General features: G+C 48.9%; 1 protein-coding gene across 1 annotated transcript; it reads left to right on the forward strand.

Moving 5' to 3' along the window:
- Window positions 1-8109: 8109 nt before the first annotated feature.
- LOC142303053 (uncharacterized) lies at window positions 8110-53360 on the forward strand. Its single transcript, XM_075344187.1, has 8 exons — window positions 8110-8194; window positions 22921-22965; window positions 23734-23820; window positions 33128-33341; window positions 33414-33559; window positions 38169-38288; window positions 39073-39163; window positions 53347-53360. Exons 1-8 carry the CDS (start codon window positions 8156-8158, stop codon window positions 53358-53360), a joined length of 756 nt encoding a protein of 251 aa, XP_075200302.1. The 5' UTR covers window positions 8110-8155.
- The last annotated feature ends 18729 nt before the right edge of the window (window positions 53361-72089 follow it).

Consider the following 72089-nt stretch of genomic DNA (forward strand, 5'->3'; position numbering starts at 1 on the left):
CCAGTATCCTCGGCTTCTGATGTCCCCGCTGCTGATACCCTGACCCGAGACTTCTCTGCCATATGGAACACTGTTAAGACCTCTCTTGAACGCGCCTCCCTGCGGATGAAGAGACACGCCGACAAGAGGCGTCTGGATCCACCAAAATTCTCTCCAGGCGATCTGGTCTGGCTGGCTTCCAAATATATCCAATTGAAGCTGCCTTCGTACAAGTTGGGTCCTCGATACATCGGGCCGTTCAAGGTTGTCAGCAAGATCAATGAGGTCTCCTACAAACTGCAGCTCCCGGCCACGATGCGAATACCCAACTCCTTCCAAGTCTCCTTGCTCAAGCCGGTTGTTCTTGGTCCCTTCTCTAATGACGCCTCTGCTGCTACTCCTCCTATTGCTGGCGATGACGTTTATGCGGTAAGGGATATCGTGGCCATGAAGACCGTGTGGGGCCGGCAGCTCTTCCTGGTGGATTGGGCGGGTTATGGCCCCGAGAACAGGTCCTGGGAACCCCGGGAGAATGTTGGCACTTCCCTAATTCGTGCCTAACTGTCCCGGTTGCGAGGAGGGGGGCGTGGGGGAGGGGGTACTGTCACGCTCACCGGTCCCCGTGTCGCGCTCCCCGGTCCCCGTGGCACGCTCCCCGGTTCCCGTGGCACGCTCCCCAGTTCCCGACGGTGCTCCCCGCTCACCACTCCTTTCCACGGTCCTCCTGCTCCCTCTCCCTCGCCCTTGTCCTCCATGCATCCCCGCTCCAGGCGCCCCTCTGCATCGCAGGACACTCTGCCCGGCACTCCTGCTTCTTCGGCGCCGCTTCCTTCCCTGATCTCAGGCACTCGGGCCTCGCGCATGTGCATTAGGGCGCGCGCGGTCATTGACCCTCTCTTAAAGGGCCAGCGTCCAGAAACAGGATATTGGCTGGCAGGTACAGGGTATAAGAGGATTCTTCTTCCAGGTGGGCGGGGCCTGTTCTACGTGTTAGTAAGCTAGGAGTTCAGGTCCCCTTTTGCCTTGTCCAGTATTAACCCTTGTCTGTCTCGCAGAGCCCGTCCTGCCATGCCAACTGGTCCTAACCACGACTGCTGCTTAACTCCTGTCGGTGACTGTCGGCTGAGAACTCCACCATCTTCTTCAACCCGGACAGGGCTCCGATCCCCAGCTCCACGTGGTGACCTCTGCCCTCTCGTCCAGCTGGATCCAGTTCCACCTGTCATCTCCACCCGGCACCTAAACCAGAGCCTTGTTATCGGGACTACCATCTGGAACCATGTGACCTCAGGGACATCTTCCTTCCTCTTTCCGGAACGGACTGTGCCTGTACAGCTAGTGCTTCAGCTACAGTGCATCAAGGCCCTCTGGCGGGGTGACTGGACAGTCCCTGTATAGGGGTTAGCTCCGGGTTGCTCCACTGGAGGAGTCCGGTGCACGGCCCAGGGTTTCCACCACCAGGACCTTACACATATGTAGACACACAGACAAATGTACACACACACAGACATACTGACACACACAGACACATGTACACATAGGCAGATAAAAAGATGTGCACACATTCAGAAAAACATAAACACATGCAGACGGGTGCATATAGACAGAGCTTGCACATATTCACACAGAAACGCACATGAACGCAGACACGCACAGATGCATAACCACAGTGACAGATGCATGCACACATACAGACACACACAAGAATGCAGCCAGGCACATGTATGCACACAGACACACACATATGAAGACATTCACAAGAACGCACACATGCAAAAAAACGCACACATGCACAGACACACACATGCGCAAACACATAGGCACAAGCATGCATGCACACATATGCACATACATGCACACAGAACGCAGTCAGACACATGCACAGACAAACATAAATACATAGACACATGGGTACATGCATGCACAGACATGCACAAGAATGCAGACAGCGACATGCACACAGACACAAGAACGCAGACAAAACCATGCATGCAAGGACAAGAACACAAACAGGTACATGCATGCAGGGACAAAAACGCAGACAGGTACCCACTGCGTCTTGCATGCGGCGGGCCCTAACCTGCGGGGCCCCAAGTCTCCTCTGCAGGAGAATGTAGGAGACCGCAGCTGCTTGTGGCCATGATCAGGGTTCAGAGAGCTGCAGTTTCTTGCTTGTGTTCTTTCTACCCTAAGGAGAGCGCTTGCAACTCCGCAGCAAACAATTGACATGCTGCAGCTAAGGAAAGCCGTACCGCAGGTTAGTTTTTGCTGCGGGCAGTACACTTGTTGCGGGCGGGGGCCGCTGCCGCTTCTCTCTCTCTCGGGGGTTTGCTCGGGTCCGGGTTCGCTGCTGCGGCTCGAGTGGTGACCGGAGTAAATTGGGACAATGTCTGGAACCTTGTCCCTGCTGGTTAATTGGAAAGGGGCTTGCAACCTTCCTCGCCCTAGGGTCTAGGCACCCCGACTATGCACGGCCTCCGGACCAGATTCCCGCTGCCGGTACCGGCGGGCTACAACCCTGTCCCGGTCCACTTTAGGTTTCCCGCGACCGGATCTCCATCGCCTGTGGCTCTGCTCACTGTCTGTCACCTAGCCAGGTAGTCCAAGGGGTACGACCCCTGACTACACTGCTGTCAGCACTCCACACTTCAACTCACTACTTCAAAGCTTGAACTTGATCTACTGTTTTTGCGCCTCTGACTCTTCAGGACTCCTAGGTGGCCATTCTCATCTGCCTGATCCCACCCACTGGTGAATCCTAGTTATCATGAGGGGGTGACTAGGGTTTTATGGTTGTGTGGTATGCCTAAGTGTGGGTTGTGATGGTAACAAGGAGGATGTGAACTATTTGTGACTACCTGGTTTGGCCAGGGCGTCACACTCTCGCTTGGTTGAATACAGCCTGTCCGCGGGCTGTCCGGCCACTGAAGTTTATTGTTTTCAGCAACTGCAAGGTAGAAAAGTAACATGGTAAAACATTCATCCCATACGGGAGGCGAGGCAGGGCGTTTCATTCACCACGATCCATTTCTTTACATACAGGGCAAACCACCCTCGCTCTCCACAATGCCGGGTGTAGCTCACTATATCTCCGGATTCCAGATCTCAGTCTGGGTGGCCGGTTGGCAGGTGACTGGCCACATCCCTCTAGGACACAAAGATTTCGGAATCCAGTCCCGGTTCATATATGAAACCCATCCCTCTGTAGGTCGGGCCCCGGACCCGGAAAGTAGCATGCCGCAGGTGGTCCTTCTCTCTGTAGGTGTGGGCCAGCACCTCAGCCTTGCGCTTTTCTCGTGCGGCAATTTCTTGGCGCAGCTGCTGTTGCTGCCGCTCCCAGTACGGGGCAAGGTTTCCGTGCTCCACCTCCTGCTCGGGAGTCAGGCCCACATGGATGCCCTCAGCGCCGGCGACAACCGTACTATCTCTCTGCCGTGGGCTTCATCGCTCAGTGGCCTGCTCCTCCTCTCTGCAGGTATGCCCCGGCTGCTCCACAGCCAGGACGGGGTACTTGGGAGCGGCTGGCGCCACAATCGGTGTAGGTTTCCAGTCGGGGGTCGCCTCCGTTGCGTCCGGGCGGACTGGCGGAGCCATCGTCATCACTGCTGCAGCCGGGCGGACTGCCGGAGCCGACGTCATCACTGTTGTGGCCGGGCGGAGTGCCGGAGCCGTCGTCATCATTGTTGCGGCAGGGCAGACTGCTTGGGCCGGGGAAGTCGTCATCTGGGTTGTGGGCTGGCTCGGTGCCGAGACGGGTGCTGGATCAGTGGTACAGGCGAGGCCCGATGTCCCCATTGCTGGGTCCTCCTTTTCAGACAAGACGGGTTCCGCTGCCATTGCTTGGGGTAGAGGGCCGATCGGGGCACCGGCCGCGGTCACGGGTGGCGAGGGAGGCGACATGGCGGACGGGGGCAGACCGGACCCCTCAGCCAGGACGGCCGGTTCCTGGAGAACATAGGGGCATGGGTCACTGCTTACCCGCTCCTCCGAGGCCATCTCCCACTCACGTGCCCGGACGGCTGCAGCCAGGCCCTTCATTTCGGTTGTCCACCGGGTCAAGATGAAGTGTACCTGGGCCTGAATACGGCGGCACATTCTCTCCGTCTGCTCCTCAATCCAGTCGGCGGTTCCGGGAATGGGACTCTCCGCACGCTGGTTTCCGGACCGCTGAGACATCTTGTCGCCCTTGTGTCCAGGAAAGGGATTTTGAAAAGTCCTGGTATCCCTGCCTTTTATCTTCTTCGATCACATGCCGCTCTTCCTCTCCTCCCCCCTGGTTTTTTGACAACAGTCTCACAGGACCCACTGTCCTTTGCGCTTCCTGTCTTGGGAGTTACCAGCTTCCGCCAGCATTGCCATGGGGCAGTGCTTCAACTTCAAGAAGATGATGGAGTTGTCGTTTTTGGCGCCAAAGATGGCGGGCAAGATGGCAGCTGTTCAAAATTTTCAAATAGTTCACGGAATTTGAAGCAAGTCGTACGTCATCTACAGATGGGGTAGGAATCCTGTTCGTGACGCCAGGTTCGGGTTGTTGCGGGCGGGGACCGCTGCCGCTTCTCTCTCTCGGGGGCCTGTTTGGGTCCAGGTTCGCTGCTGCGGCTCGAGTGGTGACCGGACCCGGGCTCGCACGGCCGCCCATCCTCACAACTGTCGGAAAGGGGATATTTACAAGGGAGGTTATCTGTGACGCCACCCGTGGGTTGCGGTGAAGGATGTTGGCACCGCCGCTACCTGTGGATGGGGGCGCCCAGGGCTGATGGAGCGGGACAGCAAGGTGAGATCCCCTCCATGGGTAGGGGAGGTGTAGTCCCGGGGCCCTAAGATGGAACACTGGAGTGATGGCTGCTGGAGGTGGTGGGCCGGACCGGGGGACAGTGGTGCAGTTACAGTTCAATAACTTCACACAAGTCCAGTAGTAAACCAAGTTGCCAGTGGCTGGCTGCCTTTGGAGGATGCATTCGGGTCCCGCACCCAGGTTGATGAACAGATAACCCTTCCTCCTGCACTTTGTGTTTCCTTCTCTTTTGGACGACTTTGCATGGAAGTCCACTCCCAGTTCTATTTGTGTTGGGAGCTGTGGCCCGCGAAAGCTGACCCTTGGGATTTCAGTGGGTTCTTGGCGGACACCCTATCCCCCGCGTTGGGCTTCCGTGTCGCTCTGTCTGGGCAGTAAATTGGGACAATGTCTGGAACCTTGTCCCCGGCTGGTTAATTGGAGAGGGGTTTGCAACCTTCCTCGCCCTAGGGTCCAGACACCCCAACTGTGCACGGCCTCTGGACCGGATTCCCACTGTCGGTACCGACAAGCTACAACCCTGCCCCGGTCCACTTTAGGTTTCCCGCGACTGGATCTCCGTCGCCTGTGGCTCTGCTCACCATCTGCCACCTAGCCAGGTAGTCCAAGGGCTACGACCCCTGACTACACTGCTGCCAGCACTCCACACTTCAACTCACTACTTCAAAGCTTGAACTTGATCTACTGTGTTCCCGCCTCTGACTCCTCAGGACCCCTAGGTGGGCATTCTCATCTGCCTGATCCTGCCCACTGGTGTGTCCTAGTTATCATGAGGGGGTGACTAGGGTTTTATGGCTGTGTGGTATGCCTAAAGGGCACTTTACACGCTGTGATATCGCTATCGATATCGCTAGCGAGCGTACCCGCCCCCGTCGGTTGTGCGTCACGGGCAAATCACTGCCTGTGGCGCACAACATCTCTAGGAACGGTCACATGTACTTACCTGCCTGGCGATGTCGCTGTGGCTGGAAAACCGCCTCCTTTCTAAGGGGGCGGTTCGTGCGGCGTCACAGTGACATCACTAAGCGGCCGCCCAATAGAAGCGGAGGGGCGGAGATGAGGATGAGTTCCTGACTCCTCTGGTCCCGGACCACCGTCTGCGACCCAACCTCAGTCTAGCTCCCCGGGAGCTACCACTCCAGCTCCTCACTCTTTGAGGGCTGCCACTGAACTCTCTCTTCCTCCCTCCAACTAGTCTGCCTGACCCCTAGGTAGGTGGCCCTATTCCAGCTTGACCAACCGACTGGTGTGTCTGACAGGCCATGATGTGAGGTGTTGATTGGGATTTGTAATGCTGATGGTTGTGACACCGATTTCTGGGAACCTGGAACCATGGCGGGATAGGTCCTGCACCCTGGGTGACAGGATGCAGTTCCCTGTTGCACCCTGATATATTCAGGGGCGCCACAAACAGACATATACATATACACAAACATGCACACATATTGGGGGAGCTTTTACCTTTCCCCTGCATGTCTCTGGTCTGGTACGTAAGCTCCATGAAGATCCTTTCCAGCGGGAAATAGCAGTGTGCACTGTGTGACGTCACAGCAGACATGACCGGGGCAGCACACAGACAATTGAAGATGCAGTGCAGCACTGGCCGACGTAGAAACAGGTGGCCCGGGGGACTAGTGGAACCACCTGGGGCCCCCTGCCCTAGTCCAGCCTGCGGTTACCAGCCTTATATGAAGCATGGGGGGAGGGTCCACTAAGGACCTGGGGCCCCAGTGCACCAGTCTGACCCTGTATCACACGGATGGCACACGGATGTGACACAGTTGACACAATGATGACATATGGATGACACACACGTACACACGGATAGCAAACGGATGCCATACAAATAGCACTCGGATAACACGCGGATTACACACAAGTACACATGGATGGCACACATTACACACGGATGACACACCCGTACAGATGGATGGCCACACAGATGGACAAAACAATGCAACATATGCATTTTTTAATTAGTCATGTGAAAAGACCTAAAGCAGTATTCCCATAGAAGAAAAGCGTTTCATTTTTTTGTGCAAACTGGATGTGATTTTATGTCCATTGTGTAATTAAAGACACAGTTATAACTGTGCATTTTTTAATCCCACGGTTTCTGCAGTAAAAAAAATGCATTAAAATGGCTATTTCAAATCTCAATCAAAAACCCATAAAAATGCAATAATCAGAGTAGATTACTACTGAATATCTTGGTGCAGACACTGCAAGGAAATCCCGCAGCAGGAAAGAAAGAGAGAGAAAGACAAAAAAAGGAGAAAAAAAAGGAGAGAATTAAAAAGGAGAAAAAAAAAAAGAGAAAAAAATGGCCTTAGGCTAGTTTCACACTTGCGTTGTTTTGACGCAAACGGAATCCAGCACAGATGCAGTACAGTTCATTTATTTACAGTGGAAGCGCGACACCATGTGGACACAAGCGGGTACTGAATGACACACACGCGCCATAGTAACGCGCTTCCAATGTAAATAAATGAACTGTACTACATTAGGCCCGTTTCACACGTCAGTGAAAAACACAGACGTTTTTCACTGGCGTGTAAAACACGCACATGTCCCTGCGTGTGCCGTGAATCACGGCACACGTGGGTTGTCTAAGTGCAATCCGGGCTCCGTTCTCCGTGGCCCGTGATTGCACTTAGAGATTCACTCACCTGTGCCCGCTCCCGCTCTCCGTGGTGCTGAATCCTCCCGCGGTGCAGCATCCGGCCGGCGCTGACCCCCGCAGCAGCTGCTTCCGGGTCGGCTGTGTCGTGCATCATTAAGATGCGCGACAGTAATCAGCCGGCTCAGAAGCAGCAGGGAGAACGGGCTGCAGAGGACATCGCTGGACGCCGGGTGAGTTAAAATGTTTATTATTTTAAATGCACGTTTTTTTCTGGCACGTGTTTCACGGACCACACCACTGCGTGGTCCGTGGAACATCAGTGATGCCAGAAAAAAATGGACATGTCAACGTGCAGCAATCACGCACACGCGGGTACGCAGCACGGAGACACGTGCAGTGAAAAATCACTGACGTGTGAGCAGACCCATTCATTATAATGTGTCTGCGTATGTCAGTGATTCTGGTACGTAAAAAAAAAAGGACAAACGTACCAGAATCACTGACGTGTGAAAGGGGCCTTAGTGACGGATTCCATTTGTGTCAAAACAACGCAAGTGTGAAACTAGCCTTATGTTTACATACTAAATGAATGATGAAAGCATTTGTATTGGAAGAAGTCAATTGATGTAATTATGTTAATGATCCAAAATTCATTTAAAACACTTGTGGGCTCAGGTCCCATTGCATGTTTCTTTTTTTTTAGTTTTGTAGTGGTGAGTGCAGTGGGTGGTTAGTTGTGTGTAGTCACAGGCTGTGCAATGGCGGAGAATGCTAATGAGCAGAGCAGTGCTGCAAAGGTAAGGGGAGGCAGCTTGTACCTGCCAATGTTTGATGCATTTATCGTTATTTTTCTAATATGTAAGGTTGTGTGCAGGTACAGTGGGCCTGAATTGCTGTTTTCCCTAGACTGTGTAGCTGGGGGATGGCTTCTTTCAGACTTCTGTAAGTGAACCTCTGATATGAATGTTACAGCCTTATAAAAGCCTGAGACTAGGACAGATAACCCATGGCCAGTCTCTATAGGCAACAAAAATGCATGTAGCAGTCATGCCTTTTTGAAATTGTGAGGTGTCCCCTCTCCCCATAAGTCAGAAGAAAGCTGGAGTGTCTGTGTTCTATTTATTCCCTGACCTCAGCTCTCCCAAGCCATTGTAACTCTACTGTGGCTAACCTCTGTGCTTGCATCCATTGGGTAATGAGCAAATTATATACAAATGTTTTCATTCATTGTTGCACAAGCCCGCGCGCCCCCCCCCCCCCCCCCCCCCCCCTGTGTTTTTTTTTTTTTTTTTTTTTTTTTTTTTTTTTTATTAGCTTTGCACAGCCTCAATATGAGCTGCTGCAGTGAGCGACTTGACTCCTTCTCCCTGTGGCTGCGCTTTAAGTGAACCAGCCTAAGGCTATGTTCACATGTCCAGTAATCCTCTGATGAAACTGACCAGCAGCAGTCAGACTTCTTTTTTTTTTTTTTTTTTTTTTTTCTTAACTCAACTTTTCCTACCTTTTCATCATATCGGAGGCCTTCCATTCCTTGTAATAGTCTAGTTGCCCGCCTTTTGAACTGACTCTAACTTCTTAATGTCCTCTTTAAAATGTGGAGCCCAAAACTGGATCCCATATTCCAGATGTGGCCTTACAAGTGATTTAGAGGGCTAACAGTACATTAATCATGGGATCTAGTCTCTTTATAGACCCTAAAATCTTGTCTGCTGCCCAGTTTTTGTAACCTGACTACCCAAGTCTTTCTGCTCAGTAGTCACGCGTTTACTTACATTTAGTGTATACGCAGCTATAGGATTACTCCGTCCTAGGTGCATTACTTTACATTTATCAACATTAAATCTCATTTGCCAAGTATCTGCCCATTCTGACATCTGACATTTTTGTAATATTGTACTATCAAGGTCAGTTTTTAATATCCTACTTTGGTGTCATCAGTAAAGACTGACACTTTACTATCAATCCCATCCACAAGGTCATTAATAGAGATTAAAAAGAATTGGTCCTAGCACAGATCCCTGCGGCACCCCACTGCTGACTATAGCCCATTAGAGATGTTGCTGTTTAGACACCTTCCACAAGTGAATTGGATAAGTGCAATGTGAGAATCTCGCATTGCACTCTGACCAATGTTGTTCAATGACAGAGGAGATCTGCAAATGATTTTTTTTTTTTAAAAAAAAATTTCACACGTTGGATTGGCCTGAGAAAAAAATGCTGCGATTAAAAAGTACCTCAGCTTACTTGCACCCTTACAAGTCTGAGTGAGTAATAGTTCAAAATATCAGACTGCACTCGGATGCCATCTGTGGAGACAGGGGCTGGAGAGATTTTTTTTTTTTTTTTTTTTTTTTTTTTTTTTTTTTTTTCTTCTTCTTCTTCTCCACTTGTAATCTGATTCTCACATGTGAGAATTGGATCACAGGATCACCAGGAATTTCAGGGTCCCATACTCAATCTTCGTTTGTTTTTTTTGGGTACCCATTGATTCCTTCACCCCTCAAAATTAATAAAAAAAATGCTTTAAACATTCTAATTATTCTGGCATATAAATAATTTTGGTGCCTAATTGACCTAAAACAGAGGTTTATTCTGATTTCATGTCAGTGAGAAAAACATGCATGTGTCCTTTTAGACAGTGTATGGAAACTTCTGGTTTCAACTGCATATGAACATAGACCTGCATGGCTCTGGCATATGAACATAGACCTGCATGGCTCTGCTACATGAACATAGACCTGCATGGCTCTGCTACATGAACATAGACCTGCATGGCTCTGCTACATGAACATAGACCTGCATGGCTCTGCTACATGAACATAGACCTGCATGGCTCTGCTACATGAACATAGACCTGCATGGCTCTGCTACATGAACATAGACCTGCATGGCTCTGCTACATGAACATAGACCTGCATGGCTCTGCTACATGAACATAGACCTGCATGGCTCTGCTACATGAACATAGACCTGCATGGCTCTGCTACATGAACATAGACCTGCATGGCTCTGCTACATGAACATAGACCTGCATGGCTCTGCTACATGAACATAGACCTGCATGGCTCTGCTACATGAACATAGACCTGCATGGCTCTGCTACATGAACATAGACCTGCATGGCTCTGCTACATGAACATAGACCTGCATGGCTCTGCTACATGAACATAGACCTGCATGGCTCTGCTACATGAACATAGACCTGCATGGCTCTGCTACATGAACATAGACCTGCATGGCTCTGCTACATGAACATAGACCTGCATGGCTCTGCTACATGAACATAGACCTGCATGGCTCTGCTACATGAACATAGACCTGCATGGCTCTGCTACATGAACATAGACCTGCATGGCTCTGCTACATGAACATAGACCTGCATGGCTCTGCTACATGAACATAGACCTGCATGGCTCTGCTACATGAACATAGACCTGCATGGCTCTGCTACATGAACATAGACCTGCATGGCTCTGCTACATGAACATAGACCTGCATGGCTCTGCTACATGAACATAGACCTGCATGGCTCTGCTACATGACCACATCTTGCAGTTCCTGATCAGTGCAGAGCAGGAGAGGAACTGCTGGGATAGGCAGACTGCAACAGTTGAGCAGCTGTAGGACCTTCTGGTCATGTGAACAGGCACATAATCAGTCACATGACATAGAAGGTCCTTCAGCTGCTCAGCTACTGCAGCCTCTGTTCAGATCACAGTAGCTTCCCCTCCTGCACAGATCACATAGATCAGTGCAGAGCAGGAGGACAGAAGCTCTGTGACCATCTGGGCCCCTTCTTTAGTTCTGCTCTACAGGGCCCATACACCAGTAAGGACAGTACTGCACTGATGTGAGCCCTGTGATCAGTCGAATGACACTTGGCCCATGGTGCAGCAGAACTTGGGCTGAGTCATTAGCATACCTTATCTGATGCTTTATGCTTATCTGACCCTCTCCTGGCTATGAATTTTTCTTGCCTTTTTTAGAAATGAGAAATTTAATGACATTATTAGAGTGGGGAAGAAAAATTCCCTAAGTCACTATTCTGAATAAAATTATGATATAAAGCTGCACACTAACCACTAAAAATATAAACCTGAAAAATGGTAAAGCATTACTGCTATAGGGATACTATGATCAATGAAAAATACATTTAGCTATCTGGAAAAAAAGAAATACATAATAAATGGTATTGCAAAACTGCTATGAATATTTGAAAGTAGTAGAGATGTTTATCAAATGGATTGATCAATGCAAATGAGCCCAAAAACCAACGACAAGGTAATCTCTCTAATTTTTCAAGAACCTAACCTTAATGCCTCTCTATGTGCTACTAAAAATCTGCAGGTATGGGCAGACAGGCTCCTGGCTATATAGGATCATGATTTTCTGATTACTATTCTGAACAAAAGCTGAAATCATGTATGCAGTGCAGTTAAGAAGGAATTACAAAATATACATGATTGCAAACCTAAAGACGGGGATGTTAATTGGTAGGGGATTGACTGCATAAACATATCGCTAATTGTATATTCACTTGGTGTCAGGGGAAGACTTTATGGTTTATACTAGGGGGGTGCAAAAATGTATTTCACATACTTCTGTACCTGCATTATTTTCTCTACCAAAAGCTAAACTATAAAGGCACCACACAGTCTAAGATCAACCCTGAACATACCAAATGGCACTATATAAAGTATATATAGGTTGGGTGGGGAGGGGGGGCTTGTTGTGTAGCTTCATATTTTATGCATGGTTCACTGTCGATTTGTATTGCTTGTGTGTACATTGTATTGTCTGTAGGTTATCACCCCCTGTATTGTTTCTGTCACTAAAGGCCCCGTCACACTAAGCAACATCGCTAGCAACATCGCTGGTAACGAACAACTTTTGTGACGTTGCTAGCGATGTTGCTGTGTGTGACATCCAGCAACAACCTGGCCCCTGCTGTGAGGTCGTTGGTTGTTGCTGAATGTCCTGGGCCATTTTTTAGTTGTTGCTGTCCCGCTGTGAAGCACAGATCGCTGTGTGTGACAGCGAGACAGCAACAACTAATGTGCAGGCAGCAGGAGCCGGCTTCTGCTGAGGCTGGTAACTAATGTAAACATCGGGTAACCAAGAAGCCCTGTCCTTGGTTACCCGATATTTACCTTTGATACCAGCCTCCTCCGCTCTCACTGCCTGTGCTGCCGGCTCCTGCTCTGTGCACAGATAGCTGCAGCACACATCAGGCAATTAACCCGATGTGTGCTGTAACTAGGAGAGCAAGGAGCCAGCGCTCAGTGTGCGCTGCTCCCTGCTCTGTGCACATTTAGCTGCAGCACACATCGGGTTAATTAACCTGATGTGTGCTGTAACTAGGAGACTGGGGGCTGGTCACTGGTTGCTGGTGAGCTCACCAGCAACTCGTGTAGCCACGCTCCAGCGATCCCTGCCAGGTCAGGTTGCTGGTGGGATCGCTGGAGCGTCGCAGTGTGACAGCTCACCAGCAACCTCCTAGCAACTTACCAGCGATCCCTATCGTTGTTGGGATCGCTGGTAAGTTGCTTAGTGTGACTGGACCTCTAGTCTGGGGGAGGGGGTGCCTGGGATCCACCTAAACTCTCTGCTTACCTGAAGAATTGGTCAGTCAGGCTGGGAAGGACAAGAGGATTGATCCCCTGAGGGGAAAAGCTGAGGCTGCGGCCAGCACCCCAGAGACTGAAACCTCAATGTCCCTGGAGGACTGCTGGAGTGACTGATTTATGCCATTATTGGACTATTTTTACCCTTTGTGTGGTTGATTGTTTGTTTGGATTGTCTGGATTGAATGAAATATTCACTTGTCTCACTCTGATTGTGGGATATCGGAGAAGGACCCCATTACAGCCCCCCCATCCCCCCCCCCCATCATGCGCTGTTTTGGATAGAAAACCACCGTAGATGCGCTGGATAGACTACAGTGTTAACATGCATAGCAGAAATTAAAGTTGTTGGTGTAGCTACAAATGTGCAGCAAATCCTTTAACAAAAATGTTGCTGGCTCATGATCCAAGCAGCAAATTAAAGCTTTCAAATGTATGATCTCAAAGAATGTCACCTATAAGGAAACCAACATACTAAGATGACTGGAATAACTTTCACCTCAGTCTTGAATTGTTCTTGGTGATAAATTTGGCATATCTTTGGCGTGTCTATAATATCTTTTTTTTTTTTTTTATTTTGGGCCACAAAATTATAACCTTTTTATTTTTCTTAACACTAAAGTGCTTAGTAAATCAGCCTATTCTATTTAATTGATCTGTGTGATCTTGCTGTAGATTTTAATAATTTGCTTGAGAATGCTAAAACATTGAATGTGCTCTAAAAACTTACGTGAGCACTTTACCGGCTGTCCAATAAAATTTTTTAAAATGTAAATGTTTTTGTTTAAAATTGATGTGCACTGCTAGTGGAATGGTTTATGCGGTAAACTGTACAGGTTAGGTGTGCCCTCTAGTGGCATAAAGGGCTGCTGTGTCCGAGACTAGAAAAACAAAGGACTAGGGTAACTATATACACAAACCGGTCACCTAATGTACAGATTATAAATTGGGGACTAGCTATATAAAAGTCCTAGATGTGAAACATTGGTGTAACCAAAAGCAGCAGTAATTTAAAATATAAAGTATACTTCTGGTATTCAAAGCACATAACTCCCAGTAGGACGTTATTTTGGCAGATCTAGCTAATCTAAGCTGTACAGGCATATTTAAAATTGAACCAGTCAATGCTGATTACATATGTATATTACACAAGATCAAAATTGGAGAACAAGAACAATGTATGATCACTTTTGTTTGCTTTATTTCATTGTAATCTACATTTAACATTTTTGAAGGTTGTGGGTTTTTTTTTTTTTCTGGGGGGAGGGGGGTACACCATTGAAGATGCTCCCTTCAATATGTCCATGTTGTGCTCCTGTTGGGGTTGTGGCACTACTGGGCCCTCGCTGTGGAGATTTACAAAAGTCTCTTGTACAACAAATCGGGAACCAGTTTATTGGAGGGCACCACTCAGCTCATGCAGTCTTCGCTCTTTTGGGGATTTTCTGCCTTGACAGCTCTCGCTCTGGGTAATGATCCTCCTGCCAGTACTTGCTTCCTCCTGTAACTTTTTTTTTTTTTTCTTGAGGCTGTCTCACTCGGGCCCTAGGACGATATACTAGCTCTCGACCAGTTCAGGGTACTCCCAGCAGTCTCCATACCCTGACATCCCACCGATCTCAGGATGCTCCACAGCCCATCCGCAGGGTGAGGTCTTGACATATTGGAGGATGTATCCCATCCTGGACAGTCCCTAACCTCTGGCCTGTCCACTCACTTGAACCTCTGCAGCTTACCTGACCAACTGTACTGCATCAAGATCCTTCTCTGCTTAATTGTCCCTAGTCTCACCCTAGCAGATGGATAACATCAATTAACTTTTTCTAGTTAACTGCACCCATAACTAACATCGGTCAAGAAAGGTTTTTCATACAACCCCCTTTTACTAGATGGCCTCTCCTGGCTATTTCGGGGTCTGAGGCTCTGCTTCTTGGCACGGCGTGCCAGACACCCCACACATTGTTTTATTTATATAATATATAGTTTTTCGCCCCTGAACCCTTCAGGGCACTACTAGGTACTGCATCCTGTCAAAGATCCTGGAAGAACAGTGCCAGTACCACCAAAACATAACTCCCTCAGTTCAATTGTCCAATCAGGGGTGACTGTCTAGTTTGGGACTCAATGGATGGCCACCTAGGGGTGGAGCTGATCCAGTCCACTAGCAAACAACCTGGGGGGGAGGAGTGAGACAGTGGGTCAGTCAGCAGTGATGGTAGTTGGAGACAGTCGTGTAGCAGTGACTTGACTGGCACAGGAGAGTAGTTGCCAGGGAGGGTACAACGAGGTACACCTGGAACCAAAGCACACAGGGCACTGGGCCCTAGTTTAGGTGAACGCTTCAAGCTGCCTGACAAATACCTGCACAGTGAGGGAACCATCCAGGACCTCACTGACCCAAGAGTCCAGGGGCACTAGCAGTAATGATGGAGCCAGGGAACAGAACACTAAACCTACAGGGTTCACATTGCCCAAAGTACGGACCAGAGCCTGACCACTAACTGGAGGGGACCCCAGACGCTCCAAGCCACAGGTTCCACAAAAACAGGTGCAGGGGAAAGCCACCAGGTTACCACATCGGCACTGGGACTACAGGGACCAGGGGTCTGAACCAGCCGTCCAGCATTACCATCACTGTGAGTAACAGTTGCACTGCATTCCCATCGTGTGGTCTGTTCTTTCCACGTTCTTTCCAGACTGGGTCCCCTTTCCCGGCACCGGCGGGCTACAACCCTGTCCCGGTCGCCTCAGGTTCCCCGTGACGATCTCCATCGCCTGTGGCACTCACTGCCACCTAGTCTGGTAGTCCAGGGCTCCAACCCCCGACTACCACTTTCTCCAGGGAGCTCAAAGCTTCTCCCTGTCAGTGCTTCACGGACTACAGCACAACTCAACTTAACTCCTCTCGCCCCCTCCCTTTTTCCTGGGGAGGGGGTGAGTAGGGCCTGATTGGCTGGTGTACATCTGTGTGGGGATTGTGTAGCTGCCAAGGAGAATTGACTTTCTGTGACCACCTGGTTTTGCCAGGGCGTCACAAACCACTTTTAAAAGCAACCCCCCCCCAGGGTCACTGAACTGGGCAACTGCCATTACACACCTGTGACACAATCCCTATAATATATATTATATATTATATATTTTATATCCTGGAACAGAGTAGCCCATAACCCTGTGTTGAGATGGCTATAATTTTATCACCAGTATACAACTCAAATTAAATACCACTAATTTCAGTCCTTTTGGCCAGTATGGCACAAATGGGGAAGACTTAGCCTGTGACCTTGGCACCTCTTGTCTGTAGTTGGTCCATTTTCAGCTTAAAAGTAAATGAGTCCCGTTCACCCGTACGGCTAACTGAGTGAACTTGCTCTCAGGGTTCACGCTTGGTATTTACTAGACTATGCAGTGGGAAAGTCCTATCTTCCTCGTTGCGCTAGTACCCTGATTTTTGGAGCGGGTGGAGAACTGATCTTGAAGGCTCCATCCTCATCGGGTGAATTACCAGGATGCCTGAAGCTACTTCCTGCCTAGGGTCCACGTACCCTGTCCTGGCCCCCGCCCGGTGGTAGCACAAGGCCGCCGGCTGTCCTCCCCGACAGTCCGTGCCCCTTGTCACGATTCCTTGCGACCGGGATCCAGCTCCTACCAGGCCCAAACAAACATCTGCCACCTAGTAACTGAGGAGCCCAGCTCCTGACCTCTTCTCTCGAGTCACCACTCAACTGACTCCTGACCTCCCCTTAACCAACCCCCCCCAAGTGGCCAGCCCCATTCCCTTCAGGCTGTCCACTGGTGGGTGTGGTGCAGAGTGTTCCTAGCGTTTTGATTAGCTTGTTCTTAACACCAAAGGTCAGGGACCCGTAACCAAGGAGGAGGTGGCTATCATGCAGAAGGGCAGATTGCACAATACCCTGTGATGACCTGATAGGCCAGAGCATCACACTGGGCTAGTCCTTGGGGATTGGGAAGCAACTGGATGGTCGCACCTGAACTGCTCCTGAAGTTGCTGCTTTGGGTCCCAAAACTGAGATTCCACATGTGGAACCTGGGAGGGGGGGGGGGGCGGGTTTGAGGACCCACAGCCAGCAGGGCCAGTGCGACTCCTGGCTCTGTGGCTGCCTCAGGCTGCTCCAGACACGCACCACCACTTTGATAAACCATATGCGATCGCAAGTATGCAGTCCTGGTCCCTTGCTTGCCAATCTGGCATTCAAATAAATAGTGTTGTTGCTTCCCTTCCATGGAAGCCATAACCAGTCATGGGTCAAATAGCAGACCCATCCTGTGTGAAATGGGCCACTCTGGAACCTCCACCAGGGAGCACAAGCTGGGCACAGATCTTCTGCTCATGTTTCTTTTCACAGATTACATCAACAATCCAGGAAGGAAATTTGTCTGGTTCCTCACACACCTCAGAGCCAGTTTCTCTGCAGGCTTAACTGAAGCAGAAGGTACTTTTATCAGGCTTCTTTGACAGCCGTATCCTTAATCACAGGTCTTTTGGAGGATTCCAGTTAAGTGGATGGCTCTGCTGCAGGTAATCAACTGATGCTAACTCTCTGCACAGAGGAACCAAAGCAAAAGGTTTAGGTTTCACCTCAGTCTCTGCATCAGAAGGCTGACTTCCTCTGACACTCCAGGTGGGTCAGACATCTCCTGCCACTTTTAACACTAGAACTACTGGACTCGTGACACCTATATAGAAATACATGGTGCAAAGTAGTCAAAATGACTACCTCCAGTAGTTCTAGTGTTAAAGCCCTCCCGGACATCTGCTCAGCATTCTCGTGTCTATCAATGCCACATCCCATGCATGCAGTCATGTGCGGGGATGTATGCCTATCCAGTGTACATCATGGTTCTTAAAGGGCTCTGCCCGGAAGTCCACTTCTTTCTGTAGCTGCCACCAAAATGGTTACAGCCTGACTTTCCAAGAAAGTCTATCCCAGTCCATACCTGGTGGGGTTTCTTCCAGCCACCCCACTTTGTTTCAGCCTCTGCCCATTGCACTCTTCTATCCAGCAACAGGTGGAGCCACGTTCTCAATTGCACCTTCCCTGGGGCCAGCCACAATTTCTTACCTTTGTGCTATGGGAACATTCACGATGGGCTGGTTTTCCCCTCCACACGACGCCGGCCACTTTTTCATCATTCAGGAGCACTCTGGCAATGTCAGTCCACTTAATATTCTTCCTGCCCACAGGGCCAGGACACACAGGTTCACTCTGCTCACAGCACCACAGGTGATGGCTGGCATTGCTCCACTCTCCGTCAAATGAGTGTGCATGTGTTCCGCCCCAGCCCGACACTTGCGCTTTTGACTCGTCCGCCATCACTTCGCTGGTCACTGTCAGACATCGTACTTGGGCAACACATCACAGAAAACAGTTTTGTTTTTTTGTTTTGGTTTTTTTTTTTAACTGCAAACTTCAAGTTTTTATTCAACATTCATTCTTTGTTAGACATCTTCACACTGAACTCTCAGGCTTCATAAACAATTTCACAATATTCATTCAATTAATTGTAATTAACCTGATGTGTACTGTAACTAGGAGTGCAGGGAGCCAGCGCTAAGCAGTGTGCGCGGCTCCCTGCTCTATAGCACAGCGACACGTGTCGTTATGATCGCTGCTGGTTCTGCTGTATTTGACAGCTAAGCAGCGATCATAACAGCGACTTACAAGGTCGCTGTTGCGTCACATAAAATGGTGACGTAACAGCGACGTCATTGTCACTGTGTGAACCCAGCTTTAAGGACCTACTGGGAGTTGTTGGTTCATGCAATGAAAATGTATATGGGGGTGACCTGACACTTGAATTGATATACCATACACTGGTGCATTTATTTGTGTACTTATGATGATTCAGGTGACTTGAGGGTACTTCTCACATAGCGATAGCTGCTGAGTCATAGGTTTAGTGACGTACCAGTGACCATCAGCGGTCTCGCTGTGTGACACTAAGGAGCGACCTGACCCTGCTGTGAAATTGCTGATTGAGGTGTGCCGCCCCACGCCAGCAGCCGGGCTGCTCGGATCCGGATAAGCTGTGGCTCGAGGGGTCTCGCGGACACTTCGAATAAAAAGGGGGGTGGTTGTGGGGGATTTTTTTTGTCTGCCACCCACGACATGTGGTATGATGGGGTACCACCGCTGCTGTTGGTGAGCACCCGAGGACGTTTTTTAACACTCCGTGGGTAGGGGTGGATGCCCTGGGGCCCAGTGTCACTATGCTGAGGATGGTGGCTGCAGGGGCTGGGGCGCCCGGTCGGACCAGGGAATGTTAGTTTACTCGCAATCAAAGAAATCACACAAGTCCTGTGGTAAACCAAGGTGCCAGTGGCTGGCCGCCGCGGCCGGGTGTATTCTGGTCCCTCACCCGGGCTGATGGTCTGTCACTTTCCTTTGCACAGTTTTTAGTTATCCTTGGACTTCCCGGTGTGGAACACGGGAGTCCGCTCCCAGAACTACGGGTGGGAGTCTTGACCGCAGACGCTGACCCGTGGGATCTAAAGGGGGCCCTGGTGGATGCCCTATCCCCTGCGGTGGGCTGCTGGTCTGCTCTTTTGCAACTTTGGGTGGGACAGGACCTATAATCCTTGCATCAGGGTCCAGGTACCCCCTCTGTGCACAGTTTCCGGGTCGGTTCTCTGGTGTCGGTACCAGCGGGCTCCGGGCTCCTACCCTGTCCCGGTCCACCTCGGATCTCCGGCAGTAGTCTTCCCATCTTCTGACACACGGACCACCGTCTGCCACCTAGCCAGCACGCCAGGGCTCCAACCCGACGCCTTTCCTCTCTGGCTTCCACTTCAACTTCACTGCACTTTCTCCTCTCCTACTCTGCACTCCACTCTAAACTCTCCTTCTCCTTTCACTTTTCCACCCTGGGTTCTCTAGACCCCTAGGTGGGAGTTTTCCTTCCGCCTGGTCCCGCCCACTGGTGTGCCTTTCCTACCCGGGGGGGTGACTAGGGTTTTGTCGGCTTGATGTAACCCTGTGAGGGAAGGTGTAATGTGGTGGTCTACTTGGTGTGACACCTGGCGGCGCCAGGGCGTCAGTTACACACTGAGGTGTGCTGTCCCCACGTCAGCAGCCGGGCTACTCGGATCCGCAGTGGCTCGAGGGGTCTCCGGACCCGGGGGTCGTGCGGACACTCAAAGGGTCGTAATATGTGCAGGGGATTATTGTAGATACTTCGTGATGCCATCCACGGTGTGTGGTACCACCGCTGCTGTTGGGGAGCACCTGAGGCGATGAAGCGGCAGCTAGGTGTTTAACCCCTCTGTAGTTAGGGGTGGATGCCCCAGGTCTGTGTCCAGAACATGGGAGGTGATGGCCGCTGGTGGTGGTGTGCCGGACCGGAGGGTGTTGGTGTAATCATGATTAAATGATTGCACACAAGTCCGCTGGTAAACCAAGGTGTCAGTGGCCGGCTGCCACCTCCGGGTGTATAGTTCCCACACCCGGCTGGTGTACCAATGTCCCTTCCTCCAGCACTATTTTATTTTTTATTTTATATTTGATTTATTTTTCCTTCCGTGGACAACCTCGTGTGGAACGGGGAAGTCCTCTCCTGGTTCTGCTTTGGTTGGGAGATGTGCCCATGAAAATTGACCCGTGGGTTGTTGCGGATACCCTATCCACCGCATTGGAGCGAAACTGCAGCCCATCTGGGCTAACAGTCTGGATCAATGTCTGGAACCTTGTCCCGGCCTGGTTAGAGAAGGGGCTTGCAACTGTCTTCTAACTAGGGTCCAGGTACCCTGCCTGTGCAGTTTCCGGACCGGATCTCCACTGTTGGTACCGGCAGGCTCCAACCCTGCCCTGGTCCACTTAGGCTTTCCCGCGACCGGAATCCATCGCCTTTGGACACGGTCCACTGCTTGCCACCTAGCCAATAGACCAGGGCCACTACCCTGGCTACACTTCACTAGGCTCAGACTTCCACTTTTTTACTCCAACTTGAACCTCCACTTGACTGCCTCTGACACTGATACTTCTCTCTACTTCAAAACTGACTGGTTCCCTCCCCTGGATCCTCAAGATCCCTAGGTGGGCGCTCCAATCCACCTAGTCCTTTCTACCCCGAGGGGGGTGGCTAGGATTTTGTGGCAGATGGTACCTGATGTGGGATGGTGTTGTGTGGGGTGTAGTGTTTCTGTGACCACCTGGCAGCGCCAGGGAGTCAGTTCTGGTTCATCTTTTGGTCGTCTGCTTCCCGCAGGGCAGCACGCATCGGTGTTTGACATTTTACCAGACGACCTCGTTCGCCTATGTTGCTGATCAATATTTGAATCGTACTATGTGACAGGGTCCCAGCGACCGCCAATATTGTTGCTGCATCGTTGGGAAGATCTGACTGTTACACACGTCGCTACAGGGTCGCTAGTGAGCTAACGAGCCAAGGTGTTCACAGCAGAGTACTGAAACTTTCTGCAGGCAATAAAGCTGCTTGTTGGGCTGTACTGCAGCCTTTCAACAAACTATTTGCATACCAACAGTACCTAAATTCAGTTTAAGAAAAAAAACTGGGGTTCCCTGACCCCCACCTTCACACCCCCCCCCCCCCCCCACTTACAGGGTACACTGGCACTGATTTCATTTAAACTGTCATTGACAGAGGCATTTATATAAACTACAGAAAACTGAGCACACTGCTGCAAGGAGTCTGAGGAAAAACACAATACATGCAGGTGGTTGTAGTTACCGACTATTTTGCATGGTATGTAGCAGGCTCATCCCCTGACATTCTGTGATATTCCTTATCTGCTTGTGACAGATGTGTATTCTGGGTCATTAAGAAATAAAAAAATGTGCCCTAGTGCTACTAGGATGGGAACAATGTTCCATTAAGATGTCTCATCAACTTTTATGTGGTAATCCCTTTTAATTATGTATGTAATGATTTGTAAGTGCATTAGGGGTACTTCACACAGCGAGATCGCTGCGGAGTCACGGTTTTTGTGACGCAGCAGAGACCTCATTAGCGATCTCGCTGTGTGTGACACTGAGCAGCGATCTGGCCCCTGCTGTGAGACCACTGCTCGTTACACACAGTCCTAGTTAGTTTTTTTTTTTTTTTTTTTTGTTGCTCTCCCGCTGATAAGCACACATCGCTGTGTGTGACAGCGAGAGAGCAACAATCCTGAATGTGCAGGGAGCAGGAGCCGGCGTCTGACAGCCTGCGGTAAGCTGTAACTAAGGTAAACATCGGGTAACCAAGGTGGTTACCAGATATTTACCTTCATTACCAGCCTCCGCAGCTCTCACGCTGCCAGTGCCGGCTCCTGCTCCCTGCACACGCTAAGCGGTGTGCGCTGGTAACTAAGGTAAACATCGGGTAACCATACCCAATGTTTACCTTAGTTACCAGTGTCTGCAGCTTCCAGACGCCGCTCAGTGGAAGCACAGCATCACTGCTGGCTGGGGGCTGGTCGCTGGTGAGATCTGCCTGTTTGACAGCTCACCAATGACCATGTAGCGACGCAGCAGCGATCCTGACCAGGTTGGTGGGATCGCTGCTGCGTCGCTAAAGTGTGACGGTACCCTTAGAATACTTTAGGATTAGGAAGGATGGCAATCATTAACACTGCTTCAGGCCTTTTCTTGCACATGTCACTTGAACAGACCGGCTCACACGTGAACAGGAAGTCTCAATAAAAGTGTGTGGCGCTACAGAACTAGGCTCAATTGGCCTATACTTATTTGTACTTTATACAACTGTGGAGCCATTCTCACATAATAAAAGACTGAACTGAGTGTTATAATGAACTTGCACCATTACATAATTAAGAGATTCTGAAATTAAGAAAATATATACATCTCTTACTGAATTTTAATTTCTATTACGAAATCTTAATTTATTTTTTTATTTCTTTTCTGACACCCATTACTAACAAGGAAACCAGTGCAAGCACAGAAACAAGTGGTCAAGAAGACTCAAAGGTAAGATATGATTTAATCAGTAGAGGGATGTTAGAGATGGGCAAATGGCGAACTATTCAGGTTCCAAGTATGCTATCCAAATACAGAATACTATTCCAGTATTCATCACAAATCTAATGCTAGTCAATGGGGTACCCAAGCATTTGAGTATTTCCCGTAATACTCAGGTTTCCCCCATTGACTGGCATTAGGCTTGTTATTTGTAATGAATACTGGAAGAATATTCTGTATAAAGATGGCCTAATCTCAATGCAAATATTTTCACAATTTGCCCATCTTTAGTTATGAATGCTAGTGGTTTAAGACTATGATAAAATAAATCTTCCTGGTTAACAACCCTGGTAATGAACTCTGACTACACCTGTATTGCCAGTAAAGTAAACCACTGTCATGTGTCAAAATGGAACTGCTCTTATAGGGGGTGACAATAGAAGGGGCAAAGGCTACTGCAGTTCAGAACTCATTGCAGGATTTGCAGCCCCTTTTGTCTTAAGACTATACAGCAATATGGGCAAGGGTGCAAGTATAATGGGTGCAGGGTTTGTAATTGCATGTGGAGCCTAGAGGGTCCAAGAGTGTTGGTGTTTTTTGTTTGTTTTTTTTTCATATATGGGCAAAAAAACCAAATCATTAATTAAAAGATTTACAATAATTGGAGGGTCTGTTGGAGCTTCTGCTTTGTGGCCCAAAGTTATGTACTGCAGGGGGTGGATGCCCCAGGTGTGTATTTTTATTGTTTTTGAATGGTCTAACACTTATTTTCCATAGGTCATTAGCACTGTGCTAGCTGAAAAGCCTGGCTACACGAAATCACTCATTTTAAGAATTGCTCATGTCTGGCCTCTCAAATATGTGGTAAGGAAACCAGATTTAGGATTATTGCACATTGTTCTGTGAAAATGCTGGGTGTTTGGATTTTAATTTTGTAGGGCTTGTAAGACATTAATTGAATGCAAAATCATGCAAGACCAGAGGCAAGTTTTTATTTTTCTAATTTTTTTTTTCCCCTCCTCCTTCCCACACCACTGCATGTGTCTTGTAATTGTCGGGTGCCGCTGTCTATAATGAAGTGTCCTGCAGTATTTGTAACCTTTTTTAGCTGCACGGACACTTCATTATTGATCTGGGACTATGGCTTATTTTCAGGGGAGGGCTTATATTTAAGCCTTGCTCTGAAAATCCCTGCTAGGGCTTTTTTTTGGAAAAACACGGTAGTTAGGTGGCTGTGTAATCCTTAGAGTTCAAGTTAAAGCAAACTTGTATCAAGAACACATTCCAACATTGGCAAGGCACAAAAATATCTTTTGATGTTCTTGGCCTTGAGCCCTTGCCCACAAGAAAATGTACCTGCGGACTTTTCTGCAGGTATTTCTGCAGGTTCACACAGCAGCTCCCCAGAATCTGCAGCCATTGAGTATTTCATGCAGAATTTTTGTGCGACACGTGCGTTACTCCTGAGGATTCACTACCCCCCCCCCCTCTCTCTCTCTGTATCTCCATAGTAGAAAGTCAGGCAACCCACAGGAATAATTGACATGCAGTTCTTTGCAGCTGCGGGAAATCCGCAGCATTTTCCACAGGTGCAAAATCTGGAGCATTGAAACATCACTCCCCAAATCCCATTGGGTAACATGGAGCATGTCTGTACTTGCACAAACATGTGGATTTATCTTGAAAATCTAGAAAATTTGCAAGTTTTCTGCAGCAAAATCCACAGGTACTTTCTCCTGTGGGCACAAGGCCTTAAAGGGGCCTTATTTCAGTAAAATTGTGGTTTCTATTCCTAAGGTCATGAGTTTAAGCTTAAGTTTATACTTGGTGCAGGTATTGGGCCTGCTATCCCTCCTTGGAACCCTAATCTGTTCTGCTTACCAGGCTTCATCTTTGTTTACTTGACTTCTGATTCCAGCACCATAATACTGACCTTTGGTGCAGGTTTGAGTTTAACAAGTTAAAGGAAGTAGTAATCATTCTGTTTTGGGGTTTTGTTTGTTTTTTTCCAATTTTGGCCTAAAGTAGTGTTTAAGGGTTGTCCTACACTCATGCTGTTCCCAATTTCAGAAGCTATTGAAGCATAGATTCCTACCACCCCCCCCCCTTCTGCAAGATGAAGAATGAACAATTTTCATTAAATTATTGGCCATTCATGTAGCCAGAGGTTAAAGGCACTCATTTAATCAATATATTATTATTTATTTATTTTATTTATTTTTTTTTTTAAATCTGAGCTCTTATGTAAAACTTCAAACACTTTCCATTTTGTTGAAGTATTGTACTTTTGGACTTAATATATCTTTAGATCTTTCAGATATATGGGCTGTGTTCCCTCCCTGTTCTAATGTATTAATATGTAATACTTTCGTGCTGTGATGGTGGTAAAAAATAACTTTACTAATTGTTGGGTTTTTGTTTTTTCTCTTTTTTTTTTTTTTTCTTCCGCCAATGCATAACTATAAATGATAGCTTTGAATGCCTCCCACTACCTCATTCAGTGGTTTTGCAGAGCAGTTGTCATTTTATTTTGCTCTAGGTTTCCCATCCCATGATATGAATGGACTCTTAAGGGCTGGCATGGGTTTGTTGAAAATTCACTAGTAAGATATGGTTACAGTATAATCTAGCGTGTAAGGAAATACTGTGCAAAGCCTTTAAGGTGAGATTTGCCTTTTACACTTTTAGTCAAAGGCGAGAAATTAATATATGCGCACACTACCTAGTTGACAACTAACCAACTAATAAAAAAATTAAAACTTTGATAAAATGTATTGAACAGTTGGTGCGCACAAGTCATACAACAAAGTATGCACACATCCAGATAGGTCTCAAAAAAAGTGTGGGGATTTTAAAAATAAAACTCGGCCAATATAAATTAGCAGATGGCCTGCTCAAATGTAGTTGCTATGAGGTAATCGTAGGTATGTGTGCTAAATGCTATAGTACTACTTGATGTTGCCTGCAATAGTAACAAAGTCCCTACCACTATAAAGTGGGTGTATAAAATGACTGCAAAGGTAAGTTGAGTGTATATACCTGTGTGGGTAACATTGCCTTAATCAGGGAATGGTATCTAGGAGAGAAGTTTAAAAAGCAGTGCTGGCCAATAGGAATTTGTCTAGATGTGGCTTGCTGGATGTGCGGTCACAAAGGAGGTCGTAGATGCCACGGTCACGTGGCACTGATCAGAAAGGGTGTAAGTGGGCAGGTGACAAAGACAATAGAGGGACATGAGGAAACCATGAAGGCATAATTCTGGTTCTCAGATTCAAGGCCACAAGATGTATAACCTGAAAATTTAAGAGTCGAAGACACCTTAAACAAAATTCATTAAATTGGGAAAATGAGCCTGATTAGGTAGATAAAATGAGGGAAAATAGAAAAATTAAGTGAAATAAAAAAATGATACAACATACTTTAAAGTAGTTAAGTCAATTTTAGTCCATGCGCTTTACATATGCATAGGGTATACATAATAAGGTACAATAATCATAAATATAAACACACTAGGAAAGAGGGCTGTGCCTGCAAGGGCCCCCTCTATAGGCCCACCAGAAAATGGCTCGGTACCACCTGTATTCCCAAAGAAAAGCTATGTGCCAAGTACCAAAGAGTACAACATAAACACGAAAAAAGGCACCACGCTTATATAAAATTGAATGATACCTGACATGGATTTGTTGTGTAAAAACATGCAAAGATTTTATTCAAATAAAGTGGAAATCAAACATTTCAAATCGTTTAAAGTGAGTCTCCTGATGAAGCCAGTGCAGTTTATATAACACCGCCAGGTACCAATCTTCATCTTTAACCTCATACTGCAATACACCCACAGTAATGAATTATGTTGGTATTTAACCTTTATTGGTGACTATAGGGACCCTTTGGCTGTAACCATGTAGGTTATTTTAGATAATCACAATTTTATATGTGTATTTTAAATGTGTTTGCCACTTTATATTTGAATCAAACACATTTAAAATACACATACAAAATTGTGATTATCTAAAATAACCTACATGGTTACAGCCAAAGGGTCCCTATAGTCACAATAAAGGTTAAATACCAACATACTGCAATACACCCACAGTAATAAATTATGAGGTTAAAGATGAAGATTGGTACCTGGCGGTGTTATATAAACTGCACTGGTTCTCAAATGGGTTATGTATAGATTACCAGGGCCACAATATGGCTGATAAAGCCAACTCTCCAATCTTTCCCTAAGGTGCTGGAGCAGGGCATGAAAATAGCAAAAAAAAAATCTCTGGCCCATAGCCTGGGTGAAGGGGTCAGGATGGCACAGAAAAAAGCCCATGCGTTTCGCCAGTCAAGCTGGCTTCATCAGGAGACTCACTTTAAACGATTTGAAATGTTTGATTTCCACTTTTTATTTGAATAAAATCTTCATGTTTTTGCACAACATGGATCAATGTCAGGTGTCATTCAATTACTTTATATAAGCATGGTGCCTTGTTGTACTTTTTTTTTTTTTTTTTTTTTTTTTCGGGTTTATGTTGGGCTCCCTCTACAGGGGATGGGTGAAGAAACAGCTGGTCATGCAACTAAGGGGGGTTAGTGCAGATTGTAGGCATGTCAGAAGAGGTGGGTCTTCAGGTTCCTTTTGAAGGGTTCCACGGTAGGTAGGTAGGTATATTTCTATGCTAGCTAGACACACTGCTCCACTTTTGTGGGGGGTGGATGTTTGGTAGAGGTCCTCCTTATACCTTCTCATTAATGAATCATGTGTTTTTAGATCTTTGTATATGTAAATCTTTAATAAAAATTGATGGTTTTTTTGGAAATTCACACTCCTATGTGGTTCTTTTGGGACTCATACATTATTTGCGTTCCATGGTAGGTATGTTGTGGTAGAGTTCCAGAATGTGGGGGAGGCACAGGAGAATCTTGTATGCAATTGTGGGAATAGGACATACGAGGAGTTGAAATTGAGAACTTCTGAAGACTGGGTGTTGTGTTAAGGGAAGTACTGGGAGACTAGGTCACAAATGTATGGAGGTGACAGGTTGTGGATGGCTTTGTATGCCATGAGTAGGGTTTTGAACTATAGTCTTTTGGCAATGGAAAGGTAGTGAAAGAATTAGCAGATTAATCGAGGGCAGAGTTTAAGATTGGAAGGGTGTTAGAAGGGAGGCCACAGAGCAAATGTTTGGAGTAATTGAGGCTGGAGAGGATTAGGGCATACACTTTTTTTTTTTTTTTTTTTTTTTTTTTTTTTGTCAATGTTAAGTTTCAAAAGTCATGCAGAGAAAAGGTGACATGGCAGACACTGAGATTCTGGTTAGTAAGGAGATCAGATCTGCATATCCGTGTATTGTCATTTTGAGGCTATTTTCATATAGTAACATGGATATCAGACTGAGTAATACTAGTATTAAAGTCTTTAGGTAATGGATGTCCTGATAACTATTGTCTTGTTGCTAATCCTGCAGAGAATGACTGACACTGGGATTCCCAGAGGGGCATTGCAGCTATAAGTCCCCTTACCTGGCAGCCAGACTGGCTTGCAAAGTCTCCTTAAGGAGAATAGTGTTCCCCCGTGGTCCCCACATAGCTTTCTCATGAGCCAGATCAGACACCCCCATACTTTGCACTGACGAGGGGCAAGCACCCCGAAACACCGTGTCTGCAAATTGGGATTCTGATCTGGCTTATATATCCTGAGTCATATTGCAAGGATTGTTGAAAATCCACTTGTGACTTTTAGGATCGCTACTTCCAATAGGTGGCGCTGTGCTAGAGTTTGTCTCCTTTACTGGAGAGACAATTTGACACTGGGAGTCATCCGTATCTAGCATTTTGTTGATATAGCTGTAGTGAGTGTGAACACATGAGGTGTAATTCACATCTCGTAATTTTACATTTTGTTCACTTTTGCCACCATGTATATTCACTTTTTAATTACTACACTGACACTTTAGATTGCATCAAAGTAGTCAATCAGCTTGTATAACAGTGTAAATTTCATGTGCCCTCTCAACACAACAGAGAATGTTTATTAGAAATAAAACACAACCCCATTAGTGACTCCCTTTTTTATTGAGCTAAAGAACCCCTGCCCCCATCCGCCGTAGTCCTTGGTCAAGCGTCCTGTGATGTACAATCTGGATCCAATATCTGATAGGTTTGCCGGAAGGCAAACCTATCAGATGTCAGGTTCAAGGACACATCAGCTGATTAGATGGCTGGGAGTCAAATACTTACAAGGGTCTTCCCTATGCTGGTCCCATGTCACTTGAGCACTGTTCTTATAAATTTGTGACATTTAGGCTTTCTGAAGACCACTGGGGGTGCTGCTGGAAAAATGCTAGTTTCCCATAAGTTGACATTGGGCTCAGTGCTCGGTTCAAGCAACCAAGCATTTTATAATCGATTCGAGCAATTTAGTGCTCTCTAATCCCTAATGTCTAAAGTGTCACCAATGACTGCCGCATAGTGCTCTCCACATAGCGCTCTGCTGGTCACTTGCCAGAAATGCTCTGCTGCACGCACATACTGTGCCCTGCTGAGCTGAGGAGCCGAGGCCTGAGGTGAGCACACAACAGAGGGGGGAGCGGTGGTGGGCAAGTGGCAGCAAGGGATGGCGGGAGGGTAGCGGTGGTGGTCAATCGCTGGTACTTGCACATCCCGATTAGGTGACAGGGGAAAGTGCAGCACAGCATAAGTTGTGAGTTCCACAAAGATGGCGGTGATCTTCTCCCTCTGGTGTGATCTGGACAGCCACCCTGTCCCTGTCCCTAGAATCTGAATAGTGCTCTGGACAAGCAACCTCTACAAGCCCCTTTTCTCCTTCTCTCAGCCCGGACAACCGCTGTAAAAAAGATAAAGATGAAAACCCAGTCCGTTCCTGCGTCAATACTGCTTTCAACCAAATGTCAGCTCTCAAACATTGAAAAACAATCTGCCTCAGCACCCTGGCTGACCAAAGACATTTGTATGACAGCGTATTAACCGCAAAAAACAATAACTTTACTGCTGGAACGCAGATATATCCTTTTGTTAGTAAGGACCTCACCCCAAAGAGATACAACTACAAAAACTGCAAATAACTCCAAAGCTAGCTTTCTCCTTGTCAAACCAACCGCAAACCATTCCTCTGGCCAGGCATCAGCAGACCAGGCACTGCCTAAAAAAACTAAACTATGAGAAGCATCCGTAAAAATTCGAAGACCTAACTCCTCAGACGAACAGAACTGATCCTGCAGACAGCTAATCCCATTAAACTCGCATAAAAATCTTTTCCGGACTAAGTCCTCCCTCATGTCCGCAGACACCCGAATATGTGCCATAGGAGAACTTAACCCCTTGATACTGTCGTATAGCCTGCAGCAAAACACCCTTCTCATGGGAATAATACGAAGGGCAAAATTAAGCGATCCTAACAACGACTGCAATTCTCTAAGGGTGACCTTCTTTGACCCAATACTATCAATTAAATCCTGCAGCTGCCTCAATTTATCAGCTGGAAGGCTGCACTCAAGTAAATCTGAATCAATTGTAATACCCAAAAAATCCAGCTTCTGGCAAGGGGATACTGTCTTTTCGCCAGCCACAGGAACCCCAAAATGGTTCATAAACATCAAACTTCTGCAACAGCTCCATACACAAATCAGAATCCCTGTGGCCCACGAACAAAAAAATCATCCAAGTAGTGCAGGATCCCGCCAGCCGGCACTGAATCCTGCACTACCGAATGTAAAAATGACAAAGCTTTCAAAATAAAAACATGATAATGCAAACCCCATTGGCAGACACTTATCAAAGAAAAAATCCCCATTAAAGTAAAACCCCAACGAGTTGAAACCAGAAGGATGAACGAAATAATAAACGAAAAGCCGATTTTATATCAGACTTTGCCAGCAGAGCTCCACGACCAAACCGTTGGAGCTCTGCCATATCAAACGATGCATACTTTACAGATGCATCCCTGGCATCAACTTTGTCGTTCAAAGACCCTCCCTGTAGAAAAGACAAATGGTGTATTACCCTAAAACTGCCAGCCTCCTTTTTTGGCACTATTCCCAAGGGTGAAATTCGGAAATTAGAAAACGGAGGGGAAGAAAATGGGCCCGCTAATCTGTCCAAAAGCAATTCCTTCGAAATGTGCTCACAGCTTGAATATGCGGCCTAATAGAAGGTAAATTCCGAACCACAACACAACCCTGACCCAAAAAAGGCTGTACGAAAAACCCATGCTCAAAGCAATTAGTTATTATGCTGGCTTTCAGCTTGTCTGGAAACAGTTTTAGCCACGGGAGCATGTTTCCCAACCTCACAGGAGTCTGCGCTTTTGAGAAAAGGCTCCCGCGGATTATTTGACTGCTGACCTGTTACATTTCACTTAAAACATCTCTCCATGGGATGTGCGCCACCACAATTAGAACATTCGTGCTTAAACCTGCAGTTGTTCAGCCACTTACAAGCTGATTCATTAAAAGCAAAGCAGACTCCTTTCTTCAACTGTAGATTAGGAGCCTGCTTTGCAACTGTATTCCTTTGTGGTAACATTAGATTCAACCATAATCCTACATCTTTCTCCCCCCACCTCATACTAGCGTGAACCGCCATATTTTGCCTAAATGACTCATCATAGACAAGCCATGCAATTCCCCCAAAATTCCGGTAGGCCTCCAATATCGCATCAATATGCTGGAACAGCCCACTGCAATCTCCAGGGAACCGCTCACCCAAAACTGAGGCATAGATTGCGAATGCCTGAAGTCAGTTGTGAAAGGACTTGTATACCCCTTTTTTTTTTTTTTTTTTTTTTTTTTTTTTTTAAATCAGTGTCCAACTCACCCTTGACCTCAGACCCAGCAAACCGTGCAGACAACAGTGAAAATACATCTATATATATTCTTTTTTCCAAATCTTCTCCTTTACAGCTCCACTCAAATGGAACCCCAAAGGAGGAGATTTACATGTTAATGCCTCTTTATAACAAGTTTGGGGAATACCCTGAACAAGCTCCTGTGAACCTACAGGCAGCACTGGCTGGGGGGTAGCTGACCTAGCACCAGTCTGCATAAAATCTGAGCATATACTATAAATGAAATCCCTAACACTACCTACACTAGCTGGGTTGGAAAAAGGGGAATGTGAAAAGGAAGGCTCACCATTCCTGTAGTCCTGATTCTCCCTCCTGCTGCTGGCATCCGATGGCTGGGTGACAGCGACCGATGATACTGGAGCGGCAGGCCCAGGAACCCCGCAGGCCTCGCTGCTGTCGCTTGCCGAATCCTCAGGGGTCCAGGCCTGTAGCGCCACCGCTGCAATGGAGCTCTTTTGCAGCAGCGACGGCATGCTACGGCCTGCGACAACCTCCTCTCCGGCACCATGGACAGCGGCAGCCCGACTCACGACCTCCGTCACTGCCTCTGGATGACGCGGCCTCTGGAAGTCTCGCGCTGCTGCCGCGAAGTCCCACGAGACAGATGACGCAGCTCGACCGGATCTCACGCGACCGCTGCCGCTGCTTCCACTTCTTCCAGATCTCCGCTCAGCCTCATGATTCTGCGATGCCGCCGCTGCTCTCTTCCGAACTCCCGCAGGCGCCGCTCCAGCCTTGCTGCTCCTGGACCTCCTCTTTGACCCCGGTGGTGAGTACGCCTCCTTCCTTTTTCTTGACCTCCGGGCCATGCAGACATCTTCCGCCGCTGCGTCCGGGACCGCTGCCGCCGACTCAGACACTTCTCCCCTTTCCCGCAGCTCCGATTCTTCAGCGGCGCCTTCCCCCAGACAGGCACGCATCCACTGGACTCCGTCTTCCTTGCCGGCCCTCTGGATCAGCTTCTGTAGTAGGGACTCTATGGCAAATTCTTCTTTGATCTTCAGCTGTGAATGGCACAGCTGACCAAAAACACACTTTTATAGGGAAAACCTTCCCGCACAAAAATGTATAACACAAATAACTATCCACCATACACCCACGCGGTGTGCTAATTGGCCAAAGCCACACACCCGCGTTACCAGGCAGAAAAATCACCTCAGTGCCTCATAAAATATTATAAACACCCGCGCAGTGCTCTGATTGGTCAAAGACCACACACCCGCGTTACTAGGTAGAAATACCTCAGGGCCTGCATGATCATGTCAATCCCCCAGCTATTTGCTATGGGATTTTGCATTATAATATATTTTTTATTAGTTTCAGATGCTTAAAAAGATTGCAGTGTTTGCTCTGCCAGAAGAGGACAGCATTGGAACGGCTGAGCAGATATCCCCAAACAAACGTCGTTTCTTGAGTGGCAAGAAGAGGATTGGACGCTTGGGAAGGCTGATTCTTCTAGTTACTCCCCATAGATTACAGTATGCATTGGGTTATCGTGCTGGGGAGCGCATAGGAAAGATCTCTGATGATGGTAACTTATCCCCAAATAGAAGTAAAATGTGTTTGAGATGACAATGGTGATGACATGTTGTGCTGCTTACAGAGCTCGCAAAGTCTCCTCTGAAGCCTGAAGGAAAAGGCAGCAAGCGTAAGCAGGATGACTTGGATATGGAAGAACAGCATAGCTGGGTAGCATTTATGACTGAAGATCTTCCTGATGAAGACCAAGATGATGATCCTACATATGAGGTAAAATCTGCTCATTCTGTTAGACCTTGGTAGGAGTTCTAGTGCTGGCTTTCAATAGAGAAGTCCTATGTCTGGGCACACTGTCATTTAGATACTAGTGCAACCTTTGATGCTTCCCAAGTGAAGATGCTTTAGTAAAAACTTTGTTTTCTTGAAGCTTTGCGGTGGCTTCACCACTATACTGAACTGGCTTAGTCAACATTTCCGTGCATTTATAACTGATGTACACATGTCATGTTAATCTCATGGGGCACTATTCTAGGTGATTGTGTTGACCTACTTAGTGTCCAGTCATTACTTAACCAAATCCCCCCCCCAAATCCTGTTTTGAATTTTATGGAAAACCATTGCTGGCATGTTACAGAAGCCATAATGTTAAAATATATTGGTAGAGTTAAGGGTTGAATGTCTGCAGCAAATAATTCAAATATATAAATGAGTTTCATTAATTTTGAAGGAGGTAAATCTGTAAAAGCTTCTCCAGCTTCAGGGAATTTTTGTGGACATGGGAGATTGTTTAAGGAATTCTTAAATTCATTGAAGTTAACTCTGACTAAACTATTTTCTGTGCTTTTGTTGCTCTTCCACTTAACCCCTCCCCCTTTAAAAAAAATTCCAAAGTCTGTTTAAAATTGAGCAAACAATTGCAAATTTTATTTCTCATATTCACTATGGTAAAAATTACCTTGCAATATGATTCTCGAGGTTAGTAGTATAGATACTAAACGTATAGGACAGCTTATTCAGCATGCTTAAAGGGAACTTGTCAGGTGCAATATGAACTCAGAACCACGAGCAGTTCTGGGTGCATATTGCTAATCCCTGCCTAAGGGTGCTTTCACACCAGCTTTTATTTTTTTTTTTTTTTTTTTTTTTGGTCAGCAAAAAACACAACGCATATGACCGGATCCTGTGGATTGGATGTGCAAGACATGCAATTGTTGGTTTACCAAATCCTGCTACTTTTTTATGGCTGCTGCGATGGATGAAGCAGGACACAGAATTTTATCTGCCAGCACTGTTGTCAGCTGAACTCCTGATCTCACAACCCATACACGCTGCGATGGTTGCAGGTTAACAGTCACTGCCTGCTGCCAAACACGTGTGACTGTGTGCGGGCTGTGTGGTCAGGAGTTCAGATCAGCTGACTCCAGTGTTGGCCAATTGCTTGTGTTCTCCTGCATCCATCATCCATCGCAGTGTGTGGACTGAGGTCTGAACTCAGCTGATCAGCAGACTCCAGTGCTGGCAGAACTTCGCTGACCTCACAGCGTGCACACCCTGTGATGTATGCAGGGGGACACAGAACAAGTAATTAGCCAGCACTGGAATCAGCTGATCTGATTACTTGTTCAGCAGGCCGTGTGGTCGGGACTCAGGAGTAGGGATGAGTGAGCAGTAAAATGCTCGGGTGCTGGATTGGCGAAGCCAATGTAGTGGGTTTTTTTGTTTTTTTTTAATGAATTAAAACAAAAAAAAACCTCCCAAACACAATCCTAAAAAAATGACGTGGGCTTCGCCTTACTTGCCATATATGCTAGCCAGGTACAGCAGGCAGATACAGGCTGCTCCTAACCCCCAACTACCTATTTGTACACAGCTGGGAACCAAAAAATATAGGGAAGCTTTTTTTTTTTTTTTTTTTTTTTTTTTTTTTTTCATAAAAACTGTGGGCTTTGCCCAATTTTTGTCCAGCCAGTTATAACTAGGTAGCTGGGGATTGGAATCTGCAGGCAGGGTGGCCCAAGCTTTCTGCCCCCCCCCCCCCCGCTGTGAATTGCAGTCCACAGCTTCCTGAGAATATGGCACTTTCATAGAAGTGTAATCTTCTGGTTCTGTAACAAACTCTTCCAGCGGCCCTGGTGCTGGATGCCACGCTGACTATTAAGGGATCAATACCAGCTTTTGTTTTACCAGCTGGTATAAAGCCCAAAATTCGTAATGTCAAGCAGTTTGACCTGGCCATTAAGAATCTCCTCCAATAAAGGGTTAAAAAAAAACAAACTTTATTATAAATAGACACACTTGTACTCTATCTTTATTACTCCCTCACCCCTCCACGATCCTGGTCTTCTGTCTAAGATTTCTGTACTGACCATGCCAAGCTGCTTTCTAGGCATGCTCAGTACAGGAAACTGGATCCTGTCTATCAAGATACGGCGACTTCCGGTACAGCAGGATCAACGCCCATTGAAATGCAGTATTTTGCCTGAGGACAAATGCCGCAAGTAGCGTTTTTGAAAAAGGTAAGCTACCACAAAGCAACAGATCCAGGGTATGCTGCACGCAACCGCATGTGAGTGAATATTGCTGCAATTCAACTGCAAATGCATTGAAATAACGCATTTGTAAAGGATCTGGCTTTGCAGCAAAAAAATCCATTCGTACTGCAGTTAAAAAGAAAAAAATGCTCATGTGAAAGCACCTTAAGGCTATATGAGCAGTGCATTTTTCACGGTGTTTTTTCGGGTGCGTTTTTGCTCAGAAAACTGCATTACTTTGCTTCCCCAGCAAAGTCTGATTTTTAATTTTTACTGTCTGCATACAGCGTTTTTCACTTTTTCACTTCATTTTCCACCCATTGAGTTCAATGAGATGTTAAACGCAATGAAAAAAGCAAATTGCAAATACAGCTCCGTTTTTAGTGCGTTTCTATGACTAAAAATTCAGCTATAAACGCAAGGGGTGAGTAGTAAAGTGACATGTACAAGAGGATTCCTTTTTGGAAACAAGCGTGAATCCTCCCGATACCGCCACCGCTGCTTCCACCTCCCGCCCGGCGCTATGTCCAGCCAGGAGGTGGAAGCAGCTGCGAAATCAAAAGTGAACAGTAGAAAAAGTACTCATACTCACCTGTCTGTGGACTCCCGGTGCCATGTCCGCTCCCAGCTCCTCTCCCGATACCGCCACCCTCGCTGTGTGCAGGCTCTCAGGCATGTCCGATAGCTGCAGGACCTAGCGGTGATCACCTGATGTGGCACCTGACGCATCAGCTGATCGTAAGTCTGGCTGGCTTAAACTATCAGCTGATGCAGTCAGGAGACCGCTTCACTGATTACTGTGTGTGTGTGTGTGTGTGTGTGTCAGGTTCATGGGCCTGAATTACATCTGATCGCTTTGCCTTCAGCAAACCGATCAGATATTTGATCCGGATTTGACGCCGCGGGTCCCTTGACCCAGGATTACTGCGGAGGGAGGGGGTCTTTATTTCAATAAAGATGGAGTCACTAATTGTGTTTCTGTACTAGAAATTCATGGTGGCCATGTCTAATGGCGTGACACCATGAATGTCGGGCTTATGGCCAGCTGATAATATACAGCTAGCCCTAACCCCATTTTTACCCAGCGAGTCACCTGACATCAGGACAGTTGGATTCAGCGCCAGAAGATGGCGCTTCTATGAAAGCGCCATTTTCTGGGGTGGCGGCTGACAGCAATTCACAGCGGGGGTGCCCAGAAAGCTTGGCCACTCTGCACTGTGGATTCCAATCCCCAGCTGCCTAGTTGTACCTGGCAGCTGGGGATTGGCAAAGCCCATGTAGTGGTGTTTTGTTTTTTTTTTTTTTTTTTAAGTTCATGAAATTAATGAAAGGGCTTCCCTATATTTTTGGTTCCCAGCCAGGTACAAATAAGCAGCTGGGGGTTGGGGCAGCTGTACCTTCCTGCTGTACCTGGCTAGCATATAAAAAAATATGGCAAAGCCCACATTTTTAGGGGGGAAAAACTCCTGCATACAGTTTTGGATGGAGTATGCTGAGCCTTGTAGTTCTGCAGCTGCTGTCTGCTCTCCTGCATGCACTAGTGGATGGAGTATACTAAGTCTTGTAGTTCTGCACCCCTGCCTCTCCCTCCAGCATACAGTCCTGGATGGAGCATGCTGAGCCTTCTAGTTCTGCAGCTGGCTGCTCTCCTACATACTCTAGTGGAGAATTAAGAACATATTGAAGGAAATGACAGACTTTTTTTTTTTTTCTTTTATCTTTAATGGCATTGTTCACTGATAAAAAAAAAAAGCGGTAAAAACATACGTGTTTCTGCCGTGGGTGCGTTTTTGCCACAAAAAAACGCACAAACGCAGCGTCGGTGTGTGAACTTACCCTAACAGTCCATGTATGTAGTAGCATAGATAAAGAGATCATTAGAAAAATAATATAATTCATTTATATAGTGCCATTAAAGAAAGAGAGCGCATGCATAACATTATGTATGCTGCTAATTTTGGAGCAGAGTCCAGTAGGTGCTTCCATGTAGCAATTGACTGGTATTGATAACTTGCATATTTTATAAATGGATCATTGAGTGTCCAAAACCTCAATTAATAAAACCTCTTGTATGTGAAGATTCAGTGTGGTGCAATGTTCCCACAGCACAAAAGTACTTCTGACCTTCACAAGGGATATTTATAAATTGTGTAGATAGTCTCATGAGTCTCAAACCTGCAGTTTTTTTTACTTTTTTTGCTGCAGCTTCCAAATGAAATCTGTGTAATTGGCACAATTGGAAGCATCTACAGGAGAAATGTGAGGTCCATCACTTTCTGCTCTGGAACATTATGCCCAAAGGTTCTAGAGATGACAGGTTAACTTTAATCTAACCTTGTCCTTTTCAGCCTAGTGAGTCAGAAGTAGACAGCGAAGAAAATAAGTCCAAGAATGACACTGAAACAGATCTGGAAGTAGAAGAGAATGAGGGTGTTGTGATGCTGAAAGAAACTACACAAGTAAATGAGGTAACCTGTTCCTTATTGCCTTATCTACAAGGAGTCTGATGTCCACTGGACATATTAATGTTCTCCCCATGCCAATTTCCCACCACAGTAGAAATGCTTACTGACTAATGGGATTTCTCTGCATATATTTACACCCCCCACCCCTTGCAAAGACAACTGACTCCCAGGAGCAGTCTGGTGGTAATGTCTCCATTCTCCCATGTGCACCTGCAATCTGCTAAAATGAGTGTGTAGGGAAGATGTGGACAAGAATTATCAAGTGTGTGTGCACTTCAGGCCCCAAATCCCTCTGCTGCAGAGAGAATATATATATATATTATATATAATTTGACGCTTGGGCTGTGTTTGCATGTACATGCTGAAATTTCTACAGCGATTTGACAGCACATGTGCGCTTCAAATCGCTGCAGAAACACTGTAATAGATGCAGTGTTTCGGCAGATTACATGCTTATTTCATGCGCTCGGGATGCTGCCTCTCCCATAGAGTGGGAGCTGAATCCAAAACGCACAAATTGACATGCTGCTTTTTTGAACACATTGATTTGTCAATTTTGGCATCCAAATCGCTGCGTTCAAAAAAGCATTGTGCGCACAATTGTTTATAATCTACATTGTGCTGGAGACGCATGCTTGACGCTGCAGTGCTAAATGCAGCGTAAATGCATGTAATATGCACACGTGCTCATGAGCCCTTATAATGCAATATTTTGATACACTATAGAAGCAAACCATACAATATAGAGGCCTGACTTTTTTTTTTTTTTTTTTGTTCCGCAATATAGGTGGCTACACAAGGCAATGAAGAGCCATCAAATACATCAGATGGCACAGAACCAAATCCAGATGTTGAAGAGAAGGACTCTGCCCCCACAAGTTCGTGTGCATTGTGTGGTGTGTTTTTTTTTTTTTTCTGCTATTTCAACATGAGGGAAAAATGGCTGCATCCTGTGATTGGCAGTTATCTCAGATCACACACCAATATGTCTATGGGTGCATATGACACATCGCACAACACTGACAACTGAGTGCAGTGCGATATATACAGATACAGACCAAAGGGAAGATGGAGAGATTAGATCTTTTCTCTTCACCAGTTATCCGATACTTATGTGACATGTTGGACTGCACTGATGACATCTGAGTATGAGATAACAAGTGAAGAGATTAATCGCTCAATCTTCATTGCTTTGCTCTGCATATATCGGACTGCACTTGTCAGTGCCGTCTGTCACCATGCAAGTGAACTCCGATATAAAAGTGCATCAATACATCTAGAATATCCTCAGTTAACTTTTTGTAATTCAATACAAAAGGGAAACTTATGTTATATAGTTATTACAGAGTGATCCATTTCAAGTGTTTATTTATGTTAATGTTGATGATTATGACTTTCAGCCAATGAATACCCAAGTCATTATCTCAGAAAATTAGAATAATTACCACCAAACCCCTGCAAAGGCTTACTAAGCATTTAAAATGATCACCTAGTCTGGGTCAGTAGACTATACAATCATGGGGAAGACTGCTGACTTGACAGATGTCCAGAAGGCAGTCATTGACACTCTACAAGGAGGGTAAGCCACAAAAGCTCATTGCTAAAGAAGCTGGTTGTTCAGAGTGCTGTAACCAAAGCATATTAATGCAAAGCTGGGTCCCACTTGGTTACTGCCAGATCTGAGCTGATGCTGTTGGCCATAAAGTTCCAATAGGAATTATGCATGGTGTGGTATGCTACACAAAGTTTCTTTCACTTACCAACAAATCTGTTAACTTATCACGATTGTTCATTTGTTGGTGTCCTCAGTGTGGACAAATAGACTGATACATCATGCCATACCATCAAACATCTGGCTCCAAATTTATTCTGCAGCATGACAATGACTCCCACCCCAAACACTATCAAAGTCATTCAAGAACTATCTTTAAGGTAAAGAACAAGAGATCCTTGAAGTTGTCAAAGGACCGCTCTCATCATTGCACCTGTGAGATTACATGAAGTCTGAAGTATTTCAGCAATCCTATATCCAGTTTTTGGTGGCTCTGTGGGGAGAGGTCCAAACATCTTTGAGTGCAGATTTTCTCAATTTAAATTAAAAATTGGTGTGATCAACAAAGCATTGATTTCTCCTTTTGGCCATCCACTGTTTGTATTTTGGTTAATGCTTAAAAAAAAAACCTTTGAAAAGTTGTAAAGCAAGATTTTTTTTTTTTTTTTTTTTTTCCTCTTGAAAAAGTACTTTGTAACTTTTTTTTTTTTCTGAAATGTTACTTGTTTTGGTTTGTCGTCCAATTAAAACTCTTGTTTCCTTCCAACAGATTAATATCCTCTTCCAGAAATGAATCCAGATTATACCAGAAGTAGTTCTCTACCTAAATGCCTGCCTGCTCATAATTACTGTAACATTTTTCACAATAAAACATTTTTCAATTAATTGTTTGTTGCATCACTGCAAAGTGAGTGGGGTAAAGTAGATCAGGCCTTACTAAAATATTAAGTGGTAAGTAATTGAAATTTTTATTGAGGTGGGCATTGACACAAGACTAACACTCATATTTGGATAGATATACAGACATCTCAAGTGCTCATGTGTAATAGGTGGGCAATGTCTCATGATGTGACTGTTATGTTTTATGTATGTTCTGCCATTTATTACAAATGCATGTGTGGATATTTAAGTGTATTGGAAAGGAATACTCTTAGGATGTAGCAGACCTAGGATTGTTGAACAGATTGTCAAAGGTTGTTCCAGCAATTGGGTTAGCTGGCAGAGTTAAGAGGTGTTTGATAAGATGGGCTAAAAAGTAATTGGAGGACTGAGAAATGGCAGGGCAAATGGCTGGGAAAGAGCTCCAGAGGGAGTCAGACAGTGGGTTCAAAGTGAGATGTGGCCTCAATGCTGGGGCCATCAGGGAATCCCAAGGTAACCTCTGGAGCCTGTAGCTCACCCCAATGGGCTTAGAGCCACCAAGGCCCTGAAGTGGACAAAGGTGAGCAGTATTGGAGCAAAGGAGGCACAGACCCTGGAGTATTGAGGACCTATTCCCAGATAGCTAGGGACAGCATAAAGAGTACTTCACCGAAAGGAAGGAAGGAAGGCAATGTCTGTCATAATAATGTGAAGAATAAAGGTAAACAAAACTGATGTGACATTAAGTGACTCATGTTTGAAATGTGCCTGTAGTCCTATGCATTCATCGGATTCTGAAGGCCATGGTTTACAACGAACCAGTCAGTGTGGGATGTTAGCAAAGGATGTCAATTTCTGTGACTCTTCCAGTTTCTGTTGCAACTGGCTGACACTCTAAGCTCAGTGGCCACTTCCATCGGAGATCATTCTGCTTGAAGCCTCACAATGGCGTACTGTTTCTAATTTGCTAAATGTTAAGGCAGGACAGAGCTTAAACACACTGCACACAGGAACACAACTAATACAAAGAATAAATGTGCAAAAAAACCCTTTAGTACCAAAAGTTAAAACAAATTAAAACATGACAACAGCAAAACACAGGAGCATGACCCCATGACAAAACAAGATTAGCAAAGTACATGGACAAAATACACAAAGCAAAATCTATTGAGCAAATCATGGATCAAACCCCTGTTGTGAATTGTACCATTTTAAAAGGACATCTATGTAGGATGACTGCTGCCAATGACTGGGGAACAGTGCGATCTCCACCACAGCATGGTAGATTGTGCTGTCAAAGTTGATCATGTGATCTAAGTGGTTAACAAGCGCAGGTGGATTGGAGATCCACCTACATCTGTTAGCTGCACATGCCTGCTGATCAAAGGTGAGCCTGCATTAAAGCACAGCAAAGATTTACAGCCTTGGTCATAAAGGGGTTAAGAACCTTTTTACTTGAGTCAAGTGACCATGATGTAATTAAAGATGTTTAAATTGCAGTAGTCTAAAGTTGAGGAGATAGGCTTGTGTGTATAGAATATTCTCCAGTAGTAAGCTCTATAATAACTGCAGTATTAACCCCTTCACGACCTTGGACGGATATATCCGTCCAGGATCGTGTCCCGTTAAGCCCTGCCCCCTGCCGCGGGCAGGCGGCGTGGATCGGCACACATCAGCTGTTTTCAACAGCTGTGATAACACACGTGACTTCCGGTGGGGGCGGCGGTAAGTAACAAACATGGCTGCGCGCATTTAAATCTTGCTGCCAGACTCCCGGACTGGGACAAAATAAAACCCAGCCCTGGCCCACAAACACCACCAGCACACATACTATAACACCCATCAAGACTGACAAGAAGGGCAGTGAGCCCCATAGGGGTGAATGGACCCCATGACGATCGGGAGGGTGCAAGGTTAGGAAAGGGTTAATAGGTTTGCATGGGATGGGGGATGTGTGGGAGTACAGGATTGGTAGTAGGGAGCTGTAAGGGGATTGGGGGGGAGCAAGGAAGGGGTGGGGTGTTGGGAGAGGTATAAGAGAGGGGGGTGTGCTGTTTACCTCCCCTTTCGTCGATTGATCTTTGTGTCCCAGGACGTAGTGCTGCTGCTGCTTCCTGCCATGGCTGCCCTTGCTGAACTCCTGGAGATGGTGCGGGGGGCATCCGAGGTCATGGGAGTGGATGCCCTGAGGCAGCAGCTGGCAGCGGTCTGTGGGGCTGGAGCGGCGCCGCCTGCTGTTCCAGCGCCCGGGCCGTGGCTACGTGCTCGGCGGGCGCGACCGCCGGAGCGCTACTCCCCCAGCTGGAGGGGGAGAATCAGATCAAGGAGCCCCTGCGGGGACCCTCCGGAGCAGCGGCGGAGCCCTCCAACTAACCTAGGGGAGCAGCCGGCCACCGGGAGGAATCCGCGACGGAGATCCCGTGGGTCGGGGGTGGGCGGAGCCTCTGCGAGGCCCACTTCCGGTCCGCGGCCTGCGCAGCACCAGACCGGAGCATGGATGACGGCAGCCCCCAGTGATGTGCCGGCTGGGGGTGGCGCTCGGCGTGCCGGATTGCCGGAGGAGACTCCCTGCAGGCCGCAGGGGAGAGCAACAGGACGGGGGACGGGAGCGGATGTGAGCGGCGAGGTCAGGAGATCGGAGGAGGGGTACGGTGGCCCGCAGGCACAGAGGAGATCGGTAGTCACGGTCCCCCCCGGCGAGGAGCGTGCTGGGGGTGGGTCCCGGCGAGGAGCAAGCTCGGCACGGCCTTCCGGCAGTCGGCAGGGAGGGAGCCCACTGAGGACGACAGGAGAAGGGGCGGCGCAGCAGGATATCACGATTACAGCGGGAAGAGACGGCAGCAGGGCGCCACGGCGGGAGAAAAGGAAGAGGTCAAGCAGGAGTCGCCCGGATGAGCGGGGTGCGGTGACCGTGGGGGTCGACGGCCACCAGGTGCGGGCTGTCCCCTCGCTGGTCCCCCCTGAGGATTTCGGCAGCGTATCAGACTCCAGCGAGGAAGAAGGAGCAGCGGCAGGTCGGACGGAGCGGCAGCTGGAAGATCGTGGCACGGCTGTTCCGGCGTCGGCTCAACGGCAGCCTGGTGAGCAGACAACAAAAATGTTACATGCTGTGGGTAGCGCGGGCGAGGGCGGGGGTTCCGTCGCGGGACGCGTTGCGCTGGGGGCGAGTGCGGTCGGGCAGTCTGGTTTACCGGGTCCAGAGTTTTGGGGGCAGCTTTTGGGGGTGTTGCAGGGGTTGTCTGCGGAACGGGGTAGTCGGACTGGGCCTGGGGCTCCGGTGGGGGCGTGGGTGGGCCCCACGGAGGTGGTGCGGACAGAAGCGCCGGTGCGCGATGTTGCTGCGGGGGACACGACCTCGGCGGCAGGTACGGGACAGGAGGCTGGTGGGGCGGCTTCCGTGGGTGCGAGTAAGGAGGCGGAAAAGGAAAAAGAAAAGGAGGATGAGGTAGTGCGTTTGGATGATAGGGCACGGAGTGAAATTTATGTGTGCTTTGAAGGGCAGTTAGGGGTTCATTTGAAAAAGGAGGTGAGGGAAAAGATTTGGAAGGGGGAGTATGTGGAAATTTTTTCCCTGCTTCCCTTGGAAAAGTTTAAGTTGGATAAGGTGAAACCTAGTGATACAAAAAAGGAGAAGGAGGATGAGGAAAAACGGCGGTATAGGTTGATCCCGAGGACGTTTACCAATTGGTTGCAGGCCTTTGCTATCTTAGCCAGTGTGATCGGGGAAAAGGAGCCGGAGCATTGTTCCGCCCTATTTGGATATATGGACGCGATAGGGGAAGCGTATAGAGTATACGGCGGTTTGGGGTGGTTGAGATATGATGAGCAGTTCCGTCAGCGGAAGGCTCTGCGGCCGGGAGTCCAGTGGGGCCACAAGGATATTTCTTTGTGGATGCGGTTAATGACGGCGCCGGCTCAGCCCTTTCGAGGGGGTGCCGGGAGCCCGAGCGCGAGTGGCGGGTCCTCGGCTGGACAGAAAAAGGGAGCTTGTTGGCAGTATAACGAGGGACAGTGTAAGTTCGGGGCCTCTTGTCGGTTCAGACACGAGTGTTCCGGATGTGGAGGGTCCCACCCTCTGGCCAGGTGCTTCAAGAAAGGCAAAGGAAAGGCGGGGGAGGGGTCTGGAAAAAGGGAGGACGCCAGTGAGGGTAGAGGCGATGCTTCCCTATTTAAGTAGATACCCGGATGTGCGGGCGGCGGAGTTGTTGGAACGTGGTTTTACAGAGGGCTTTCGGATTCCGTTTGAATCTGAGGCGCCGGTGTTTCGCCCGGGAAACTTGCGGTCCGCAAAAGAACATCCGGCGGTGGTGAAGGAAAAGCTGCAGAAGGAGGTGGAGTTGGGGAGGATGGCGGGCCCATTCCAGGACCCGCCATTCTCTAATTTACGGATTTCCCCCCTTGGGGTGGTACCTAAGAAGGAGCCGAACAAATTTCGGCTCATTCATCATTTATCTTATCCGGCGGGATTGTCGGTGAATGATGGGATATCACCGGAATTGTCGGCGGTATGTTATGTATCGTTCGATAGGGCCTTGGAGCTGGTAAGGGTAGCGGGGCGGGGGGCCCTGATGGCAAAGGCGGATGTGGAAGCAGCTTTTCGTTTACTCCCGGTGCATCCAGAGAGCTTTCATCTCTTAGGGTGTATGTGGGATGGTGAATACTATGTGGATCGTTGCCTGCCGATGGGCTGTTCCATTTCGTGTGCTTATTTTGAGGCATTCAGTACGTTTGTGGAATGGGTAGTCAAGGAGGTGGCAGGAGTCCATTCGGTGATTCACTATTTGGATGACTTCTTTTGCGTGGGTCCGGCGGGCTCTTCGGTTTGCTCCTTGTTGTTGTTTACGTTAGAGCGGATCGCGCGGAGCCTGGGTATTCCGTTGGCAAAAGACAAAACAGAAGGGCCGGTGACGGTATTATGTTTCTTAGGTATCGAAATTGATACACTGGCAATGGAATGCCGGTTGCCGGAGGGAAAGCTGTTGGATTTGAAGGCGTCGGTGCGGTTTTTGTCTCAGGCCAAGAAGGTGCGGTTGCGCGAGTTGCAGTCAGTGCTCGGAAAATTGAATTTCGCTTGTCGCATTATGCCGATGGGGCGGATATTTAATAGGAGACTGGCGAGCGCAACCGCAGGGGTAAAAGCTCCAAATCACTTTGTCAGAGTGACAAAAATGATGAAAGGGGATTTGTTGGTGTGGGAGGAGTTCTTGGACCGGTACAACGGTCGGACCCTTTGGATGAGCGAGGCGGTGTCCAATAGCCAGCTGGAATTGTACACGGATGCGGCTGGGGCGACAGGTTTTGGAGCAATTTTTCAAACGCGCTGGTGCGTGGGAAAGTGGCCGCGGCGGTGGGTGGAAGCAGGTTTGGTGAGGAATTTGGCGCTGTTGGAATTGTTTCCCATTATTGTGGCGGTGGAGTTGTGGGGCCCTGTTTTTGCTGGAAGAAGGGTTTGCATGCATTGTGACAACATGGCGGTGGTGCATTCCATCAACGCACTGTCGGCAAAATCCCCGCCGGTTGTGGGGTATTTAAGGCATCTAGTGTTGCGTTGTTTGGAGTTAAACATTTGCGTGGTGGCTCGGCATGTGCCTGGGATTCGCAACGAGGTGGCTGATGCGCTATCACGGTTTCAGTTTTGCAGGTTCAGGAAGCTGGTGCCGGAAGCGGACGCGGAGGGGGAACCTTGCCCGAACTGGCTGTGGGACCTGGCATCGGTATAGCATTTGAGGGAATTCGGAGATCGGTGTCTGAGGCTACTTGGTGCCGATATCAGGCGGTGTGGAAGGAATGGGCAGAGTTGGAAAGTAGGGAGTTCATGGAGTCGGGTTACAAGGGTCGAGTGTTGGGGGTACTGATGTTAATAAGTGGGGATTTTTCGGAAGGCAGGTCTGTTTCGGTGATTGGTTGCAAGTTGGCGGCGTTGGCCTTTTTGTTCCAGATGCAAGGGGTTCGGGACGCGACTAAGGATTTTCTGGTGCGACAGGCGATGAAGAGTTTTCGAAAAGGGGCCCAGTCGCGTGACTGTAGGCGGCCTGTGTCATTGCCATTGTTGGTGCGTTTGGTGGGGTGTTTAGGGGAGTTGTGTTCGTCTCCTTATGAGCGGGTGTTGTTCTCGGTAGCTTTTGTACTGGCGTTTTTTGGGGCCTTTCGTATTGGCGAATTGGTCAGCCCGACTAAGCAAGCGATGGGTGGTTTGCTGTTGGGTGATGTGATGCTGGGGGAGGATAGAGTGGAATGTCGGCTTCGTTTTTCTAAGACGGATCAGAGGGGCCGGGGGCGCTTAGTAGTGTTGTACGCTTTACCGGGGCACCAGTTGTGCCCAGTGTTACATGTGTCAGAGTTTTTAAAGGTGCGCGGCGGTTACCCTGGTGTTTTTCTTAGACATACGGACGGATTGGCTTTGTCGCGGTATCAATTCAATGCGGTGCTGAAGATGGCTCTAGCAAGGGTGGGGGAGGAGCCACGTGAGTACGGGTCTCACTCCTTCCGGATTGGGGCGGCAACGGAGGCCGCCAGGTGGGGCTTGAGTGAGGATTGTATCCGGCGGATTGGGAGGTGGGAGTCTTCCAGGTTCCGTTTGTACATCAGGCCTCACTTGGTCAGGTGATGGTCAGGGGTGGGGGATTCAAGGTTGGTGTTAGATGCCGGTTTGTGGGCAATTTCTTGTGCTGTTGCTGTTTTTATTCGTGGTCTTTGTATTTTATAGGTCCATGCCTTGTGTGGATCCTCGGGCACTCCTATGTGTATTGGGGAGCGTTGCGGGCGGATGTGCGGCGTGACGGTCGGCAGCTCGGAGTGTCGGTGTCGGAAGCTCGAGTAAAGTGGCTCGGAATTCGGGGCATGACCTGGGGTAGGGTGCGCCCTGAGGTGGCTTATTATAGCCGTATGGATCGTGTCCCTGATGTGTTAATTTTGCATGTGGGAGGGAACGATTTTGGAGTAAGGTCGGCGAGGGAATTGAAAAGGGATATAAAGCTGGACCTGTTACATTTGTGGAGGGCGTTCCCGGGCATAGTTATCGTTTGGTCGGACATTATAGCTCGGACGCAGTGGCGTTTTGGGAGGTCGGTGGACCGTATTAATAGGGCTCGGAGCAAGCTGAACCGGGCTATTGGCAGGTTTGTGGCGAGAAATGGTGGGTTGGTGGTGCGGCATAGAGAATTGGAGGAGTCCACGGAGCAGTATCTAAGGAGAGATGGGGTTCACCTGACTGATGTGGGTCTGGATTTATGGATGTTGGGTTTGAGGGATGGCCTAGAGCAAGCACTGGGGGTGTGGGGGGCCCGGGCCAAGTAAGGGTGTCACTTGGCCGGCCTGTGGCGGGGTGATAGGTCCGTCTGAGAGGTTGGGAGTACCGACAGTCGGCTTGTTGGTACGAAGTCGCTCAAGGGGAGTGGCTTCGGAGTGGATGGGAACTTGTGGGCGGAGGTCCCGCAGGTTCTGGGTAGGGGTAATTAACGATGGAACGTTGTTACCCCTCACCTCGGGCCGGGTGGTCACGGCCGAGGTGGTCCTCTGGGCCGGTTTGGAGGTTACGGCCGGGGGGTTAGGAATGATGGTTTGCCTCTCGGACGGATCTATCGGTGTTTCTGGTTATACGGGTATATATGTATAAGGTTAAGTTTAACAATTGAGTGGCATGTTGGGCCACAAGTTTGGTATACATATATACGGTAAAATAAAACTGTGGCCATTCCTGCAATAAAGTCGTGGTTCTCGTCTTCATTTAGGTAGATATGGTACGGGGGGTGTGTTTTACAGGATAACCTGCTTATCCCTTATAGATGCGTCAAGAAGGGCAGTGAGCCCCATAGGGGTGAATGGACCCCATGACGATCGGGAGGGTGCAAGGTTAGGAAAGGGTTAATAGGTTTGCATGGGATGGGGGATGTGTGGGAGTACAGGATTGGTAGTAGGGAGCTGTAAGGGGATTGGGGGGGAGCAAGGAAGGGGTGGGGTGTTGGGAGAGGCATAAGAGAGGGGGGTGTGCTGTTTACCTCCCCTTTCGTCGATTGATCTTTGTGTCCCACCCGCCCGCCCTGATATATAATTATATGTATATGTTCAAAAAAAAAAAAAAAAGATAAAAAAAAAAAAAATAAAAAGGTGAAAAGGTGATGGTTTTTTCAAAAAAAAAAAAAAAAAAAAAAAAAAAAAGAACTTTAAAAAAAAAAAAAAGAGGAATAAAGGAGAATACAAGGTTGAGTTGCTAATTTATTGTTGTCACAGCGGGGTGATAGGTCCGTCTGAGAGGTTGGGAGTACCGACAGTCGGCTTGTTGGTACGAAGTCGCTCAAGGGGAGTGGCTTCGGAGTGGATGGGAACTTGTGGGCGGAGGTCCCGCAGGTTCTGGGTAGGGGTAATTAACGATGGAACGTTGTTACCCCTCACCTCGGGCCGGGTGGTCACGGCCGAGGTGGTCCTCTGGGCCGGTTTGGAGGTTACGGCCGGGGGGTTAGGAATGATGGTTTGCCTCTCGGACGGATCTATCGGTGTTTCTGGTTATACGGGTATATATGTATAAGGTTAAGTTTAACAATTGAGTGGCATGTTGGGCCACAAGTTTGGTATACATATATACGGTAAAATAAAACTGTGGCCATTCCTGCAATAAAGTCGTGGTTCTCGTCTTCATTTAGGTAGATATGGTACGGGGGGTGTGTTTTACAGGATAACCTGCTTATCCCTTATAGATGCGTCAAGTACATTTTTAGTTTACTAGGTCATGCCCTTCAAATGACTCCTTTAAGAAAGTGATGAAGAGCTACATGTGAACAGCGCCGTAGTGCCTATGATCCTCCACAGCTCCATTTACGTGGTGCTCTTCAGAACTGCAGTTCTCAGGAATGTGATTGTCCCAGTGGATGGATCCCCAGCAACTGGAAAGTTATCCACTATTCAGAAGATAAGGGGTAACCTCCAAACTTGGGAGAACCCATTTAAACATGTTTTACAAGATTTATTTTCAGTTGCCCATAGGACTGTAAAAATAATAAACCAATACTGACAGTCTGGAAGTACAATGCAGCATCTCCGACAACAGAACAGAATTAGTGCTACTGTGTAGTGTACTGTATATATACAGAATACTGAGAATTACACCCAGTATACAGGACAAAAGAAATGGTACTGTGCAGTGTATATATACAGGATAAGATAAGTGGTGCTATGCAGTGTATCTATGCATAATAATACAGATACAGAAAATTATAAAAGAAGAAAAATAGGGAATCCGGTTCTTCCGGATCATCTTGAGTAAAGGCCGCTTTACACGCTGCGATATCGGTACCGATATCGCTAGCGTGGGTACCCGCCCCCATCTGTTGTGCGACACGGGCAAATCGCTGCCCGTGCCGCACAACATCGCCCAGACCCGTCACATGTACTTACCTGCCCGGCGACGTCGCTGTGACTGGCGAACCGCCTCCTTTCTAAGGGGGCCGTTCGTTCAGCGTCACAGCGACGTCACAGCAGCGTCACTCAACCGCTGCCCAATAGAAGCGGAGGGGCGGAGATGAGCGGGACGTAACATCCCGCCCACCTCCTTCCTTCGCATTGCGGCCGGGAGGCAGGTAAGGAGAGGTTCCTCGTTCCTGCGGTGTCACACGGAGCGATGTGTGCTGCCGCAGGAACGACGAACTACATCGTTACTGCTGCAGTAACGATATTTGAGAATGGACCCCCATGTCACCGATGAGCGATTTTGCACGTTTTTGTGACGATGCAAAATCGCTCATTGGTGTCACACGCAACGGCTTCGCTAATGCGGCCGGATGTGTGACACAAATTCTGTGACCCCAACGACTGCATTAGCGATATCGTAGCGTGTAAAGCCCCCTTAAGAGTGCCAAATACACTTGAAACTCATTGATCGCGCTACTCAGGAATCTCCTTTTTGCTGTGTTATGCACTGTCCTTTAACCAAATAAAGAATACTTTGTATGTTTAAGAGCTCGATTCCCTATCTTTCTTCTTTTAGATTGTTTGTCATGGTGAGGCTGAATCCAGGGCTTCATAATGAAGAGGGAAGAGGGAAAGACAATATGGTGAGCTGGACTTTATTCAATTTATAGAGAATTACACCCAGTATACAGGACAGGAGAAGTGGTACTGTACGGTGTATATATAGAGAGAATAATACAGAGACTGAGAATTACATCAAGTATACATGATAGGAGAAGTGGTTCTGTACAGAATATAATACACCTATTCATTTAAACAATATTACACACACACACACACACACACACACACACACACACACACACACACACACACACACATACATACACACACACATACACACATGTGACGCCCAGGAAAAATCAGGTAGTCACACAATAGGCCCCCGCATAACACCTTCTCTGACCTAGGTCACATACAGCCGACCTGAAACCCTAGTCACCCTCCTCAGGGCAAGATAGGCACACCAGTGGGCGGGACCAAGTGGTTAGGAAATGCCCACCTATGGGTCTAGACAGCCCGGGGCGGGAAAACAGTCAGTAGATTAAGTTGTAGTTCAAGTTGAGAGGAGTGGAGGCTGGAGCTAGGTGTAGCTCCAGCGGAGGAGAAGTTCAAGTTGAACGGTGCCAGGATCGGAGCCCTGGTACCTTGGCTAGGTGGCAGATGGTGGTCTCTGTCAGCAGGAGACGGGAAGACAGCTCGGCAGATCCAAGGAGGACCGGGACAGGGTTAGAGCCCGCCGGTACCGACACTAGAGACCCGACCGGAAACCGTGCACAGAGGGGGTACTCGGACCCTGAAGCCACAGACAACCACCCACAGAGAGGGATAGGGCAACCGCCAGGGCCCATAGATCCCACGGGTCAGCGTCAGCGGGCACGGCTCCTCAGGCACACAGAAAGCGGGGAGCAGACTCCCTTGTTCCATACCAGGAAGTCTAAACACACAACCACAACTAGTGGGGGGGACCAGAGTACAACCGGCCGTGACGGCTGGCCACCAGCACCTTGGTTTAACAAAAGACTCATATGATTAATTTCATTGTGAGTAACCAAACATCCTCTGGTCCATCTGGGCGCGCAAACCCCTGCCATCGCCATACCCTGCATAGAGACACTGGGCCCCGGGTCAAGCATCCCTACCCACGAAGGGGTTAACATCCGGCTGCCACTACATCTCCCCTGGGTATCCCACAACAGCAGCGGTGGTGTCCCACTTCTCCACACACAGTGGGTGGCGTCACAAACCAAATACGGTCAAGGCTGAACAACTACGTCCCCTTTTCATTCGGCGTGTTCGCGTGACGCCCGGGTCTGGAGGATCCCTTTAGCCACACAGCGGGTGGCTAAAGCAGCCCGGCTGCTACGGGCGTGTGGGTGGCACACCCCGAAACTTGGCGTCACAAACAGGATTCAAACCCATCCGCCTACCTGGTGGAAGTGCGCCTTGAATTGGACAGTCAGCGGTGGTCCGTTGAAAAATTTTCAGAAGTTGCCATTTTTGCCACCATTTTTAGGAGTGAAAAACTACAGCCCAGCGTCTTCTCCTCCAAGAAAGGGCGCGAAGCTGAAGCCCCGCCCCCTGGAAACATGGCCAGAAGGAAACAACACCCTGATGCCGAAAACGAAACTAACCTGCCGCACAAGAGAGTGCTTGCAAAAGACCAAGGGGGAGGAGCGGGAAGATGTCCGCGCCTAATTCAGATGGCGGAGCCGCGCCGACTGCTGTAATGGCGGCGCCCCGAGGTGGAGTGGTGATTCCCGCAGAAGAACACGAATCAGATCGCTTACTAATGGGAACCGCTGCCTGGTTGGAGCGGCAGCTAGCGAGATTCTGTGTCCGGGTGCGATCGCAGTCGCTGCAGCAGGTGCTGGAATAGAAAGCGGAGGTCCGGAGAATGGTGGCCGTGGTGTGGGCCCGCGAGAGCCGAGCTGCCCATACAGTGCTGCATCAGGAGAGAGGTACACAGACCATCCCGACCTCGTTGATCTGCCCAAAGCCGGAGCCTCTTTCCTACCTGGCGGGAGAGTGCCGGCCGGCACAGCTCCCCGGAGCAACAGCATCACCTGCTATACCACCGCTGTTCCCGATAGAAGTTCAGAGTTCTGGGATGCATTGCATACGGCCCCATGCAGTAGTGGTAGCAAGAACCCCGGGTAGCTCCAGTGCAAGTCCCCGTTGGGACTGTTCCCAGTTTAAAAAGTTTGAAAAAGTTTTAAAAATGGATCATGGCCGTGAACTGGCAGGTCAACCCAAAAACTATTGGGACTTGTAAATAGTCCCTGTCCCCACCTTCTCACCCTGCTGCAGTCTCTGGAGAGGCTGATTGGAGGAAGGGCCTGTGGTAGAGTTGGCCGAAGCCCAGTCACCACCAAAACTGGTGACTACCCTCTGGGTCAGGGGTACCCTGGACGTGGGGCCCTTGAAAAAGACTGCCGGTTAATTAACTTTTTACCCGGCCCGTAAGGACAACACCCGGACTTGGGCAAGGGGTGCGCACCAGTGCTTAGCAGTGGCGCCAGGGGGCAGGTTGTTTTGAGTGGAGGTGAGGTGAGAAGGACCCGGTCCGTCCCATCCCGGTTTTAAATGTGTAACGTTTAAGCAGAGTGCCTCCCGTAAGGGAAGAAAAGAAACAATGTATTCAATGTTAGTATGTTTGTAAACTGTTCCTTTTTCTATTTTCAGTTCCTGTTAAATAAATGTTGAAGGTCGGACAGCCCGCGGACGGTCTGTATTAAACCAAGGGGGAATGTGATGCCCTGGCAAAACCAGGTTGTCACACAATTCGCCCCCACTTAACACCTTCCCTCACCTAGGTCACATACAGCCGACCTGAAATACTAGTCACCCCCCTCAGGGCACACCAGTGGGCGGGACCAGGTGGTTATGAAACGCCCACCTAGGGGTCTAGACAACCCGGGGCAGGAAAACAGTCAGTAGATTAAGTTGTAGTTCAAGTTGAGAGGAGGGGAGGCTGGAGCTAGGTGTAGCTCCAGCGGAGCAGAACTTCAAGTTGAACGGTGCCAGGGTCGTAGCCCTGGTACCTTGGCTAGGTGGCAGAAGGTGGTCTCCATCATCAGAAGACGGCTCGGCACATCCGAGGAGGACCGGGACAGGGTTGGAGCCCGCCGGTACCGACACCGGAGACCCGACCGGAAACCGTGCACAGAGGGGGTACTCGGACCCTGAAGCCAGGACCGGAACCAACGGTCTAGCTAATCAACCGATTGAGGGCAGGATTACAGGTCCTGTCCCAACCAAAGTCCCAAAAGCAGACAACCACCTACAGAGAGGGATAGGGCAACCGCCAGGGCCCATAGATCCCATGGGTCAGCGTCAACGGGCACGGCTCCTCAGGCACACAGAAAGCCGGGAGCGGACTCCCGTGTTCCATACCAGGAAGTCTAAACACACAACCACAACTAGTGCAGAGGAAAAGACGGCGACCACCAGCCCGGGTGGGGGACCAGAGTACAACCGGCCTTGGCGGCCGGCCACCAGCACCTTGGTTTATCAAAAGACTCATATGATTCATTTAATTGTGAGTAACCAAACATCCCCTGGTCCATCCGGGCGCGCAAACCCCTGCCATCGCCATACCCTGCATAGAGACACTGGGCCCTGGGGCAAGCATCCGTACCCACAAAGGGGTTAACATCAGGCTGCCACTACATCTCCCCCAGGTATCCCACAACAGCAGCGGTGGTGTCCCACTTCACCACACACAGTGGGTGGCGTCACAAACCGAATATGGTCAAGGCTGTACAACTACGTCCCCTTTTCATTCGGCGTGTTCGCGTGACCCCCGGGTTTGGAGGATCCTTTGAGCCACACAGCGGGTCCGGATCCGAGCAGCCTGGCTGCTGCGGGCATGGGGGTGGCACACACACACACACGCACACACACACGCACACACACACACGCACACACACACACATGCACACACACACATTAAGGGCTCCGCCACACATCCGTGAAAACCACGTCCGTGTAAAACGGGCCGTTTTTCGGGTCCGTTTTCCGTTTTTTAGGTCCGTTTTTATGGTATGTGTGGCCTGCTTGTGTATCCCGTATGCTAGCCGTATGTGCGTGTGGAATGTCCGTGTGTGCGTGAGTGAAATAACTGACATGTGTATGTGTTGTCCGTGTGAAATGTACGTGTGTGATGCAAAATGTCGTTACTACATGTCGGAAGACAGAGTAGCGGGATGAGAATGAACTCGGGTGAACTTCACCCGACTTCATAGTCATGCTGCGGCTCTGTCTGTGCCGTGTACTGATTAGCGGTCACCTGTGAAGGATTCACCGGTGACCGCTAATCCCCCGAGTGACTGAAGTGTCCCCCCCCTCTCTCATACTCACCGTTCCCCGATCACCGGCGCTGCACGGCGTTCACACTGCTTCGGCGGCTTTTTATAATTTGAAAAAGCCGGCCGCTCATTAATCAATCTCGTATTCCCTGCTTTACCCGCCCACCGGCGGCTGTGATTGGTTGCAGTGAGACACGCCCACCACGCTGAGTGACAGGTGTCACACTGCACCCAATCACAGCAGCCGGTGGGCGTGTCTATACTGTGCATTGAAAAAAAAAAATAAATAATTAATAAAACGGCGTGCGGTCCCCCCCATTTTAATACCAGCCAGATAAAGCCATACGGCTGAAGGCTGGTATTCTCAGGATGGGGAGCTCCACGTTATGGGGGGCCCCCCACCCTAACAATATCAGTCAGCAGCCGCCCAGAATTGCCGCATACATTATATGCGACAGTTCTGGGGCTGTACCCGGCTCTTCCCGATTTACCCTGGTGCGTTGGCAAATCGGGGTAATAAGGAGTTATTGGCAGCCCATAGCTGCCAATAAGTCCTAGATTAATCATGTCAGGCGTCTATGAGACACCTTCCATGATTAATCTGTAAGTTACAGTAAAAAAACACACACACCCGAAAAAATCCTTTATTTGAAATAAAAAACACAAACAAATTCCCTCATTACCAATTTATTAACCCCGACAAACCCTCCATGTCCGGCGTACTCCACGGACCTCCAGCGTCGCATCCAGCTCTGCTGCATGGAGGTGACAGGAGCAGCAGAAGACACCGCCGCTCCGGTCACCTCCACGCAGCTAATGAGATGAGTAGCGCGATCAGCTGCTGTCACTGAGGTTACCCGCGGCCACCGCTGGATCCAGCGGTGGCCGCGAGTTACCTGACTGACAGCAGCTGATCGCGCTACTCATCTCATTAGCTGCGTGGAGGTGACCGGAGCGGCGGTGTCTTCTGCTGCTCCTGTCACCTCCATGCAGCAGAGCTGGATGCGACGCTGGAGGTCCGTGGAGTACGCCGGACATGGAGGGTTTGTCGGGGTTAATAAATTGGTAATGAGGGAATTTGTTTGTGTTTTTTATTTCAAATAAAGGATTTTTTCGGGTGTGTGTGTTTTTTTACTGTAACTTACAGATTAATCATGGAAGGTGTCTCATAGACGCCTGACATGATTAATCTAGGACTTATTGGCAGCTATGGGCTGCCAATAACTCCTTATTACCCCGATTTGCCAACGCACCAGGGTAAATCGGGAAGAGCCGGGTACAGCCCCAGAACTGTCGCATATAATGTATGCGGCAATTCTGGGCGGCTGCTGACTGATATTGTTAGGGTGGGGGGCCCCCCATAACGTGGAGCTCCCCATCCTGAGAATACCAGCCTTCAGCCGTATGGCTTTATCTGGCTGGTATTAAAATGGGGGGGGACCGCACGCCGTTTTTTTAAATTATTTATTTATTTTTTTTCAATGCACAGTATAGACACGCCCACCGGCTGCTGTGATTGGGTGCAGTGTGACACCTGTCACTCAGCGTGGTGGGCGTGTCTCACTGCAACCAATCACAGCCGCCGGTGGGCGGGTAAAGCAGGGAATACGAGATTGATTAATGGGCGGCCGGCTTTTTCAAAAGAGGAAAAGCCGCCGGAGTTTTTATAACAGCCGTGCAGCGCCGCACCAGAGATCGGGGAATGGTAAGTATGAGAGAGGGGGGAACTGACCGACAGACAGCTAGAGGGACAGACAGACATAGAGACCGACCGACGGACTGAGGGAGAGAACGAAACATAAAAAGTAAAAAGACTGACATCACATGAAAAAAGCACAAAACATACAGGGAACAAACAGAGATGCGTCCGTGTCACTCGGACGTGCGCACAGACCCATTGACTTTCATTGGGTCCGTGCTGCGTGTTGCGTGAATAAAACGGACATGCTGGCGTGAGACACGGCCCACAAAACGCATCACGGAGACGGACTAACAGACATAACCAAAAACGCAAATGTAACCGCTGAGATATAGTAACATTGGTGCACGTTTGGCCGTGTCTCCAGTATACACGGAAACGGACCAAACACGCACGTGTTTCACGGATGTGTGTTTCAAGCCTAAGAGAAGATACCGGGAATGACATCATGTATACAGGGCAGGAGAACCATACAAAGCATACCCAGCTTGACATGCTAGTCTATCGCCAAATCTCCTCCATTCCATACCTTTTTCTTACATATTCACACACCCATAACCCCCCTTGGCCACTTATGCTATATAAATAACCACTTTTTAATCACCTTCTTAAAAATTACGGGGAACTACCAGATCTGGCAAGGACCACCAAATTACAAGGTATCCCTATTTTACCCTCAGCCTTGAACCCCCAGCTATAGGGCACTATACCACAATAAGTGGCCCAAAATGTGTAACTGCCAGCTCCCAGGGAACACTCCTGTCCAAAGCCCAGTTAAGTGCCAAATCACCAATACCTCAATTCCATCCGGGAGGGATTTATCCATATAACTCAGCACAAACACAAACTTTACCAACTCCAAGGACCCCACCCAACCGCTAATGCAAACGTGCTCTGAAACCTTAGGTGCGTGCACCCCCAACATCTCCAGGGGCTTCTCAATCCCATCCTGAATAGCGAGAGCCCATATGTCAATTCAGATGCACACGATCTTCCAGCCAAAAATTTGCCTCACCCGACTCCACATCGTGATGTTGCACACCAACACCTCCATTACAGGCTATAAAAAGCGCAATCACCCTGTTCAACTTCACCCACACCCTATTAATTCCCCTGTCCAAACTTGCCACACGTCCGACCACACAATGACTACTTTTAGAAATACTGACCACAACATCAACAAATCAAAAGAAATGTTCCGAATTAACTCTCACTGATCTGGAACCTAGTTCGTTACCCATACATGTAATACTAGGGTGTCAAGCATCCTGTCCAAATGAGACGCCTTATGAACCTCTGGTAACAAGCGACTGCACACCATCCCTCTCAGACCAAGCCATCTAATCTAACTGCTGTCCTTCTGGCTGACCATCTGCACACCGCGCTCCCCAGTAAACATACGATTGCCCCAATATGCACCATGACAAAGCAATGAGCCTCCAGTCCTTGTCCCCAACTGCTGATACTCCTTGAAACAGGGTACAGGACACCTCATTGAACCATCCACTGCTCTCAACATCACTCTCTTTCCCTTCCTCTCCTGGTCCGTCTTTGACTTCCTAATCCAGAATTCCAGCACCCTATCTGAACAAAACACATCATTCTGAGACAAGCCTCCCATCCCTACTTTTCTTGGTGACATCAACTCCCCTACCCTCAAAGCCCCAAAAAAGGCCAGAGAAAATGCTAACTGGGACAAAACACTTTCCAGTCCAAGATGCAAACCCCTACCAGCCACTCCCCAAGCTTCACCAACATATCCAACGACATTAGCCTCCGCTTTTCCACCCTTGCATGCCCCCTCCAATAGCCTTTAAGCACCTGACCAACTAGAAAACCCTTGGTTACGTCTATCTGCCTTCTAAGTTTTAATCCAAAGGCCAAACCTGCCACAAAACTATTCATTTTTGCCACAGACCAACCCAGCTCTGATGCTCTGCCAATAAAAAACAATACCGTCAACATCCTATCCCTATCTGAAAAAAAATCTCTCCAATACCACAATCAGCTGCACCATACCTGCCACGCTGACTCATAAGCCTCTCATGTCCGTTCCGTAACCGAACTCCATATCAAATGTCAAACTTCCCGACAACCAACCTCTGCTGTTCTGAGGGGCACTCCCCACCTGAACTCTGAACCTCCAGGGTTAACTCATGAAAACGATCCAACTGAAACTGAAACAAAGCATCAGCAATAGAATTTTTTACCCCAGGTACATGAACTGCAACAATACGTGAGGTCCCTGGACTATCAGGTCATCACAGGGTATTGCACAATCTGCCCTTCCATGCAATATCCACCTCCTTCTTGGTTATGGGTCCCCAACTACATGGTGTTGCCTACATCAGCTAATTCAAATCCTACGTACACTCTGCACCACACCCACCAGACACACCAGTGGACGGCCTGAGTGGAATAGGGTCGCCCACTTGGGGGGTTAGTTAGGGGAGCTCAGGAGTGTCAGGAGTAGAGGAGAAGTGTGTTGGAAGTGAAGGAGAGAGGAGGTCAGGAGCAGGGCTCCTTGGAAGCCATCTAGGTAGCAGACGGTGGTCTGAGCCTAGAGGAGCTGGACCCCCGGTCGCAGGGGATCGTGGCAAGGGGCACAGAAATGTCGAGGAGGACAGTCAGCGGCCTGGGCTGAGACCAGGGCACGACGGGGTATGTACACCCTAGGCCAGGGAGTAGCTTCAGGCAACCTGACAAACTACGCGACGAGAACGGAGCCTTCAAGATCCGCTCTCCAACCGCTCCAAAATCGGGGTACTAGCGCAATGAGGAGGATAGGGCTTTCCACTAAAACGGTCCAGGAAATCCCAAGCGTGAACCCTGAGAGCAAGATCCCACACAAGTTCCATACTACCGGGACCAACAGAGAAGTGAACTTAGTGCCAGGAGGCAGGTCACGGATCACCAGGCAGCACCATTGGGGACGGGACCCGAACAAGCTTCCCTTAGTGGCAGCGGTATCCAGAACTTTGGTTTATCCAGTTGTCGGTATCACCTTAATGGACTGAGCGAGTACGCAAGTAACCCCTTCACTCCCCACGGCACTCCCCAAACATCATCACCGAGTCCCGGGGCATTCCCTCTACCCATGGAGGGTTCTAACACCTGGCTGCCCCATTCCATCGCCGCCGGGTACTCCCAACAGTAGCGGTGGTACTCCAAATTACCACATACCACAAGTGGCGCCACGAACTCTAGCACAATCCCCTGTAAATACCCCCTTCATTTGAGTGGCCGCACGACCCCCGGGTCCGAAAACCCCTCAAGCCATCGCGGATCCGGATCCGAGTGTGCTGCCTCCATGCCAGCAGCCGCTGCTGCTCGGATCCGGATCTACGATGCGGCTCGAGGGGGTCTTCCGGACCCGGGGGTCGCACGGACACTCCGAATAAAAGGGAGACGTATTTGTACGGGATTGTTTGTAAGATGTCTGTGACGCCACCCACGGTGTGTGGTGAGATGTAGCACCACCGCTGCCGTGGCGGGCCTCCCGGGGATGTTGGGCTGACAGCTGGATGTTAACCCATCCGTGGGTAGGGGTGGATGTCCCGGGGCCCAGTGTCTGTATGCTGAGGATAGTGAGTGCAGGGGCTGGCGCACCCTGCCAGGCCGAGGATGTTACTCACGGTCGAATAAAGCACACAAATCCTGTGGTAAACCAAGGTGATGGTGGCCAGCTTCCGCAGACGGGTGTATCTGATCCCACACCTGGGTTGGTAGTCAAAGTCTCTCTCTTCTGCACTCAGTGTTTTGTAGGTAGGACTTCCCGGTGTGAAATGCGGGAGTCCGCTGCCGGTCCTTTGGTTGGGAGCCGTGCCCGTCTGAAGCTGACCCTTGGGATCTAGGAGCCGTGGCGGTTGCCCTTTCCCTCTCTGTGGGTGGTTGTCTACTTTTCGGGACTTAGGTTGGGACAGGACTTAAAATCCTGCCCTCAATTGGTTAATTAGCTAGGCCGTCGGTGCCGGTCCTGGCTTCAGGGTCCAAGTACCCCCTCTGTACACACGGTTTCTGTGTCGGTTTGCGGTGTCGGTACCGGCGGGCTCCAACCCTGTCCCGATCCACCTCGGATCTCCGCAGCCATCTTACCGTCTCCTGCAGACTCTGGCTACCGTCTGCCACCCAGCCAAGGTGTCAGGGCTCCGACCCTATGGGGAGATAAGGTATGCACACCAGTGACTATGTAAGGGGAATACATGAAATAGCAGAAACTACTGCTGTGTGAGTACTGACTTGAAAAATCCAATAGCTATATGTAAGATTGAAAATGTGAAAAATGGAATCTGCATTACTGCCATGAACATATGAATCAAGAGAAATTTAGCTACTGAATTGATCAATGCAATAGAGCCCCAACACTACGCCAAAGTATTTCTCTACGTTGGGGTCCCTAGCTTGTGTGTGTCCTCTCATGCAGTTAAAAAACTTACCGTGTATGGGAAGCTGAGACCCAGGCTATTTATGCGTATGATATGGATTGGCAATAGGTGTGGTTAGGGAGGGTTCACAAATGAAAAACTACTAACAAATAAGGAATAACGTTTGGAACACCATTCTAAGTCTGAACTGGGTGCAAAAACCTAAAAAACATCACTATGGGGAGATAAGGTATGCACACCAGTGACTATGTAATGGGAATACATGAAATAGCAGAAACTGCTGTGTGAATACTGACTTGAAAAATCCAATAGCTATATGTAAGAGTGAAAATGTGAAAAATGGAATCTGCATTACTGCCATGAACATATGAATCAAGAGAAATTTAGCTACTGAATTGATCAATGCAATAGAGCCCCAACACTACGCCAAAGTATTTCTCTACGTTGGGGTCCCTAGCTTGTGTGTGTCCTCTCATGCAGTTAAAAAACTTACCGTGTATGGGAATCTGAGACCCAGGCTATTTATGCGTATGATATGGATTGGCAATAGGTGTGGTTGGGGAGGGTTCACAAACGAAAAACTACTAACAAATAAGGAATAACGTTTGGAACACCATTCTAAGGGTGGAAACACATCTATGCGAGTAAAATCGGTCCGACTGGGCTGAAAAAAACTCGGCTGATTTTAGTTCACGTTAGGTGCGAGTGCAACGCAAGTGCGATGCTATTTCTGAATAAATTAATGATTTTACTAGCGTGTGTAATGCGTGTGTAATGCGTGTGTAATGCGTATTTTTTACTATGTCATCTGCCATTCAGCGCTGCTACATGGCCGCTGACAGCAGACACAGACAGCCATGTAGCAGAGCTGAATGGCAGATGACAGCAGACACAGACAGAGCCGCACAATCAGAATGAACTCGGGTGAACTTAACCCGACTTCATTGTCATGCTGCGGCTCTGTCTGTGCCGCGTCCTGATTAGCGGTCACCAGTGAAGGGCTCACCGGTGACCACTAATCCCCCGAGTGACTGAAGTTAGCTGCCCTCTCTCATACTCACCGATCCTCGGCGCAGCACTGCGCTGCACGGCGTTCACACTGCTCCGGCGGCTTTTACTATTTTGAAAAAGCCGGCCGCTCAATAAACAATCTCGTATTCCCTGCTTTCCCCGCCCACAGGCACCTATGATTGGTTGCAGTGAGACACGCCCCCACGCTGAGTGACAGGTGTCTCACTGCACCCAATCACAGCAGCCGGTGGGCGTGTCTATACTGTGCAGTGAAATAAATAAATAAATAATTAAAAAAAATGGCGTGCGGTCCCTCCCAATTTTAATACCAGCCAGATAAAGCCATACGGCTGAAGGCTGGTATTCTCAGGATGGGGAGCTCCACGTTATGTGGAGCCCCCCAGCCTAACAATATCAGCCAGCAGCCGCCCAGAATTGCCGCATACATTATATGCGACAGTTCTGGGACTGTACCCGGCTCTTCCCGATTTGCCCTGGTGCGTTGGCAAATCGGGGTAATAAGGAGTTAATGGCAGCCCATAACTGCCACTAAGTCCTAGATTAATCATGTCAGGCGTCTATGAGACACCCTCCATGATTAATCTGTAAGTTACAGTAAATAAACACACACACACATGAAAAAATCCTTTATTAAAAATAAAAAACACAAACAAATTCCCTCATCACCAATTTAATAAGCCCCAAAAAGCCCTACATATCCGACGTAATCCACGGACCTCCAGCGTCGCTTCCAGCATGAAGGTGACAGGAGCTGCAGCAGACACCGCCGCTCCGGTCAGCTTCACACAGCAACTGAAGACAGCCGCGCGATCAGCTGAGCTGTCACTGAGGTTACCCGCTGTCACTGGATCCAGCGGCGGATGCAGCGGTGGCCGCGGGTAACCTCAGTGACAGCTCAGCTGATCGCGCTACTCACCTCAGTTGCTGCTTGGAGGTGACAGGAGCGGCGGTGTCTGTTGCAGCTCCTGTCACCTCCATGCAGCAGCGCTGGAAGCGACGCTGGAGGTCCGTGGATTATGCCGGCTATGGAGGGCTTTTTGGGGCTTATTAAATTGATAATGAGGGAATTTGTTTGTGTTTTTTATTTTTAATAAAGGATTTTTTCATGTGTGTGTGTGTTTATTTACTGTAACTTACAGATTAATCTTGGAGGGTGTCTCATAGACGCCTTACATGATTAATCTAGGATTTAGTGGCAGCTATGGGCTGCCATTAACTCCTTATTACCCCGATTTGCCAACGCACCAGGGCAAATCGGGAAGAGCCGGGTACAGTCCCAGAACTGTCGCATATAATGTATGCGGCAATTCTGGGCGGCTGCTGGCTGATATTGTTAGGCTGGGGGGCTCCCCATAACGTGGAGCTCCCCATCCTGAGAATACCAGCCTTCAGCCGTATGGCTTTATCTGGCTGGTATTAAAATTGGGGGGACCGCACGCCATTTTTTTTAATTATTTATTTATTTATTTCACTGCACAGTATAGACACGCCCACCGGCTGCTGTGATTGGGTGCAGTGAGACACCTGTCACTCAGCGTGGGGGCGTGTCTCACTGCAACCAATCATAGGTGCCTGTGGGCGGGGAAAGCAGGGAATACGAGATTGTTTAATGAGCGGCCGGCTTTTTCAAAATAGTAAAAGCCGTCGCAGCAGTGGAAAGCCGTGCAGCGCCGCGCCGGGGATCGGGGAACGGTGAGTATGAGAGAGGAGGGGAAAATGACCGACAGACTGTGAGAGAGGGAGAGAGATAGTGACGGACCGACAGAGAGAGAATAGAGACCGAGAGGGAGAGACCGACTGACAGAGAATAGTGATTGACAGACATTGTGAGACATCGCTCGTTTCCAGTGTTTTAGGAAACATGCGAGAAATGTATTTAGAAAATCGGATGTCACTAGGATAGTGTGAGTGCCGTCCCGTGACATCCGATTATTTACATGCTCCCATAGACTTGCATTGGAGAGACTCGCAGTAGAAACTCACAAAAAAGCAGCATGCTGCGATTTTTTTCTCAGTCCGATTTGGACTGAGAAAAAAATCGCAGATGAGAGCTGAATCATTCACTAACATGTGTCCGATTCCAATGCGAGTTTTTCTCGCATTGCTCTACTGTGAGAAACTCGCAAGTGAGAAGCAGCCCTTAGTCTGAACTGGGTGCAAAAACCTAAAAAACATCACTATGGGGAGATAAGGTATGCACACCAGTGACTATGTAAGGGGAATACATGAAATAGCAGAAACTGCTGTGTGAATACTGACTTGAAAAATCCAATATCTATATGTAAGAGTGAAAATGTGAAAAATGGAATCTGCATTACTGCCATGAACATATGAATCAAGAGAAATTTAGCTGCTGAATTGATCAATGCAATAGAGCCCCAACACTACGCCAAAGTATTTCTCTACGTTGGGGTCCCTAGCTTGTGTGTGTCCTCTCATGCAGTTAAAAAACTTACCGTGTATGGGAAGCTGAGACCCAGGCTATTTATGCGTATGATATGGATTGGCAATAGGTGTGAGTGGGGTGGGTTCACAAACGAAAAACTACTAACAATAACGAATAACGTTTGGAACTCCATTCTAAGTCTGAACTGGGTGCAAAAACCTAAAAAACATCACTATGGGGAGATAAGGTATGCACACCAGTGACTATGTAAGGGGAATACATGAAATAGCAGAAACTGCTGTGTGAGTACTGACTTGAAAAATCCAATAGCTATATGTAAGAGTGAAAATGTGAAAAATGGAATCTGCATTACTGCCATGAACATATGAATCAAGAGAAATTTAGCTACTGAATTGATCAATGCAATAGAGCCCCAACACTACGCCAAAGTATTTCTCTACGTTGGGGTCCCTAGCTTGTGTGTGTCCTCTCATGCAGTTAAAAAACTTCCCGTCTCCTGCAGACTCTGGCTACCATCTGCCACCCAGCCAAGGTGTCAGGGCACCGACCCTGGCACCTGTGAGCTTGGCACCCCCACTCCAAACTTAAACTAGAACTCAATCTCACTGTGTTCCTGCCCCGGGCTCTCCAGACCCCTAGGTGGGCGTTCCCTATCGGCCTGGTCCCGCCCACTGGTGTGTCCGTCCTTCCCTGAGGGGGGTGACTAAGTTTTCAGGTCGGCTGATTTAACCCTTCGTGGGATGGGTGTTATGCGGGGGCCTACATGTTCAACTACCTGTTTTCCAGGGCGCTACATTAGCAGCCCGGCTGCTGACACGGGGGCGGCACACAAGCGTTCAGCATCAAACATCGCAACACTAGTTCTCTCAACATTTATCACCGGAGGAGGTAAAGCCATGAGGCTATTAATAACAGCTGTCACCTACTCGTTATCACAATGAAACCTGAGCTTGCGATCTCTAAACTCCTCTCTCCAAATAGCCACTGCCACCAAAATAGGAACTAACTTCAACAACATCAAATTCTTCAGAAAACCCCAATGCTTCCAGTCCAGCAAGCCATTGGTCTCTACAACAGGCCCTGAATCCTTCACCTCCTGCCTCATCTGTGTGAATCTTCCTATTGAAATGAGTCTGTGCCTCACTCTGAATAAGAAACTTTCCTTTGTAATCCCACAAAAAAGTCCCCCAAACTACCAAATACTCCCTATGCTCCTTGTTCAAATGCACGTAATGATGCAGTTCCCTCCCCTGCTATCGCTGCTGCCAATCTCCTGCAAAATATCCTGCCCATCATCATAATGCTGCAAGCAAAGTTCAACTTGTCCAGCAAAGACTGCAGCTCCTTCAGTGTCATTTATGAGACAACCGGGCCCTCTCCACATCCTGTTGCAAGGACTCCAACTTGTCATCCGGCAACCAAGACTCCATCGCCACGGAATCAATTGAAATGCCCAAAAAAACTCAATTGTGCACAAGGACCCTTCATCTTTTCTCAAGCTAAAGGAACCCAAAACGCTGTGCTACCTGTTGCTGGGCTGCTCGGATGCGGACGATCCCTGGCTCGAGGGGTACCGGATCCGGGGGCAACGTCGATCAGTTTTAAATGAAAAATAAAAATAAAAATAAAATAAAAATTTGACTACGCCACTCGTGGTTTTTGGCCAGGTATGGTAGGGGTGCCACTGCGGGTTCCCACTGGGGATGATGGATAGAGGCAGCGTGGATGGTGGAGCCCTCCGCGAGCAGGGCTTTTGCACAGAGGTAGGTGAAGGGTTAACGTGGAGGTGCAGCGCAAAGAAGCAGTCCAGACAGAGAGTGCAGTTTGATGGTTTTTACTCACTGGATTTACGCCCTGGATGTACTGGATCCTAGGTGCGCCCGTGTCCTGATGTCTGTGCCTGCCAACCTGGTGCCACTCTCCACCTGTGCACTCTGGTGTATGTGGGTCCTCCCTAGCATGGAGCACTTGGAGGTCCTCGTGGTGTCTGGGTCCTGCCGCAGGCAGCTTGGACTATTTAAGGGTATGTGTCCCGGTCCTCCCTTTGCTGCTTATTCCTCGGACGTTCGTGGTGGCAGATGAGTCCTAGAAACCCACCCGCCTGGCAAAGTTAACAGATGGCTTGAAGTCCTTGTCTGTTCTGGAATCTGCAACCCGTGCGTGCAAAGTACTGTGAGCCCTGGAGGTCCACCCCACAGGATCCCTCTGTCCTTGGAGATTGCTCTCTCGCTCTTCAGCTACTTTCCTCCTCTGAGTGGCTGTTATTACTTCTCAGGTCTTTGCAGAATCTTTGCTACTTTCCAATGTGTCTCAAGAGTCCTTTGTCTGTCTTGACACCTTTCCTTTTCTCACTCACTTCTCTCCTCAGCTGCTTCTGCTTTCACTGTCCACTGCAGACTACTCACTAACACTTCCCAGGTCACTCTCTCCTCCCCCAGGTCTGGTCCCTCCATTCCCAGTTGGCTGCCTTTTATCTAACAGTGCCCAGCCCTGTCATCAGGCTCTAAGGGGGGTCTCCCACCCTGGTTGTGAGTGTATATGTCCTGGTGTGCTAGTGTGTGTGTAATGACTGGCACAGTCTTGTAGGACCTGAGCTGTAACCTTGTTTTTGTGACACCTGGTTACCGCAGGGACGTCACATTCCCCCTTGGTTAAATCCAGCACGTCCCTGGGATGTATGTCAAACAGGTCATACTGCAGTTTTTACATGCAAACATTTTTCAACATTTCAACATTTCTTCCCTTGCGGGAGGCATATTTCTTTAACGTTGCAACCTGGTTTCACCTTCTTTAACACCCGCCTCACAGAGTCTCTGGCACCACTACTTAGTGGTTTCCCACCCAAAGTTCCTGGTGTCCTTTTATTCCTGGATTAACAAAGTAGTAAAGTCCTCGGAGAGCGTCACCGGTTCCAGTGGTGATGGGGTCCTGGCCTGCTCCGCCACGGACCCTTCCAGCGCTTGCCACCGTCCTGGGAACAGTCCTGTACAGCAGGCTGCAGGCTTAACCAGGTTTAGCACACAATAGTGCAACTTTTTACATTTAAAGTTTGTGTCACTTCCAGTCCTGTGACTTAGGTCCATATTTACTGGTTAACTTTTCAAGGCAATTCAAAGTTCAATGCATTTTGCAAATTTTCAAAACAGTCAAGGCATTAAAACATTTTAGGCATCAAACATTTACTTTTCAAGGCATTTGTGACGCCTCTGAACTAGTCAGGGTGTCACTGGGTACTGCACTTCTTTCTCTTTTGGTGCAAGGCTCAAACCCTCATGGTTCTAGAGATCCTAACCTTTGGTATTGCTTCCATCAGCATTCAAATCCTAACCACACTTCGCACCACACCCTGTCAGGCACACCAGTGGGTGGTCTAGCTGGAAAAGGGCCACCGGCCTAGGGGTCAGGCAGACTGGTGGGAGGGACACAGTTCAGTCGAGCGGTAGCCCTCAGAGAGCGAGGAGCTGAGGGAGTTGTAGCTCCCTGGGAGACATTGGTTAGGTCGCAGGCGGTGGTCTGGGACTGGAGGAGTTGGAGACCCGGTCGCAGAGAGTTGGAGAAAGGTGCCAGGCTTAGTTTCGGAGAACGGTCGGCACCAGAGTATCTCGTAACCGAACCGGTACAGGATCCCTCTTCCTTGGAGCTACTTTCCTCCTCTGATTGGCTGTTCTTACTGCTCAGGTCTGTGCAGAGTCTTTGCTACTTTCCAATGTGTCTCAAGAGTCCTTTGTCTGTGTTGACACCTTTCCTTTTCTCGCTCACTTCTCTCCTCAGCTCCTTCCTCTTTCACTGTCCACTGCAGACTACTCACTAACACTTTCCAAGTTACTCTCTCCTCCCCCAGGTCTGGTCCCTCCATTCCCAGTTGGCTGCCTGTTATTTAACAGTGCCATCTCTGTCATCAGGCTCTAAGGGAGGTCTCCCACCCTGGTTGTGAGTGTATATATCCTGGTGTGCTGGAGTGTGTGTAATGACTGGCACAGTCATGTAGGACCTGAGCTGTTACCTTGTTTTTGTGACACCTGGTTACCGCAGGGGCGTCTCATACCCAAACCATGGGTGCCAGCAAATTCTGACAAACTGTCGAGTCAGGTGGGCCCATAAAAAAGGATATCATCTAAATAATGAACAACCGACTGAAGGGTGGAAACAACTCGCACCATCCATTTCAAAAATGAACAAAATGCCTTGAAAAATGAACAAGAGATTGCACAACCCATTGGCAAATACCTATCCAAATAAAAATAAATACATTTCCAGCATGCCCTAGACTTTCCCCCCTGGACACTGCTACCTCTGCTTCCTGACTGGGACCCTCTGCTTGCACCCACAAGAAAGGACTGCCCATATCGAGATGGGGCCATGACCTTCAACCAGAGACCAATATCGTTTTGATCCCACCTAATACTGGGACAAACCACCTCTCTTTGATGGAATTGCTCATCGTAACAGAGTCAAGTCTAGCCTCCGTACGTCTTATGCGCCTCACCTATGGAATCCAGATAACAGAATGAAGGCGAACAATTCTCCGGCACCTTCTCACCCACCACACTTGCCAGTATGAGCAAAGCCTGTAACCAATTCATAAACATCTGTGGTATTAGATGCCACCTCCTTTTTTCCTCTTCCTCCTTTTTACGATCATCCTTTTTTCCCTTATCAAGATTAAATTTTTCCAATGGAAGAAGGGAAAAAATCTCCATGTACTCGTCCTTCCAGAATTTTTCCTTCGTCTCCTTCTTCAAATAAGCCCCCAGTTGTCCCTCAAAACAGATATATAACTCGCCTTTTGCTCTATCATCTAACTTTATCGCATCCACCTTATCCTTCTCCATCTGAACTGACACAGATACCCCACTGGTAAAAGTCTTGCCTCTTTGACTCACACTCCCTTGACTACCACCTAACCCCGCTGCACTATCCTGGGTACCTACCCAGGCCGTCGTAGGAGACACCACGGCCCTCTTACCATAGCATCACTCCAAAAGTGACAAAATATCCCTGATTCTACCTAATAGCTCTCTCACCCCAGCAACCTCCGCTTCCGGACCCCCCACTAGGGCCCACTCCCGGGAATGCCAAATGCTCCCTAACTACTAACCCTGCTAAACTTAAGTTCTGGGACATACACAACATAAAGCCATACTCACCAGGCTGCACAGTCGGTGTGACATCACCAGCCACCACTCCCGAATCCTGCTGTCTGCTCTGATTGCGGTCTGGACCTCAGGGGTTCATTCCCAACCAAGTCCCGTCAGAAGGCAACAGGTCAACCCGTCCGGATAAGAGTCACTGCCAACGGCCAGAGATCCAAGGGCCAGCGCCTGCATTGCACCGCAACGTTGCACCCGCGCCCACGCTGCTTCCCCGCATCGGCACCTGCAGCTATCCCTCCTCCCTACTCCCCAACCGGGGCCCCGGGAACAACAGCCCCTACCCTTGGAGGGGTCAACCCCTTAGCTGCTCTCCGCCATCGCTCCCGGGATTTCCCGTCACAGCAGCGGTGGTGCCCACCATCACCCCGACCCGTGGGTGGCGTCACAACCGACATCCCACCACCAACCTCCCCTCCCTTTTCACTCATGGGCGAGGAGGCGCTTCTCGAGCCCCCGGGTCCGGCCCCGTGCTTGAGCCACCGAGGAGCAGAAGCACCGGACCCGAGCGCCAGCGAACCCCCAGGCGAGCGGCGTTCCCGACCCCTCTGCCCGCGACAACTTGGCATCACGAACAGGATCCTACCCATCTACTTACTGGTAGAAGTGCGCCTTGCAGTCCCCGCCGGCAGTGTCCGGCCGAATAATTTGAAAGTCTGCCATCTTGGGCGCGAAAAGTTCCCGCTCGAGTCGTCTTCCCCGAGCAGGGAAGGCGCGAAAGTAAAACCCCGCCCCCGGGAGAAGGAAGTGCGAGAGAGAACCAAGGGGGGGCGAGAAATAGATGTCTGCGCCTGACGGGGCTGTCGGAGGGGCGACCGTCGTGGTCGCGGCGGTGCCCGGAGATGGTAATATGGCGGCTCTTACTCCAGCCGCAGAGGCGGGAGGGGCCGCGGGTCCGGCGGTCGCCCAGGTAATGCCGATCTCCCTGCCCTATGTGCCCGGTGCTACCTGGCTGCTGCAATACGATGGGAAGCCTGATGCTTTGCAGGTGTTCCGGAAAAAGATTAGCCCGGTTCTTGACCTGTATGCCATGACCGGCAGACAGCGGGCGGCGGTAGTGCTAGGGCAGCTAACCAGCCCGGCTGAGCAGGAGACGGAGACCTGGAGCAACGCGGACCAGGCCTCAGTGACTACCATTTTTGAGAAACTCCAAACTGCTTTCGAGACCCGCACAGAAGCTGAATTGCGGATGCAGTTTTATCAATGCCGACAGCGACCTGCAGATAACATAAGAGACTATGCCTTGCGCCTGCAGACTAAAACGAGTGTACACCATTAACAATGTGGACAGCAATAAGATGCTAGTGGAACAATTCCTTCAGGGGCTGGGGTCCACGGAGGACCGCAAGCAGCTGCGGCTGTGGGCCCTGGAACATCCCGATCTGGACTTTACCATATTGAAAGAGCGGGCCATCAAGGCCCTGCAAGCCCCAAACCCGGACGCCCCTGATGTGGCCCCATGGCCAACTGAAACCGCTCCTGTCTCGGTAGCACCTCCCCTCCTGGCTCTACCGGCCCCTGCAGCGCCTGGTGGACTGATGGAGGAGCTGGCCGCACAAGTCCGCCGCATGGATGGGGACCTCGCCCGGATCCTCGCCACACTCCAGCTTCCGACGAGAGTCAAGCCCCCGGAGAAGATCCAGCTCGCCGACAGCCCAGAGGACATCCCCTGGATGCAGCGGAGAAAGATCAACGACCAGCGGTATAGACCCCCTACCTGTTACAGGTGCGGCAAGACTGGTCACTACTCCCGGCGATGCCCGTTAAACGAGCAACCCCTGGGGCCAAGGGCCAATCCTCAGGAGTAGACCCTAACGGCCCTACCGATTGGCGAGACCGGTACGTTGGAGGCCGCCCATCATCCCCCTGGCGGTGGACGGCATCCCGACCATGGCCCTACTGGACACAGGATCACAGGTAACCACTATGCCATATACGTTGTACCAGCGGTATTGGGATGATAGTGAACTTGCCCCTCCTGATGACAGCCTGACCATTGTTGCGGCCAATGGGCTCCCTATGACACAGGTGGGCTTCAAAGAAGTGACCTTGACTGTGGGACGTACCGAATTAAAACACCAAGGTATGATTGGGGTGCTTAGTGAATCCAGTGACCGTAACCCAAAGTAATTTTAGGGACTAATGTAATTGAGCATTGCATGGGGGAAGTGCTGAGTCTGTTACAGCAGTTGTCCGCCACTGCAGGAGGAGGCCGACAGAGGGCAGTGCAGCGTGAGATCCGGGCCCTCCTGCATCGGCAGCAAGTGAACTTGACGGGTGGAGGGTTGGTGGAGTGCAGGTGATGGATGTGGCCCCTTTGGTGGTGCCACCAAGGAGCGAGATGATGATTTGGTGTAGGGCAGCAGTAGGACCCCAGAGGCGTGATTACCCAGCGATGGTTGAACCCACGCCTTCAGAACACTGGCCCACAGTGATGGCGGCCAG

Source organism: Anomaloglossus baeobatrachus, chromosome 1 (assembly GCF_048569485.1).
Source record: "Anomaloglossus baeobatrachus isolate aAnoBae1 chromosome 1, aAnoBae1.hap1, whole genome shotgun sequence".
NCBI lineage: Eukaryota > Metazoa > Chordata > Amphibia > Anura > Aromobatidae > Anomaloglossus > Anomaloglossus baeobatrachus.

Excerpts from the sequence above, each read along its gene's own strand:
- LOC142303053 (XM_075344187.1), top strand. The coding sequence starts at position 8,156 with ATGGCGGAGAATGCTAATGAGCAGAGCAGTGCTGCAAAG. Across the intron at positions 22,966-23,733 it reads GTGGTCAAGAAGACTCAAAG|GTCATTAGCACTGTGCTAGC; the intron begins GTAAGATATGAT and ends TATTTTCCATAG. Across the intron at positions 23,821-33,127 it reads TCTGGCCTCTCAAATATGTG|TTTCAGATGCTTAAAAAGAT; the intron begins GTAAGGAAACCA and ends ATTTTTTATTAG.